Genomic DNA, 72,089 nt, shown 5'->3' with positions numbered 1-72,089 from the left:
ACCCAGGACTATGCAGGCATCGCTGTTCAGGAGAGAGAGAGAGACTGATTCTAGATAATTACATCAACTCGAAGATTTGTTTGTTGTCATACCTCAGTGGTTTTGGGATGATGCTGATGATACGCAGTCAGATTGCCCTGCTCCATATAGTGGAGCATCCATTGTTCAAAGCCAGAGGCCTTGGAGCAATGATTCTTCATCTCACAGGATTATCATGCCGGACCTGAATATAATTTGAAGTTTGTTAGATGATTGATGTCAACATTCCAAAATGAGGAACCACATTCGTTGATCTCACCCATGAAGCCTGGCTGTTTGTCTTCTGGGTTTTCGGTTTCAACCTTGTGGATTATCTTTGGGCTATCAGTGAGGTGCTGAGGTTTTAACTTGCACAAAGTGACCAGTTCTGTTAAAGTCGAAGCATTGGGCATGGTTCACAAGACACTTCTCTCTTTTTTGAGGATGCTTCACACTGCAGCGTTGGCAGGATAAAGTTCAGGGGTGGTTCAGGAATTGCTTTTGCTGACTTTGAATGTCCCTGTGTCTTTGTGACCTGATAAGCTGGACTGAGGGCTGGCTTCTGCCCCATGTTGTATTCTCTCCCTTAGGATTGTCCTGTGTTGTTCACTTAGCTCGGACAGTCTGACTAGTTGGATTGCCTTGTCTAAGGTAAGGCCATCTTTAGTTTGGAGGAGGTCAGAGAGTGAATCGTCTGCAACACCCAGCATGATTCTGTCTCAGATGAGCTCAGCCTTTAAATCCCGATAACCGCACCCCTCTGCTATCCTGTTGAGATTATTTATGAAGGAATTGATAGGTTTGCCTGGCACTTAGACTCTCTTATTGAATTTAGCTCTTTCCAAAATTTTGTTGAATCTAAAGTTAAAATAAATACCAAAGGATTTTAAATCTTCCTCAATATTCTGGCATACAATGATACCATCTGTAGTTGGCCCTATTGAGTAAAGAAGTGTGTTTACTTGTTCTGCTTCTGAGTTTTTATCTAAAGCTGAAGCGGTGCTACATCTTAAAAACCTTACCCTCTAAAATCTCTAATTTTGTGACTGGTCTGGACCTTGGGTGACTCATGATGTGACTCCCAGTGGAGTTGGAAGTGTGGAATTGTAATCCACGGTGAAGATTTTAAAAGTGTAGGTACAGCTTTGAGAGTTTACATGCTTCCAAGATGGCATCATCATTCCCTGCTGAATAATGGACTTCCTGCATTTGCCAGTTTTGATTGGCTTCAGGAAGAAGAATTTTCAACAATTACCATGTGGGTCGGCGCTCTGCAGACACTTAATCAGCGATGTAGTGTTGCAAGTAGTGAGATATTTGAATGAACTACAGACTTGTTGTTTAAGAGTTCAGATGGTCATGCCCCAAGTGTTGAGTAAGTTAATTATGAATTTGTTTTTTTCTGTCCAACTTGGAGACAACAAGTTTAGGCTCAGAATCAGAGAATCAGAATTAGGGATGGGTTCCATTCAAATGGTGCTGCTGACTGCATTAGTAAAATGGGCTTCTCAGGGCTGACTGCAGCCTGGAAGTGAAAAAGATTTAGCTCACCCTGTAGGTTATGAATATGCATGCTGAAACTGGACTTCCAAGGGAGATTGTGTGCAGTCTTCTGTTGCAACAAAATATCTGCCCTTGGTTTTGAGAGTCTTGTTTAGAGTTTTTACTGGTGAATGTTTTCAGTGTCTGAAATTTCTTTCAGTTCAGAATCCGTTGCAGATGTCCTTTTTTTAGTCTGTAAGTATTTCTGTGAGGAGGAGGGTTTGTGATCCGGAGCTACCACTATGTTGGGATGGTATTGGTTACAAAATGTGTCTTTTACTAAGAAGTCTTTGTAGTCCTCTGTATGTACACAGCAAGTCTTTATTAACTACTTGTAACCATGTACACAATAAAGGGTACAGGAAAGGTGCTATCTCCATTGTAGGTCTTAACATATCTCTGGCCAAAATAACACTGACCTTAGGTTTAAGGTCATGTGCCTACTTAAATCACTGTGTGGGGGTGCAGTACTGAGTCCCACATTAATCCTGTGCGTGCCAGACACTTCTACTACCTAAGTCACTCATAAATCCAACATGGAATTCAAGAGAAACTATTTCACCCAGAGAGCGTGATGTGGAAATTGTTATCACAGGGTTCAGCTTGAGTGAGTTTCATTGATATATTAAGAGGTGGTTGATAGGTACATGAGGGTGAAAGGAATTGGGGGGCATGGTGGCACAGTGGTTAGCACTGCTGCCTCACAACATCAGGACCTGGGTTCGATTCTGGCCTTGGGTAACTGTCTACGTTCTCCCCGTGTCTTCGTGGGTTTCTTCTGGGTGCTCTGGTTTCCTCCCACAGTCCAAAGATGTGCAGATTAAGTGGATTGGCCATGTTAATATTGCCCTGTAGTGCCCAAAAAATGTATAGGTTAGAGGATTAGTGGGGCAAAAATATGTGGTGTTACGGGGAGTCGGTGCAGACTTGATGGGCCGAATGGCATCCTTCTGCACTGTAGGGATTCTTTAAAATGTTAATTTGGGTTAGATGATGCATGATAGAGGAGGATCATGTGGAATATAGGCACTGTAAAGAACGGTTTGGGCCGAATGGCTTGCTGTGGTGTATAAAGTTCAGACGTACACTAGACCCAGAAGCGTGTAAAATCAAATCGTTGGCTGCGCATCTTGATGTCATTGCGCCTTTGCGTGATATTTTGGTTGGCGGGCAGGTGAGTAAGTCAGAAGTGCGCCCCTTGTCAATCAAGAAACCAATTTAAATTAATTAAACAGCAGTTGACCAGAATTTTACATTGCCCATCCGCCCGTTACGGTTGACGGGTAGGCTGATTGGCAAGGCGGCCTTTAGGCTTAAGCTGCGACCTGGATCCAGGGTGGGTGATCGGACAGAGCTCAAATAAAATTCACACGTGTCTGAAGGCTGAGGTCTGTGTATGATTTTGCTGCTTAGGTGGCGTAGTCTTAACATTGATGTTTGTTTTTCACATGTCAGCAGCCCCCTCAGACAGCTCCACAGCAGCTACCTCCCTGAGAGGGCACATTGGAAACACCAGCCTGCACACGCCCTTTTCTTGGCACCTGCCCTCCCTTGCAGCGCTCAACCTTTCACAGAGTGTGTGAAACTTCGGATGGCCATTAATTAGCCAGCCAATCTGAAGTTGCGCTCTGATGCCGATCACAACCGAGAATGCGGTTCACGTCCGTTTCCAGGCCAGTGTGTGGCTGACGGGCGGAAAATTCAGGCCAAAATGTTCTGTATGATTCCATGTAGAGACAGGTGAATGGTGCTGAGGTACAGATCGCGATCAAATGGCAGAACCCATCCATGGCCTTCTGTTCCTATATTCCTGCTACAGAAATTTGAAATGTTAAAGAAACATTCATAGAACCATAGAATCCTACAGTGCAGAAGGAGGCCATTCGTCCCATCAAGTCTGTACTGTTCACAATCCCACCCAGGCTTTATCCCCATAACCCCATGCATTTGGTCTCGTAGTCCCCCTGACACTAAGGGTCAATTTAGCATGGCCAATCCACCTAACCTGCACATCTTTGGACTGTGGGAAGAAACCGGAGCGCCCGGAGTCCCTGACTTTATTTTGTACTGAAGTAAACTATCAAACAAATTCAAATTTTAACTGTGAGGCAAACACGCACAACTTCCCATGCTCACTATTGGCTGCTTGACTATTCTGATGACAAAACTTCTTGCAACTGGAACCTGTCACCCAGAAGACAGGCGAGTAAATGGGGAAATCCTTCTGTCTTTGTTTCAGAAAGAGAACACATGTCATCAGTGCACTTTGCAGTAAAATATCACGGCAAAAACGCCAGGGATGCCCCTTGTACTGTGTAATTAATGGGGTCACATTCCACCCACAAGGTGTAGTCACTCTATAATTCACACACTGCCTAATTGCCTCTTTGTTTGGAGGCTTATTTGTCTTGGCTTGTTTTTCTCATCATGGAACGTGCCTTGCAGTCAGTTTTTATCTGTCAGAGCCTCATGTTCTAAATGTCAGTGTCATTTTTCTGCTTTGTAATATCGGAGATGTTATAATCATCAATCAGATGGACAGAAGAGAAGGAAAGATTAGACATAATTCATCTTTATTGGTACCTCATTGTAATGACTCAATGGGCGACATGAACAGATAATCTACTGCTTTGATGGAAGCTAATTATTCTTACGGGTGACAGTGCTGAAATACGCTAAGCGACATTGTTTTTAAAAATGACAGTCAGTTGAGGCATCAATGTTAGACTGCGGTTCTATCAGACTGCTAAATAATTTCATCCTTTAAAAGCTGGGATTAGCAGGGTTATCTTGAAGGAGTCTACCAGAGCTGGAGAGCTCAAACTTCATATTAATTAACCATCTGTTCAAGAAATGTTTTTGCTCTTGCCTGATACATTTTCTTCTCAATTGACATAATTTTCTTAATTGAGATTCTTAGATTTATTTTCTTTAGTTGTGTCCAACAGAGAGGCAGAAAGGGTGGGGGAAATCTGGAATTCTTACTCTCTAATTCTGGGTCAATTGAAACTTTTTAAGACTGAGATTCTTTTGTTCAGTCAGCCTCGAATCATAGTATCCCAACAGTGCAGAAGGAGGTCATTTGGTCCATCAAGTCTGCACCGACAACAATCCCACTCAGGCCCTATCCCTATAACCCCATATATTTACCCTAGCTATTCCCTCAACACTAAGGGGCAATTTAGCATGGCCAATCCACCTAACCCGCACATCATTTGGACTGTGGAAGGAAACCAGAGCACCCGGAGTAAACCTACGGAGACACGGGGAGAATGTGCAAACTCTACACAGACAGTGACCCAAGCTGCGAATCGTACCGGGTCCCTGGTGCTGTGTAGCAGCAGAGCTAACCACTATGCCACCGTGCCGCCCCCTATCGAGGGCTATAGGGCATATGTGGGTAATTGAGTGGAAATCAGCCAGAAGTTCATTGAATAGCAGAACAGGCTCCTCAGAAGTCTGATCCTGTGCAGCCTCCTCCTCTTCCTAATCTCCCTAAAACTTGAAAACCTTTGTAGCCTTAAAAGTTAGGTCCATGCAGTCAGGCTTTATTGAAAAGTCAGTAAAAGAGGTGCAGCTTGTTACTCTTAATTCACTGCTTGGGGCCCACTGTCAGATGTTACATGGAAATGCAGCCACATTCTTTCAAAACAGAATCACTTTTGAATGTTTTGAACAGATAGTCATAGCATTTTGACAGATAATAAACCAATATTTTCCTCCTCCTGTCCAATAATCCATGAAGTTCCCTTCAGCATAAAGAGCAACTCATTGGGTGGAATTTTCTCCAAATATTCTAAGTGTAGAAGGGGCAAGAAAACGGTAGGTTTTATCTTCTTTTTCCAGCGAGCTGAGTTATGCAAATTTATGGCACTCAATGCAATATAGAGGCTATCATGCGATTCACGCCAATAGGGGGGGGTGGGTGGAGCCTATTTTCACCAGGGAGGTTGCAGACTGCTTGGAGCACCATTGAGCAAGCGCCCTGATCTCCCAGTATGCTGTGTACACAGTGTTCAGACAGGGAGATCTGTCACTCCCCCCAATTCCACCCACGGACATCGCTTCCCCCTACCCCCACCCCGATCCCCACCCCGGCCGATTGCCCCCACTGATCGCTGTCCTAGCCGATTGACCCCTGCCCCTCATCCCCCCCCGGCACAGCCAGGATGTTGGTGGGCAGTGCCAGAGTGCCAGGCTTGCCCTGTCCCCCCCCCCCCCCGTTCCCCCCCACTGCCCCCCGACTACCTAGGGACTTCAATGGCCTCCAGTCCCAAGATGAGGCCATCATGTCTGGTCCCCGTCGGTGGGGATCATCTGTGATCCTGACCAGTGAGGACCTTGGCTGGCGAGTAGGCTAAGGTAAATGAGCCCGGGCGATAGCATTCGGGGCTCGTTAATGACATGTTGCTGACAAAGCGGAGCCGGTTGTGAGAGGCGAGAAACCGGCCACGAACCCGATTTTTTGCCTTTTGCCCTATCTTATTGGCATGGTGAGCTGGTAAGATCATGCCCATTGTCTTTTCTTTCATGGTTCTTCTTTCCTATTTTGCTTCGTTGAGCATGAAGTACAAAATGGCAGATTATTCCTGGTGCCATTAAGTATTGTATATGCTTCAATTTCGCAGTTTATACAGTTAAAAATTCAGCTGAAAAATGAAAAATTCATTTGATAGTATTAGACAGGAACTTTCAAAAGTTGAATGGAGTCTGTTGGCACGCAACGGGACAGCTGGTCAATGGAGGCTTTCAAAAGTGTGTTAACCAGGGTTCAGGGTAAGCACATTAATTACTTTTAGAGTGAAGGGCAAGACTGTTGGAAGTAGGGAACCCTGGATGACTCGGGATATTGAGGCCCTGGTCAAGAAGAAGAAGGAGGCATATGACATGCATATTCAGCTGGGATCAAGTGGATCCTATGAAGAGTATAGAGGGTATAGGAGTAGAGTTAACAGAGAAATCAGGAGAGCAAAAAGGACACGAGATTGCATTGGCAGATAAGGCAAAGGAGAAAGCAAAGAGCTTCTAAAAATACAGAAAGAACAAAAGAGTAACTAGGGAGAGAGTAGGGCCTTTTATGGATCAACAAGGTCATCTGTGCAGATCCACAAGAGATGGGTGAGATCCTAAATTAATATTTCTCATCGGTATTTACTGTTGAGGAAGGCATGGATGTTAGGGAACTTGGGGAAATAAATAGCGATGTCTTGAATGTACATATTACAGAGAAGGAGGTGCTGGAAGTCTTAAAGTGCATTAAGGTAGATAAATCCCCGGGACTTGATGAAGTGTATCCCAGGATGTTATGGAAGGCTAGGGAGGAAGTTGCGTGTCCCTTAGTGGAGATATTTGAATCATCAACTGCCACAGGTGAGGTACCTGAAGATTGGAGGGTGGTAAATGTTGTGCCTTTGTTTAAGTAGGGGTACATGGAAAACCTGGGAATTACCGGTGAGCCTAATATCTGTAGTGGGTAAGTTGTTAGAAGGTATTCTGAGAGACAGGACCTACAGGCATTAGAGAGGCAAGGACTGATTAGGGACAGTCAGCATGGCTTCGTGAGTAGAAAATCATGTCTCACGAATTTGATTGAGTTTTTTGAAGGGGTAACCAAGAAGGTAGATGAGGGCAGTGTAGTTGATGTTGTCTACATGGACTTTAGCAAGACCTTTGACAAGGTACCACGTGGTAGGTTATTGCATAAGGTTAAATCTCATAGGATTCAGGGTGAGTAGCCAATTGGATACAAAATTGGCATGATGACAGAAGATGAGGGTGGTTGTAGGTCTGGAGGCTTGTGACCAGTGGTGTGCCCCAGGGATCAGTGCTGGGTCCACTGTTATTTGTCAATTAATGATTTGGATGAGAATTTAGGAGGCATGGTTAGTAAATTTGCAGATGACACCAAGATTGGTGGCATAGTGAACAGTGAAGAAGTGGACAGTGAAGAAGATGGTTATCTAAGATTGCAACGGATCTTGATTAATTGGGCCACTGGGCTGATGAATGGCAGATGGGGTTTAATTTAGATAAATGCGAGGTGATGCATTTTGGTAGATTGAACCAGGGCAGGACTTACTCAGTTAATGGTAGGGCGTTGGGGAGAGTTATAGTACAAGGAGACCTAGGGGTACAGATTCATAGCTCCTTGAAAGTGGAGTCACAGGAGGACAGGGTGGTGAAGAAGGCATTCGGCATCCTTGGTTTCATTGGTCAGAACATTGAATACAGGTGTTAGGACATCTTGTTGAAGTTGTACAAGACATTAGTAAGGCTGCACCTGGAATACTGTGTACAGTTCTGGTCACCCTATTAGACAAAGGATATTATTAAACTAGAAAGAGTGCAGATATTATTTACTAGGATATTTCCGGGACTTGATGGTTTGCGTTATAAGGAGAGGCTGGACAGAATGGGACATTTTTCCTTGGAGAGTAGGAGGCTTAGGGGTTAGCTTATAGAGGTCTATAAAATAATGAGGGGCATAGATAAGGTAGATAGTCAACATCTTTTCCCAAAGATAGGAGAGTCTAAAACTAGAGGGCATAGGTTTAAAGGTGAGAGGTACAAAAGGGTCCAGAGGGGTAAGTTTTCACACAGAGGGTGGTGAATGTCTGCCAGAGGTGGTAGTAGAGGCGGGTACAATTATGTCTTTTAATAAACATTTAGACAGTTACATGAGTAGGATGGATATAGAGGGACACAGGCTAGCTTAGTGGTTAAAAAAGGGCAGAATGGACAAGTTGGGCTGAAGGGCTTGTTTCCATGCTGTAAACCTCTGATTCTATATTCTCAGCACCAGAGGCAAAATCATAGAATCCTACAGTGCAGAAGGAAGCCATTCGGCCCATTGAGTCTGCACCAACTACAATCCACTCAGGCTCTATCGCCATAACCCCATGCATTTACCCTAGCTAGTCCTCCTGACACTAAGGGGCAATTTAGCATGGTCAATCTGCCTAAGCCGCTCATCTTTGGACTGTGGGAGGAAAAGTGAATCGTGTGGAGGACGGAGAAGATCTGCAGAGAGATTTGAACAGGCTGAGTGAGTGGGCGAGGATATGGCAAATGGAGTATAACGTTGATAAATGCGAGGTTATACACTTTGGAGGAAATAATAACAAATGGGATTACTATCTCAATGGAAACAAATTAAAACATGCTACCGTGCAAAGGGACCTGGGGGTCCTTGTGCATGAGACGCAAAAGCCCAGTCTGCAGGTACAACAGGTGATCAAGAAGGCAAATAGGATGTTGGCCTATATCGCGAGGGGGATAGAATATAAAAGCAGGGATGTCTTGATGCACCTGTACAGGGCATTGGTGAGGCCGCAGCTGGAATACTGTGTGCAGTATTGGTCCCCTTATATGAGGAAGGATATATTGGCATTGGAGGGAGTGCAGAGAAGGTTCACCAGGTTGATACCGGAGATGAGGGGTTTGGATTATGAGGAGAGGCTGAGGAGATTGGGTTTGTACTCGTTGGAGTTTAGAAGGATGAGGGGCGATCTTATGGAGACTTATAAGATAATGCGGGGGCTGGATAGGGTGGAGGCGGAGAGATTCTTTCCACTTAGTAAGGAAGTTAAAACTAGAGGACACAGCCTCAAAATAAAGGGGGGTCGGTTTAAGACAGAGTTGAGGAGGAACTTCTTCTCCCAGAGGGTGGTGAATCTCTGGAATTCTCTGCCCACTGAGGTGGTGGAGGTTACCTCGCTGAATATGTTTAAAGCGCGGATGGATGGATTCCTGATCGGTAAGGGAATTAAGGGTTATGGGGATCAGGCGGGTAAGTGGTACTGATCCACGTCAGATCAGCCATGATCTTATTGAATGGCGGGGCGGGCTCGAGGGGCTAGATGGCCTACTCCTGCTCCTATTTCTTATGTTCTTATGTTCTTATGTAAACCAGAGCACCTGGAGGAAACCCACGCAGATACGGGGAAAATGTGCAAACTCTACACAGACGGTGACCCGAGGCTGGAATTGAACCCGGAATTGAACCCAGGTCCCTGGCGTTGTGAGGCAGCAGTGCTAACCACAGTGCCACCCCAAAATGATGGAGCTATTTCCTGGATTGGTGTACTATTAATTAATAGTGAAATATTATTGTGAGTCACAGGGGCTGGGAGGGGAGAATTTCAACTCATGGCCTTTTTGCTTTATACCTGAAAAAATTTGGATGCCCCACCAATGCCTTTCTCAGGCCACATTCAAGTGGGCCTGTCAGTGTTGACTATGCAAACCAGGGTCATTAAAAGAACTCCTGGAGGTCATACTAAGAAAAAGAGGGCAGAAACCTTTTACTCGGTTTGAATTTTGTGGAGATGGTGGCACAGTGGTAATGTCACTGGGCAAGTAATCTAAAGGCCTAAATTCATGATCTGGAGACATGGGTTCAAATCCCACCACGGCATCTGGAGCAACTCACTCCCCTGCCTTTTCCCCTCAGCCCTGATTTTTTTTCCGTTTATTATCCAGTTCCCTTTTGAAAACCACAATTGACCCTGTCTCCACCACACACTCAGACAGTGCATTCCAGAATCTAACCACTCACTGCAACATAAATTGTTTTTCCTCATGTTGCCATTTGTTGTTTTGCCAATTACCTTAAATTGGTGGCTCCTGGTGCTCAATTCTTCTGAAAATGGGATCAGTCACGATCTCATTGGATGGCAGAGCAGGCTTGATCACCGGAATTCTACTGCCCCACCAGCCACAGGAATCAGAGCATGCGAGGGGTGGACAATGGGAAGGTCCGTTGACCTCGGGCGGGATTTTCCGGTCTCGGGTTGAGCGAGGCCATAAAACCCCGCCTGATGGATCAAATGGCCTACCCCTTCCTGCTCCTATGTCTTATGGTCTTGTGGGAACAGTTTAAACCCTATCTACTCGTCGTTGGCAAAAAAGGCAGTGTTTTATTTAATTCTTTTCTCCCATTTTCCTGAGTCCAGTTTGCTAAAGAAACAATTCTCAGGGCAGCACTAAGCTGGGATCAATCATCTATTGCACTGCCAACTGGTGCCGGTCAGCTGTTTCATACATCTGCTTTTTGAAGGCAAGAGGAAGAAAATATGGGGTAACTTTTCTGAGCATTTGTAGGTAGCAAGCAGAAGCTTTCCCACAAGCATGCAAATGGAAGAATTAAGCCACAGCTTATAGCTTGTTTTAAGAGGTCAGTTTTACTTAACTGATTTAGCCCGTGTTGTGAGCATTACTTACTGAAATAAATGAATTGTTTTCAGTTAATCTTGGAACTTGCAGCAATTATTCAGTCACGGTCCCTTTTAAGAAAGCATTATTTTTCATGCTATGCAAGTCCACTGTCTACCTATTGTCTGGCCATTTGTGTTTACCAATTAATGAGAAACTTTGCCACTCACTCAAGTCTTAGAACGCCAGCCAAAACAGATGTCATACTATCCATAGGGAGTTCCTGTTTATTTAGCAGAGTAAGGGTTAAAATGGGCACGCGGAATTGTTTATTAGTCAAAGTTGTCTGGACTTGATCCACAGGACATCTTGTGCTACACAATCAAGGGCTGCTTCGTCATGCTCAGTGACAGTGACTGAGATCACCTCCCCACAGCAGCGCTACATCGAGGATGAAGATGGAGCATCTGAGGAACTAATTGGACAAGGACAGGCTACAAGAGAAAGTACATGACTGGATGAAAAGGGCCAAAATGCTTAAGTTGACAAAGTGATGTATTTGTTGGCCAGGTTGAATATTAACTGTTAAAAGCTTACCCATTTACCCAATTATCCCAACACAAATGGAGCAAAGTAAGCAGAAATTCTGGTGCAGTCCTTTTACAAGGGAATTGACATCTGTTCTGCAAAAAAAATTCTTCGACTGCACATTTAAAATACTTTTGCAGGAAGTTGTGAAAAAATAAAGTGTAAATCATGGGCTGTTTGCCAGAGCACTGGAAGATGATTCACAGTATATTCATCAACCACCTTATTGTTTGAGCTGGGACCTTATGGATGTGACAGGATAAAATAATTGTACTTTATCACTCAGATAAATGATTCTTTATTGAGCATATAAATTTGCAAAGTAATATATGGGGAGTGACAAGATAGCAAATGGTAGGAAACGCTACATTCTAATTATTCCTGGGGTTAAAAAATCTTTCTCCCGAGTTTCTAATTAGATTTATTCATGAATGTTGCATATTTATGGCTCCTAGTTTTAGATTCCCCATATTTAGAAACCTTTCTCTGCAACTATACTATTAAACACCTTGATAACCTTCAAGGCCTCTATCAGGTTACACCTTCTTGAGAAAACAGCCTCAGCCTGTTGAACCTTTCCTGAAAATATATCCTCTCAGTCCTGATATCATCTTCATAAATCTCTTTTGAGCCTTTGCCAAAGCCTCAATATTCCGAAGGACATCAGAACCACACACATTGCACTTCAATGTGATCTAACACAGGTTCTATATATCGTTCGACTCCCCCTTTGACTTCCCCTCGATTCCCCCTCCCCCGTGCCTGCATTGAAAGCAGACACGGCCAGGCTATTCCCATAGTCACACGGGTGTGACAGCCTGAAGCTAGGCCCTGCTCGGCCAACAATGCCTTCAGAGCTTGAGAAGCACCCATCTCCACATCAAGCACCTAAATGCCAGGGCACTCTCACCAACAATCAGCTGACAACCAGCTCTCAGTCCTGTGTCATGATGATAGCTCTGAGAAAAATGCACCAAATTAACTACAACCAATTATAAAAAGGAAAAACATCGTGGGAACAGAGCACTGGGGACACTTGAGCTTACAGATAAGAAACCATTTTTTCCGTTGACGATGCAAACTTTGGGCAACTTCAGTTTCTGAGATTGACGGATACAAGAATGCTGCAAAACGGAATATCCCTGCTGCGATGTAAAGTGACTGACTCGGGTAATGATATTGTTTTATTGCAAGAGATGGGGAAGGTGGTGAGGCAATGGAATGGAAGCAATGGGGAATCGTTATGATATTGAGGGGGATCTTTGTTTATCTAAAGGTCGGTGAAGGATGCTTAGAAGCAGAAAATTGTATCACTGTGATGGCTCCTTTGGTTCTTCAGAGTTGTCCTCCAGTCTCTTCCAAAAGGTCTTTTGGTACTGCTATTCCAGACAGTCTAACTGAAAGGTGATGAACCTCCTTATAAACACCCCATAAGCCATCAGTTATATTGCAGCCAATAGATTGTGCCCATGAAAACAGTTCCAGTGAAATCTGTGCTTACAGATTACCTGTTTATCCATTAGTGAATTCGGCGAGTGGAGCAGGAGCAATGGGAAAATACAACTGTTATACATAAACCAAAGAGCGATTAGCCTGATTTTAACTCTGTGCAAGTGAATGGCTTTGACTGGGTTAAAGTCAGGTCCATTGATTCTGACAGAGCAGCAAGTCCGAAGGAGACAAGAGTACCCAGAGGAATATTGCACTGATTTGTACATTACAATTGTGGGACATCAAAAGTCACTGGCAAACTTACAGCTGCTGCTCATAAGGCAAGCAAGGCATAAGGTGGGTAAATACAGCTGAGATATACATCAGCCATGATTAGACTGAACAGCAGAGCAGATATCGCGAGGCCTTTATTGCGAGGGGGATAGAATATAAAAGCCTTTATCGCGAGGGGGATAGAATATAAAAGCCTTTATCGCGAGGGGGATAGAATATAAAAGCAGGGAGGTCTTGCTGCAACTGTACAAGGCACTGGTGAGGCCGCAACTGGAGTACTGTGTGCAGTTTTGGTCCCCTTATTTGCGAAAGGATATATTGGCCTTGGAGGGAGTGCAGAGAAGGTTCACCAGGTTGATACCGGAGATGAGGGGTGTGGCTTATGAGGAGAGATTAAACAGATTGGGTCTGTACTCGTTGGAGTTTAGAAGGATGAGGGGTGATCTTATAGAGACATATAAGATAATGAAGGGGCTGGATAGGGTAGAGGTGGAGAGATTCTTTCCACTTAGAAGGGAAACCAGAACTAGAGGGCACAGCCTCAAAATAAGGGGGGGCCGGTTCAGAACAGAGTTGAGGGGGAACTTCTTCTCTCAGAGGGTAGTGAATCTCTGGAATTCTCTGCCCATTGAAGTGGTGGAGGCTTCCTCGTTGAATATGTTTAAATCACGGGTAGATAGTTTTCTGATCGATAAGGGAATTAGGGGATATGGGGAGCAGGCGGGTAAGTGGAACTGATTCGCTTCAGATCAGCCATGATCTTGTTGAATGGCGGGGCAGGCTCGAAGGGCCAGATGGCCTACTCCTGCTCCTATTTCTTATGTTCTTATGTTCTTATATGAGGGGCTAAATGGTCTACTCCTGTTTCAATATTTCTGGTGATCCATGTTATTCTGACTCAGCTGGGAATTTTTATCCCAGGCTTATTTCATTCTGAGGGGTGGGTGGAGATCTTGGGAGATGGTTGGGGTGGAGAGGGGGCTGTTGGCAGGGTGGGAAAACAAGGATGGGACAGAACCGTAAGTTGCTGCCCTCCTCACCAGAATCTTTCTCATAATGTGATTCCCCAATGCATCAGTGAAACATAACTTCTTGGATGGGTTTTCCAGTCTCTCCCAGAGGTTTTGTTATCTTGGCCAACATTCATCCCACGAAGAAAGGAGGAAGAAAACAGGAAACGGGTTCATACCATGATCTCAGATTATAATAAAGTGATTTACAGACAATGCAGTGTTTGGAGTGTAGTCACTGTTGTAGTGTGGGTAATGCAGCAGCCAACTTATGTACAACAAGCTCCCAAAAATAACAATGTGATAATGACCAGGTAATTGGTTAATGTTTTTGGTGTTGGTTTTGGGATAAATATTGGCCGGGGCTCTGGGAGAACATCCCTGGTCTTTGAATTATGCCTTTGGATCTTCACACATTCTTTCTTTTTTTTATTTTCCCTCAGGGCATCTCTTACCATTAGAGAAATGTTTGTTTTTTAAATGGGTTAAAAGCGATTTTGCCCCCAAGGCTGTGCGGGTGCAACCTGGCAGATACAGCGCAGAGCACTCACAAGCTGGCCCCTTTAAGGTACTGTGGGTGCACAACCACACCAAAAATGTAAAGGTACTGTGCATTGAAATGAACAGGCTGTACACAACCAAAAACTGGAGGGGTCATTGGTCAAGAGGCTGATTTCCTACTATTCAGGTGAACATCTGTGTTAATTACTACTGTACTGTGACTGCCTACTCATCTGGGAAAAGTGAGGAGTATGGCACCTCACAAAATAAACTCCAACATTCCAAATAGCTTTTTCTTCATGAAGATCAGGGCATCCTCTCAATGACATTTGCTTGACAGAAATTTTCAGATAAAGGTGATCTCTTTGCTTACAACTGAGATATTGATACGTATAGCAGTGTTTTAGGCTAGGCAGGAGAAGACAGATGGTCTGTCTAGCCAACTCTTCCAAAGCTCCCATTCTTTTCTATACTAAGTTTCAGGAAGTAATGCCCTGTTATCCTTTTTCCATATGGGAATTCATCCAGTCCCTTTAAAACCTGCCATGGTTTGCTAACTGTTGTAAGATGCAGTGTGAGGTTCAGTAGGTCTCATGATGAACTTTTGAGTCTTATGTAGTTTAACAGTAAGTGTTAATTAACTATGAATAACTATATACATATATACTGTATAAAGTGTAAGCTAGAAGCTATCTCCATGCTTGCCTCTATACATGTCCAGTACAAGATTGCCCTCTAGTCTTGGTCAGGGTCTTGAACTCCTTTACATCACAGTGTGGGCGGTACTGTACCAGTCCATATTAACCCTTTCTATGTCAGACCCTCATACTACACTTGCCCCCAAGTCTTTGTCCAACATATTTACAATGCATTCCTGTTTACCCAACATATTTACATTACTTCTACTACCCCTTCTCCCCCCCACTTCACCCCCCCCACTTCAAGTCCCTATGTTTACAGATTCAGGAGGTCTGGAGGCTTTATATTTTTTCTAGATATTGTCTCTACAAGAGTTGGAGGAGTGGTAGACTCTGTTCTACTGGATAAATCTTGATGAATAGGAGGTTGTTTTGGATATGGTTGTTCTGGTGTTTAGTCAGTTAATGTTAATTCTCTTTTTTGATTCTCCTTCTTAACTTCCCCATCTGGTGTTATCAATGGTCATTGGTTTATCCCATTCCTTACAGTGAATGAACTCACAGCGTGTCTATAGAGCTCATTCTGTTTCTCGTCCTTTGTGTGGATTGCCATGATGCATGTTGGGATGGCAGATGTCACTTCCTATTGTGTGGGTGTGACTTATCAATGGGCTCATCTTACAGTTTAGCTTTCTGTGCAATGATGTTCTCATTGAATCATAGAGTCCCTACAGTTCAGAAAGAGGCCATTTGGCCCATTGAACTTGCACCGACAACAATCCCACCCAGGCCCTATCCCCATAGCTCCATGTATTTACCCTGTTAATCTCCCTGACACAGGGGCAATTCAGCATGGCCAATCAACCTAATTCGCACATCTTTGGAGTGTGGGAGGAAACCAGAGCACCTGAGGAAACCCATGCTGACATGGGAAGATCATGCAAACTTCACACAGACAGTCAGCTAAGGTAGGAATTAAACCCAGGTCCCTGGCGCTGTGAGACAGCAGTGCTAACCACTTCCTTGCCTCACTGAGGTGTGCTGCGCTCGCTTGATGCCTGCCTCTCTGTTTCAACATCGTCTGGCTAATGATTGTACTGGCCAGAGGTTGGGGCATGTTGTCGTGGTCTGAGGTACCTTGCCAGTGCATGTTGGAACTGGAAGTTGAGGCTTTTCTTGCTGCTGGTTCACCTCTCAGCTGTCTTCCACCCAAGGCATTACGGTAACTATCTGAGTGGTTGGCTAGTCTGACCAACAAGAGCTTTTGGCACCTCCAAAGAAAATGGACAAGCTGGGTCTACAAAGAATGAAGACAATGCTGAGCTGAAGTCCCAATTGACATGATCTTTTCTGTTGGGGCTCTCAAGAACTTGTAATTCTGGATAATTGGTGACCGAGATTGATTTGATGTTTTGTTGTGTTAGCTTTGCATAACTTTCCAAACTGTTTTATGCAGTTGCAATTAAAACACTGTGTTAAGACTGCTGGACAATGCAAGACTGTGGAGCCAAGTGACCAATAATGCTGGACATTATTGGTCACTTGGCTCCACAGTGCTGGTACGATTGTCCATCCTCTTGTGGTTGGTTAAGGTATTGTTTCCCTTGGCCTGGTGTGTACATACTCCTCTGCTGTTTTAGTAGTTGGACAGTGGCGCTTGCTCTGTAACATAGCTTTGCCTTCACCCCTTAAGTGTAAAATATTTCAGTTTGCTTGACAATCTAAATGGCCTTTTCAAGGATCAGATCTACCTTAGCTTGAAGCATATCTGATAGTGCGTTGTCCAGCACTCCAATAACAATTTTGTCTCTAATTAGCTCTGATTTCAGGTCAGCACAGTCACAGCCTTCAGCCATTCTGTATACCTCATTAGTGAAGGATTCAACAAGGTCTCCTGGCTGCTGGGCATATTTGTTAAACTTTGCTCTTTCAAGGATCTTTTTATTTTTCAGATTAAAACATGTGTTAAATGATTTTAAAACAGCATCAAATTTTGCTGAAGATTCATTGATTCTTTTTCTAGCAATTGTGTTGTTGGCAATTGGACCAACTGAATAAAGCAGCGTGTTAACCTGTTCAGCTTCTGTCTTTTTATCCAGGCCTGAAGCACTCTAGACCATAAGGAATCTCTTTCACTAATGTCTCCAATTTTGTGACTGGTTTGGGCCTTGGATGACTCCAAATTAAAGCTGGTAAGGTAGATCTTTAATTCATGGTCATTTAAAATTAAAACTGTGTGATGCGCTATCAATAAGGCGAAAGACTACCGATATGCCAATATAAGTGTAGGCTTTTATTCACAACAGAATCAGGAGCAGATCCCAACAATTAACCGACCTGGACTGAACAAGGGGGAGGAGACAGCCACCTTTATACTAGGTGCTGAGGGGAGGAACCAAACTGGAAGGGGATGTGTCCAGGTATGACAAACACACACAACGGTGGTCCATATAGGACAAAGGCACAACTGAGGTCCACCACACTGTGCATAACTTTAAATGCTGTTAGGAGATCCAAGATGGTGCTGCTGTGTGCTCCTTCTCAGTGAGGTTCCCATGTGCTTGTTGGTTTTGGCTGGCTCCTGCAGTAATGGAATTTGTGGCTTCTGTGTTTTAAAATTTTCAGCAATGGCTCCCTGCATTGATGTTTCTGAGCCTTCCCCACTGCATCAAGTACATTTGAGTTGTGAAACCGTCGATTCCCCACTTTTGCTGGGTGCTTTAACTGCTGATTATTCTCTTTTAATGTTTTAATGTGGAGTGAGCATGGCCACCATGTGGCCAGGCGCTGCTGACTTGGACTATTCACATTGCATTTTAAAATGGCAATTCTGACTGCTGCTGACTTAAAAGCTTTTTTTGAAACTTGTTCTGGCCAGGAATTTCAGTTTTTAAGGTCACTCCTACCAGGTAACATATTGGAGCTGAACTTCCTGAGGATTCAAAGTAGTCTTCTGCTCCAGTGGGGAGTTATATTTATGCCTCCTAAATCCAATCCTGCTTTGCAGCTTTTCTCATTGTGATCTGCTAAGATGCTGTATGTAGTTCAGTCGGTCTCATGAAGGGATTGTGAGTCTTGTTTTGTTAACAGTAAGTGTTTATTAACTACTTGTGCCTCTGTACATTTATACAGTATCAAGTCTAAGCTAGGAGCTGTCTCCATGCTTGCTTCTACACACATACAAGGAGGTAGTGGAGCAGTGGTATTGTCACTAGACTAGTAAATAACCCAGAGACCCAGAGCAAGCTCTGGGGACCTGGGTTCAAATCCCACAGCAGATGGTGAAATTTGAATTCAATAAAAATCTGGAATTAAAAGTGATGACCATGAACTCATCGTCAATTGTCATAAAAACCCATCTGGTTCACTAATGTCCTGAGGAAATCTGCTGTTCTCACCTGATCTGGCCTACACGTGACTCCAGACCCACAACAATGTGATTGACTCCCAACTGTGTTCTGAAATGGAGGGCAGTTAGGGACGGGCAATAAATGCTGACCCGGCCGGTAATGCCCACATCCCATAAAATGAATGAAAGAAAACACATCTGGTCACGTGTTCCTTTACATCAAAGTGTGAATGTATTGTAAGAAAGCAGACCTTTAGTTCAGTGACTGACCTGCTCCCTCTGGTAAATGGAGACCAAAGTACAGTTTTGGATACTGGGTTGATGATCAATGGGGTACTTTCACCTAATGGGTTCCACCCCATTCATTGTAAATGTTGAGTGGAAGCCTTTAGCCTTGGTTACCTGAGGATAATAACTATGAAGACGGTAATAGGAAAATCACCTCACCTACTCTTTCTAGTAAGCGGTTTAAAATTTCAAATGGAGCCTTCAGTGAAAACTTGCTCTCAGGTAGAACTCAACAAATTGTATTATGGTGAAACAGTTGGAATTCCATGTTAACTGTCTCTTACCAAATCGCTCCATTCCTGCTGTTGCTGGGTGTGAATTACATGTTCAACTGTGAATTTTTAATTACAACTCATTTTGTGCATTATTAAACAGGGATTACTGGATTCCTTCGTGTGGGAAAATCTGATCCTTTACAATTGTATATATGATAATTACTGGATTCCTTAGTGTGAAATCTCTTGATCCTTTACAATAGAGCACAGGATAAATGTTTCCGAGGATCCTTTGATTCATTTCCTTTCAAATGAATTTGGACAAAGGTGGGCTAAATTGGTGTTATAATCTGTAAACCCTGTAGATTTTGTTGCTGGATAATGGATTGCAGTGTCATGTGAAATTCTTGGGTAGTTTACTCTCAATCCAGTATGCTGGTTAACCCTCAGTTTACATCCAGAGACTTGAAACAATGTCAGATTAGGGGAACAATTTTTAAAAAAGCTTGGGTACCAAATGCCAGTTTAAAATGTTGTTTTCTCATTTCAGAAAGCGGTTCTGCTGAATATTTATTGTCATTCACAGGGAAGTGTGTCCGTTTGACACGTGCAGTGCTAAGAGCTTGGATTTGTCACAAGCTTCAGTTTTCACTTGTTTAAAAAAAATGTCCCTTGAACGTCAAGCATTTATTGGGCCATCCATCTTCTTTGGGCCCCCACCCACCCATACTGGTCCACAAGCACCCGCCTGTTTCTCCCAATTCCTTGCTTTCTGCTTCCTTTTATCTGCCTGTCAGGGTCCCTGGGTTTTATTCGGTGATTAATCATCATTTGGAAGGTTCAGCTAGTTGGAAAACAGATGAGGGGCAGTTTCTGCAGGAGGCTCGCCTCTCCCTAGCCCAAGTGATAATGGCTTGCTGCTGAGGCTTTGTGTTGTCATTTTATCTCTTGGTGTGAATGAGATGACACTGTTACCAACAGTCACGTTAAATTAAACATAATCTGGTCAGGTAACACACAGGGGGAAAAACTGCTTAGAGCGGGGAAGGTTAAAGGGAGATTAAATAAAGGAGTTCACAATGATGAAGGATTTTGATAGAGTAGATAGGGAGAAATTTTCCTTTCATTGGCAGGAGGGTTACTGATTTAAAATGAGAAGAGTTTCTTTCACAGACAGTGAGTTGCTGATGTCTTGGTGATAGGAACAGATTCACCAGTAACAGAACTCGATGAGTACTAAAAGAGGAAAATTTTCAGGTCTGCATGGAAAGAGTAGGAAAGTGGTACTAATTGAATAGCTCTTTGTACTAGCCGCACAAGCATCAATGGGCCAAATGGCTTCTTTCTATGATTTAGTAAAATGGACCTGTCATTTGTCTGGCCTCAGCACAAACGCTTTGCCAGCAGATGCCTCACTGTTTTATTGCTTGTTCATTTCAGTGCTATAACTTATTACATTTTGTCAAAACTGCTTCAATTCCCAGTTTGCTTTATTAGGCTGAAATTACTATACTTTGTAATTGCTATGATAGTAAAATAGATCTTCATTGTGAATGCAATTAGTGGAAAATTATTGTATAATAAGATTTTTTGTTTGGGTCAATGCCATAAAAATTAGTATCGGTCTTTTGGCCAGTGATTTGCATCCTAACCTCCTTTTATGCTAAACATGTCGGAGGATTGTGCTGGACTTGCATCAGAGTTTAATGGGAGAACAAGCAGTCTAACAAAGGTATGTGTGGGAGGAAGTAGCTCTGGTCACTTGTGGAATCCCACTGTTTGCCATGATTGCTGACTATCCCTAAATCTCAATACCTCTCAAGGGAGAGCTGCCACTGTGCTGTGACGTTAAGGTACTGTATAGATCATTTGCAAGTGACAAACCTACCAATCAACAAATGACAAGTTAAATTCTTGCAGGTAGACTTGGAGCAGCTGTAACCTGACAAGTGGCCTGGCAAAGGCTGACAGTAATAAAATCCTCACTGAGGTACTAATCAAGATTGACACTGACGAGTCTGAGAGTAGGTATGTCATCCCTAGGGGAAAGTATGTAACTAAATGGGAAATTGGATGCAATGGTAAGCCTTCAGAGAAACATTTAAAGAACATTATTTCTCATGCCGTTTGTGAATTATAGGAAATCGTGTAGTTCTTTCCTCTAATTGTAAAAACTCAGATGAATTAAAAAGCAGTTTGTACCTCAAAATGTAGCAGGAGGTTGAAGTTCACAAGCACTTAATGGTTTCAAAATGCTTTGGAGAACGACAAAAAAAGACGGTTTCATCTCTGAAGTGCTATTTGCAGGATGATTGATTGGATGTTTAATGAGGGGGCATTTGAGGAGCGTGCAAAACTAAAGGCTCATTCAGTCTCACCTTCATAAAGCTTAACATTAAATAAAGATTTAGAGTTGTAATTCCCACACTGTAATCTTGCAAATGATATACATTTTGCACTGTTGCGGGGTCACAGTTAAACAGAACTTTTATTGCCTGAAAGTTTTATTGCTGTAAAAGTACGGCTTGTTTCCCATTTTCTTCAGGACGCAGAGAGATAGGAGTGCAAAAGGTGAGAAAAGGTCACTGAGAGCCTTGTGAACGTTTCTTGCAACTTCTCTCTATTACATGTATAGGGTTATAGATTCTGCATGTTAGACCGAGAAACACAGGAGAAGGCAGTCCCAGGAAATACCATCCCATACCACCTCTCATACCTCACTATGACATTTTTGCCCTGCTACTTACTCAACGCTCCCTTGATACAATGGCATTAAGCCTTGACTTTGTGCAGTGTATAAAATGGGTGCCAGCAAATCGACCTGCTTTACATCTTCTGCCCGTTTTTATTTACATTGAATTCATTGTAAGTATCAATCATGAAAGATATGAGAGGGACTTCGGATTTGTAATTACTCATTTTACACCATTACAAAAATCAAAGTGACCCAATTCAGCTGTAACCTTTCTATTATACACATTCACCCTCTTTATAAATTAATCTAATATAAACTATTGTTTCATCATCCCTCCTCCAAGTCCATATCAGGTATTATGGGATCAGTGTGCACGGCCAATATCTCTCATTTGAGAGTCTAAATTCAGTGGTGGACATGGAAGTGGGAGTGATTTCTGTTGGGGGCCTGGGCTGGCCGATCACACACAATCTTGTGCTGATCAGCTCATTCATTGTCCATCTGTAAGGAGCTTGCTGATTCTCAGGGGTGGGCAGGAAGTCACCGTCCCTGCCGTTTACCTCATGGGGTCGAAGGTCCAGGTGCCATAAAAAGGGGACCTGGACAGCCTGGCCTTCGCTTGGCCACTGCTCCACCTTTACTCACTAACCCTTCCTCCCTTCCATGGTCATCCTTCACGTAATTTGCACTGCCAGTCTCAAGCATTGCCTGGCATTTACAGATGCCACTCAAAAGAGGACAATGCAGTAGCAAATCACCCTTAATCATGGAACAAGTCTACCTCAACAGCCACTATGTATAAAAACTTAATTTAGAGAAGGAACTTAATAACTTGTGAGATAACCTTTTAAAGAGAATGCATCACATGCCAATATATACAAAAGGACTTTCCAACATCATTTGTTGGGGAGCTTGATCTGCCTTTATCACACCTTTAATGTCCCTTGAACTTAATTCCGAAAGTTCATTTCACCGTTGGGAAACTGATTTTTGGCCTAACTCCAAATTAAGTTCCCCCACCCGCCAAGCTTCCCCCGCTGGCGAGATTGGAGGATTTTGCCCCCATGTTTCTGAGCCCACCTGTATGTAGTTGCTGTAGCTTATGAATGCAAGAATAGTGTTTGCCTTGTAATAATGTCAAATTGTACTTGAATGTAGCACTTTCATCTCCCAGTTAGAAAATTGAGGGTTCAAGGTTTCACTCCAGAGGCTCAAGTTCAAAATCTAGGCCGATCCTTCCGTGCAAATTTACAAAATAGAGGCCCTGTCAGTTCTATCAAATGGACATACAAGACCCCATGGCACCATTTCAAAGAAAAGCTGTTGAGTTCTCCCCAGTATTTAATGGTCAATATTTATCCTTAACCAACAGATGAGCTGGTTGTTGTTCCATTAGCGTTTGTGGGTTCTTCCTATGCACACTTGCTTTCCCACATTGCAATACTGTCTACAGTTCAAAGTTCTTCTTCCTTGGTTGTAACAGTGCTTTTGAATGTCCTGAGGTCATAAACAACGCTGTATAAATACATTCTTCTTACTATAATTATAGTAAATTGTTGTGCAATTTTACAAGAATGGGAATAGACGACCGGAAGTATTTTAAAGAATACCAATCTCATATCAGATGTCATTAAGCAATGATTAATTTCAATTTGTTTTGTAATATCTGTAATTACTGAAGCTACTGTGAACTCCGGGCCATTTCTTGTTTTTAAGCAACAGAAAGGAGGTGGAGAGGCAACAGTGCTTTTCTATTGGTAGAAAGTGCCAAGATACCACTCTCCATGGATAGCACGACATTGAGGATTTCTATCCCAACAATAGTAGCTGAATGAACATCACTGACAAGTCAATCCCAAATCCATTTCCACCTGTTAGGCACTCATGAAGACCAGTCATAATAAATTTAGTGCAGCATTCTGCAGCTGCACATCCTCATCAGGAAGTATTTAAATGCAAGAAAACTGAAGATTTGGATGCATCAACACAGCATTTAGAAATAAAATAATAGAGGGGAGAATATGCGGTTCAATGGGTTACAGATTGGCCTTTCACCTCTGGACTCAAATATAGCACAACCCAGACTGATGGCTTGAAAATCTTCTCTGCCAGTTGGTTGTAAGATCTTTTGTGAAATGAGTTTGTGCGCCTTGGTTCACTTCCTAGTGCTCATTGCTGTTAAGCATTTAAACTTCCCTCAGGCAACACTTTTGGCAATATCAGGCAAACAGGTCATGCTGGTGCAGGAGACAATGGTCTTCTGAGCTTCTTTGCAGACTAGAGAGGGATCGTTACTCTATACCAATCAGAATAATATTTGATCTGGGAATGCGTGGTACTCTGAAATGAGAGGTGTGCCAGTAATAACAACTAGACAAGCATGGCAAAACATTTCAGTCATAGAATCATAGAAACCCTACAGTGCAGAAAGAGGCCATTGGGTCCATCGAGCCTGCACCGACCATAATCCCATCCAAGTCCTACCCCCTTAGCCCTCCATATTTACCCACTAATCCCTCTAACCTACGCATCTCAGGACACTAAGGGGCATGGCCAATCAACCTAACCCGCACATCTTTGGAGTGTGGGAGGAAACCGGAACACCCGGAGGAAACCAACGCAGATACGAGGAGAATATGCAAACTCCACACAGACAGCGACCCAAGCCGGGAATCGAACCTAGGTCTCTGGAGCTGTGAAGCAGCAGTGCTAACCACTGTGCTACCGTGCCGCCCCAACTTTAATAAGTTCTGCACAACCAAAGAATCAACTTTAATAAGTTCTGCACAACCAAATGCAGAATATAATCTATTGCCCAGAGGAATTACCTTGTGCTAGAGCACTGTTGTCCAATAGTCTCACCGCTTGCCACACGTGGCAGTTGAACCACAGGCATGTGGCATACTGTTGCGATCATTTTTAGAGCTACACGATACTGAGTTGTGTTAAAGTTGCAATAGTGGCTATAGTATGGGTGCCTCTCACCGGCCTGCTATATGTCATCTATCAGCAAGGAAGAGTCAACCATGTTGCAGTTGAACAGGAGTCACATATCGGTCAGACAGCAACTGTCTATCAGAATATAGAAACTCACCAAGGCTCCGCAGACGCAACCTTCCAAACCTATGGCTATTGCCATGTAGAAGGACAAGGGCAGTAGATACACAGGAATACCACCACCTGAAAGTTCCCCTCAAGTCACTCACCATCCTGACTTAGAAATATATCGGCTGTTCCTTCACAGTCGCTGGATCAAAATCCTGGAACTCCCTCCCTAAGAGCACTATGGGTGTACCTACACCACTTGGACTGCAGCAGTTCAAGAAGGCAGCTCACCACCACCTTCTCAAAGGCAATTAGGGCTGGGCAATGAATGTTGACCTAGCCAGCAAAGCCCATATCCCTGGAATGAATTAAAAATGGTTGTCAAGATTCCAGTGACCTGGAAGCTGAAGATGAAGTCTTTTACTTTCTCCATTCCTGTTCTCTCTCGGTGCCTCTATATGATGAGCCATTCTGTTCAACAGACAAATACTCTGACAGTAAGGTCAATATTCGGATGGACAATGAATCACATTACACTCAAAATATTCTTAGGATTTCTAGTGACATGGGAAATACTAACTGAATAACTTGGTTTTGTTTAGCTGGTAATTCTATAGACATACGAATATACAAAATAGGAGCAGAAATGGCTATTTGATCCCTTGAGCCTGCTCTGCCATTCAATAAAATCATGGCTAAACATTTTGCATTGAGTTGATTCCTTTGATTCAGTAACCAATTTACGTTTGTCTTGAAAATATCCAGTGACCTCGCCTCCACTGCATTCTGAGGTAGAGAGTTCCAAAGTCACATAAATCCCTAAGAGAAAGAAATTCTCTTTATCTCTGTCCTGTAAGGGTGACCTCTAATTTTAAAACAGTGCCCCATAGTTCTGGACTCCTTGACAAATGGGGGCATCATTTTGGCATCGATCTTGTCAATACCATTCAGGATCTTATATACTTCAATCACGTCATCCCCTCACTCTTCTAAGCTCCATTGGAATCAAGCCCAGCCTGTCCAACCTATCCTCATAGGACAACCCACTCATTCTAGGTATCAGGCTGGAGGCTTTTGCAAAGCAGTTAAGGTGTGTGAGTGACAGACAGCACTGTGTGGTTGCCAAAAAGTTTTAAATGTGCAATTTTTGCAAGATGGAGGCGATGGAGCAATATCCAAATGTTGTTCAGCCTTCATCTCAACAAACCTGTTGAAAGGAATAGAACACTATCAGAGATGAGGGTGAGATTACAGGAGGTTGGCCATGTGTTAAAGGTCTGTTATATGTTTGGATACTGAGCAGGATTTTCTGGGCCCCCCCCAGCGTGTTTTCCGGTAACTGTGGCGATGTGCCCTTGGCTGTGGGCAGGATCTTCCAGTTTGCCGATGTTTATGGCATATTGTGTGGCTTGCCTGTCCAGCCACTGGGGAACCCACCACGGGGGTCGCCTTTGGCAGGACCAGAAGATCCCGCCAGGTGGAAAGGCTGGAAAGTGCCGCCCGTGGGAAAGGCCGGAAAAACCTGCCTATTGAGTTTGGAACTATTCCACAGGAGTCGACTATTTCATTCATTTGACTCTGGTGAGGAACAAAATGGAGGGTTGGCATGCACAGACATGGAAAACGTCAGCTGTTATGCTTTCCTTGGACAATTGAGCATGGCCTCATAAAGAAAGGGGTGAAATTTATTTTGGTGGCAACACAATTAAAGAGAAAATCAAGTAGAAGATAAAATGGGCCAAAGGTTCGCTGTCGCCTATTTTGCATTTCCACCCAACACGATGTTCTCCAGCTTGAATTCCGAGCTGGCGCTCATTATCACGTGTGTAGCTCCATATGGTGGGACAGAATTGCTCCTGACATGATTGCCAATCAGCTGCTCCTGTTCTGTTCCTCAGCTACTCCTGCTCTGTCCTCTTGGAGCAAACAACAGTGGCCATCTTTGAATCTCATGCATCTTTCCATCTTGTTGCCCATAACTGTTTGAAACCAGCTTTAATTGCACTTGGAATTTAAACCCCAAAACCTCTTTCGCACAAATGTGAGCATCCATTAGCAATTAAAATCCTTCTTGCAGATAATAATGTATTACCAGATGCTCAATTTCTACCTACTGCTTTACAATGTTACAGTATTTTTGCTTCCTTCCACATTTATTTCAAAGTGTTATTTATCCAGAATATTGTTGAACATATATTTGAAATCATTATGTTACTGTTCTATTAGTTATGAACTGAACCACCAAAGCCTCAGAAAGGCTTTGATAGTTTGCCAGCTCCACTCCCTAGATTCAACTGTTTGTGTGTATGTCCAATAAACATTTATAAACCAGAACTTTATCATATGAATTCACTTCCTTGATCTTAGGGCATCCCAAAATACTTCACAACCAATGAAGTAGTTTTTGAAGTATTATCCCTGTTGTAATATAGGAAGAAGGGCAGCTGATTTGAGCACACTGAGAGCCCACATATAGTAACAGTCAGACAATATGTTTATAAATATTTTCCAGATCACATCTTTTACATCCAACTGAGAGAGGCAGGGCCTTAATCTAACCTCTCATCAGAAAGAGGCACCTCTGATGGTGCAGCACTCCCTCAGAATTGTATTGAAGTATTAGCTCAGACCAGATAATCAAGTCTCTGGAGTGGGAAATGAAGCCACAACCTTCTGACTTAGAAGTGGGAGTTCTACCCACTGAGCCACGGTTAGTACTGATTGGCTGCAAGTGCACGTATTTTTCATTTAATATTCCACAGTGAAAAGTAGCGATTAAGAAAAATAGTAATTGGAATGAACTGAAAATAGCGGTGATTGGAAAATAAATAACAGATGTTCTGAAAGAAACAGAGAAATGAGTGCCAGAAAGTCTGGGGATACCCATTCCCCTGTTTGGGGAGTTTTGATGTTTTCTTTTCTCGACAAGGTTTTTTTTGGCACTTTTTGTTTAGAATTCTCGCAGGTTTTAAAGAGGGGAAGCCAAAAGGTTAGTATCGAAAATCTGTATTGAATTTAAAGAGGACATGAGGCTTAACTTTCTCCCCCCTGGACCATTCACAAGGAAAGTCCCCACGCTACTTCAACACAGCTTCTTTGAGCCCACACCCCAAGGTGAGTGGGGGAGGAGGAGGGAGGTGGGGGGGGGAGGGAGGTGGGGTGGGGGGTGGGGGGAGGGAAGTGGGAGATGGGGGGGGAGGGAGGTGGGGGTGGGGGGAGGGAGGTGGGGGGGGTGGGGGGAGGGAGGTGGGGGGAGGGAGGTGGGGGGGTGGGGGGAGGGAGGTGGGGGGGTGGGGGGAGGGAGGTGAGGGGGGTGGGGGGAGGGAGGTGAGGGGGGTGGGGGGAGGGAGGTGGGGGGGTGGGGGGATGGAGGTGGGGGGGTGGGGGGAGGGAGGTGGGAGGTGGGGGGGGTGGGAGGAGGGAGGTGGGGGTGGGGGGAGGGGGGTGGGGGGAGGGAGGTGGGGGGGTGGGGGGAGGGAGGTGGGGGGGTGGGGGGAGGGAGGTGGGGGGGGTGGTGGGGGGGAGGAGGCGATGTTTGATTACTAGGCTGACTAGTGAAACACGTTGCATCGCAAGGCACTATCTCAGTCTTCTCATGGCTGGGATTACAGAGGGCCACATTGATTTTGGAAAATTGTCAAAACAAGCAAAGAACAAAGAACAGTACAGCACAGGAAACAGGCCCTTCGGCCCTCCAAGCCTGTGCCGCTCCTTGGTCCAACTAGACCAATCGTTTGTATCCCCCCATTCCCAGGCTGCTCATGTGACTATCCAGGTAAGTCTTAAACGATGTCAGCGTGCCTGCCTCCACCACCCTACTTGGCAGCGCATTCCAGGCCCCCACTACCCTCTGTGTAAAAAACGTCCCTCTGATATCTGAGTTATACTTCGCCCCTCTCACCTTGAGCCCGTGACCCCTCGTGATCGTCACCTCCGACCTGGGAAAAAGCTTCCCACTGTTCACCCTATCTATACCCTTGATCTTAGGGTATACCCTTGAAGCACTGGCGACATGTGGGAAAACCTTTTGGTGTAACGAATGGTTCGGATCTGGAATAGACTTCCTGAGAGTGTGGTAGTGGCAAATTCAATCATGGCTTTCAAAAGGGAATTAGATCATTGGGTGGGATTTTCTGGCCCTGCCCACTGCTGGGTTAGTCTGGTCCCATTTAAAGTCAGTGGACTTTGGGCTGGGCAGCTGAATCTTCCATGACAGGTCCCTCCACAACGGGGCCAAAAAATCCCAGCCATTATTCATGATCTGGGAGGTAAGTTTTAAGTCAAAGACTACAGAGTTCTGGGTCTATAGATGAAACCTAAAATAGTTTAAATAGATAGCAAGTTGCAAAAGAAAGAAAATTCAAAAGCAGGTCAGTCAGTAAACAAAGAGGACAGCACCATGATTCATATCTAGATTTGCCTAATTACCAAGTGAGCCTTCATTAAGATTGGAGCAGAACATGATACCTGAAGGGGAATCACAGAGATGTGCAAAAACAATAAACTGGTGACATTGGGGAGTTTAATTATCCAAACGTGAATCTTAGAACCATACAGTGCAGAAGAGGCTCTTTGGCCCATCAAGTCTGCACCGACACATGAGAAACACCTGACCTCCCACCTAACCCCATTTACCAGCTCTTGACCCATAGCCTTGCATGTTATGACGTGACAAGTGCTCATCCAGGTACTTTTTAAAGTATCCCGCCTCTACCACCCTCCCAGGCAGCGCATTCCAGACTGTCACCACCCTCACGGTAAAAAAGGTTTTCCTTACATCTCCCCTAAACCTCCTGCCCCTCACCTTGAATCTATATCACTCTGTGATTGACCCTTCAACTAAGGGCAACAGCTGCTCCTTATCCACTCTGTCTATTCCCCTCATAATCTTGAAAACCTCAATCAGGTCGCCCCTCAGTCTTCTCTGCTCCAAAGAAAACAACCCAAGACTACCCAACCTCTTTTCATAACCTAAATGTTCCATCCCAGGCAGCATCCTGGTGAATCTCCTCTGCACCCCCTCCAGTGCGTTCATGTCCTTCCTATAAAGTGGTGACCAGAACTGCACACAATACTCCAGCTGTGGCCTTACCTAAGTTCTATACAACATGACTTCCCCACTTTTGTAATCTCTGTCTCGATTGATAAAGACAAGTGTTCCATATGCCTTTTTCACCACCTTACCAACATGTCTTTCCATCTTCAGAGATCTGTGGACAAACATGCCAAGGTCTCTTTGTTCCACAGAATTTCCTAGTGTCATGCTGTTCATTGAATACTTCCTTGCCAAATTACTCTTTCGAAAGTGTATCGCCTGCAACTTTTCAGGGTTAAATTCCATCAGCCACTTATTTCCCCATTTGACCATCCCATCTATATCTACTTGTAGCCCAAGATACTCTACCTCACTGTTGACCACCTGGCCAATCTTTGTGTCATCTGCAAACTTACTAATCCTACCCCCCACATAGCCATCTATGTAACATGGGTTGGGATAATGTTAAAGTAAAGGGGTTCTGAGGAAGAATGTTTTTTATGCAGCAAGTGATAATGACCTGGAGCTCACTGGCTATGAGTGTGTTAGAAGCAGAGATGATTGATGATTTCAAAAGGGAATTGGATAAGAACAAGAGGGAAATAAACTTCAAGAACTGTGGGGATGGAGCCAGAGAATGGGACTGTCTGGATTGCCCTCCAGACAGCTGGCATAGGCTTGATGGGCTAATTGGCCTTATTCAGTTCCAGAATGACTTGATGCCTCTATCTGACTTGTTTTGTTACCATCCCATTTTCTCTGATTAGGCACTAGGCAACATGAGCACACTGCTGAAGGTAAGATACTCAGACCACTTAGGAGACTGACCAGCACTACTGAACCTGAGAGAATACCAAAGGCCATCAAAGAGGAAGTGCAAGGTTTTAAGGCAAAGATAACAATCCTAAGAAGGTAAGAGCTTCCAAAGATGTTTCTCAGCATTTTTTTTAACATAACAAGAACATGTATGGTATTCTGCCATTTTGAATTTCCCATCAAGTTCATTCCATCAAGCGTATTGAATTAACATCTGCATCTCATTAACATTCTGCTGGACAGATGTTTGTGAAAAACAGCCAATAGAATAGCCATTGGAACACTGGCTGGTGGCGGAATCTTCTAGTTCTTCCACTGTCAATGGGATTTCCCATTGATTCCACCCCATGCTGTTGGGAAACGTATGGTGGAGGTGCACTGTCAGCGAGACCAGAAGATCCCACTGGCAAAAACAGCCGGAGAATTCCGGCCAGTTAGTTTCAGAGGCCAGCAATCTGGTGGGGCGCCACTGTGGCAGAGTGGCTTGAGTTACTATCTGTGTGGAGTCTGCACGTTCTCCCCGTGTCTGCATGGGTTTCCTCCGGGTGCTCCGGTTTCCTCCCACATCCTGAAAGATGTGCTGGTTAGGGTACATTGGCTGTGCTAAATTCTCCCTCAGTGTACCCAAACAGGCGCCGGAGTGTGGCGGCCAGGGGATTTTCACAGTAACTTCATTGCAGTGTTAATGTAAGCCTACTTGTGACACTAACAAATAAACTAAAACTAGACTAAACTAAAACTAGACTAAACTAAACTATAATAAATAAAAGCAACTGCAGCTGTTGGAAATCTGAAATAAAACCAGAAAATGCAGCATCAATGGAGAGAGCAACAGAGTTCAATATGATGCATTTCTGCCTCCATTGACCTGCTGAATCTTTCCAGCACTTTCTGTTTTTATTTTAGATTGCCAGCATTCAAAGTATTTTGCTTCTGAATTCCCTTTAGAATCAAAATGAATAATTTCTCATTCCATTTTTCTTCATTAACTATCTGTGAATATTATACATGAATAAAAAGTAATTAGCAGAAATCCTAGCAAGTGACCTCAATGTATTTTCAGAAGATATTTGTCAGTGTTCCTTGTTGGGAAGCTATGGTTGGTTGCTTGTGCAGAAAGATGAAAGGTTCTTTACTATATGAAAGTTGTGAGGCAGAATGACTGCTGGTTCTGGTCACTGCTACTTTTGCCCACTTCAGTATATGCAAAATTAAAGTGTAGGAGATTGTTGAAGATATGGGTAGATCTGTGCAGTGGTGTAAAATGGGTTGCCTATTCGCTAGCACCAGTTTCCTGCAGTCACACAAAGTCAAAACGAGGAAAAGACAGGAATTTAACAAGTTTGTTCCCTAATCAGTCTGAAGAGTAGTTTAGACTTTCTCCTATCCCCACTTCCTCACATATGTTGATATCTAAGTCATTAGAAAGAATGCCATAGAACAGGGCACTGACTCAACCATGCTATATCCCATTGAGAACATTGTTATACTGTGCAATGATCAGTATTTTGAGATTGCATGTGCAGTCTTCAGGGAATTACATTCAAATCTTTGAGCATTGGTGAAACTATAGTTGTATAAATGTATTTGAATATCAAGCATTGTTCACCTTCAGATTTAGAGGAGACTTATTTTCTTTGCGATGATTCAGAACTTTGTGCTCATTTCCAGGATGTCTGCCCCGGTGGAGGGTCTTGGCCAAATGGCCACTCCTATCAGTAAACTAATAATATGCCAAAGAAGGAGGCCATTTGGCCCATTGAGTCTATACCAGTTCTATGTAGGGCAATCCATACCCAATAAACCTGTAGGTTTATGCTGGTCAGGTGCCTATCCAATTTCCTTTTGAAGTGATTAATTGCCTCAGCTTCCATCACTCTCACAGGCTGCAAATTCCAGATCATGACCACTCGCTGCCCCGTTCTATCCCCCTTTCCCAAAACCTTAAATCTGTAACCCTAATCTTTATGGGAACAGCTTTTCTTTGTTTTCCGTATTTAAATTTGTAATAATTATGTTGACCACTATCAACTCTCCTTTCAAGCTTCTTTGCTCCAAGGTCTATGCTGCTTCTCTCTATTCCTTCTGCCAAAGTATATCACCTTGCATACCTCTGTATTAAATTCCATCTACCACTTGCCTGCTCATTCTGCCATCTATGTCCTTTATAGTCACTTTTCGCCAAGTTTGGAATCATTGGTAAATTTTAAAATTTTACTTTGTATTCCAATTTCCAAGTCATTTACATATAATCATTTTTAAAAAAAGCAGTGGTCCCAGCGCTAACCTTTGGGGAATGCCACTGTCTATTATAATACAACAACCATTCACCACAACTCTTTCTGTCCTTAAGCCATTTTTTTTAAACAAAGCTGACATCGAATAAAGAGCCCTCCTTAACATCAGATCCCGATCATGGAACCCCCTCATCCCTAAAGAAGCAGCATAAAGCAGACAGTTCCCATCACCAGTGGTTGCAAGGGGCAGCAAATGTTGGCAGATGGCACCAACTTTCCTATTCCATGAGCCACAATTTTTATACCGAGCCTTCTATGTGGTACTTTGTCAAACACTTTCTTAAAATGAATAGAGACAACATTCATTCTATTCCCTTCATCAATCTTCTGTTACTTCATCAAAAATTCAGTTAGTCAATAACGATCTGCCTTTTACAAATCTGTGCTGGCTCTTAACTTAAACCTCTCCAAATGCCTTTTAATTTTTTTCCCTGATTTTATTCCTAAAATGTTACTTTTTACAGATGTTTAACTGACTGGTCTGCAGTTGCTAGTACTGTCCTTGCACCCTTTCTGGAATAAGGGTGTCACCTTTGCCATTCTCCACCCTCTGGCACCTCCCCCTTATCTCGGGAAGTTTATGGAAAACCCTTTTGCTATCTCCACATCTATTTCCTTTAACAACCTGTGATTTCAGGCCATCTAGACCAGGAATCTTATCCATTCTAAGCATAACGAGCCTTCCAACCACATATTTCTTTTCAATTTTCACCCCAATCCATTGCCTCTACAATCTGTCTTTCTGATATTTCGTCAGATTCTTCTTCCTTAATTAATTAACACCAGTACAAAGTACTCATTAACTATTCTAGCCTTGCCCTGCACCTCTAATAGTGGGAAATTCTGAGTCCAGTGACTGAAGTTCCACAGCGTGTGGCTGGTGAATGAGTTCACAGTGTGCGTTGGTGGAGTTGGCCCTTTGCGCTGTGTCGCTGGTCTGCTGTTAGCATTTAATACTTCTGAATGTGCACACCCTGTCCAATGTACAGAGCTGGATGGAGCGTCCCACCATTTCCCAGTTGCCAGAGAAGCCAAAAATATGCAAAAGGATCTGTGGTCAGGCTTGTGAAAATCTTCTGGGCAACCCTCCGCTGAAGCAGGAACCATGATGTGGCACCAGACGTATTTAAACAATTGCCTCCCTTCTATTTCGCTCAGTAACTTGACACTAGACAGAATCAGAAAGTCCTATCCCAGCTCCACTCAGTCCCAAATGGTCACAGATCCTACCCTATTTCATCTCCCATACCCTTTACAACTCTGACTGCTCTGATATTCTGTTCATTATTCCACAAATTGCTAATCCTCCAAAGATTGTTGGACAGTTTCCAATATGGAAAATGACTCTCTTAGGCCTGGTTGCTATCGCAGCCTGAGATATGGGGGTGGGGGAGAGTGGGAGGGGGCATAGGGTGAGCTTTGTGCATTCCATACAGTATTTGCAGTATTTTTCTTTCCCATTATGTTGACCCAACCCTGCTTGACCCACCCTTGCCTATGGGTCAGAAATATCAAGCTCAGAGCTTATGCAGCACCTTCCAAACCCACAACACTACCATCTAGAAGGACAAAGGCAGCAGATACCTGGGAACACCACCACCTGGAATTTTCCCTCCTGGTCACTCAGACTTAGAAATATATCACCGTTCCTTCTCTGCCACTGAGTCAACATGCTGGAACTCCCTCCCCAATAGCACTGTGGGTGTACCTACAACACATGGACTGCTGCAGTTCAAGAAGGCAGCTCACCACATTCTCAAGAGAAATTAGGGATGAGCAATAAATGCTGACCAAGCCAGCAACACCCACATCCCATAAATGAATTTTAAAAAAGCACTAGAGTGATTAATCTAGGCCAATAATTCAATGCGGTAAAGGGAGTGTTACACTCTCTGGGGTATTGGGTCTAAATTCCTTTCTGCCCTTGACCAGGCATGATTCCAGTAGCATCCCTGATTGGAGAAACAAATTAATCATCATAATCTCATCAGAATAAATTAGGATAATGAGAAACTGCAGCACAGTTTGCCTGCCGAGGCCTTATTAATTTGACCCCCATCAGCAAAGTCCAAAGTATGCCTGTGAGGTGGAGATGTGGTCTTAGGGGAAGCAATAGTGTCTATAATTTTGTTTTGTGGAGCCAGAATGGCCATCACACAAAATAATAAAAATATTCAACCTCCCGGGAGCTCTTTAAGGACTGCTGATTAGACTGCTCAAGTGCCAAAAATACATTGAGCAAGCTCCAAGTATGGTACAATTACAACCTTTAAAATACATTTGGACAGGTACATGGATAGGAAAGGTTTAGAGGGATATGGGCCAAATGCGACTAGCTCAAGTTTGGAAACTGGTCAGCATGGATGAGTTGGGCAGTAGGGCCTGTTTCCGTGCTGTATATCTCTATGACTTAATGACTCTAAGTAGAGAAGCAAATTTAGGAGTCTGAGTCTGAAAGGAGTGCATGAGCCGCATTCGAAATGGAAATGACACCCGGGCTCATTGTGGCGGCTGTCTAAGTAAAAACTCTAACTAACCTAGCAGTGGAACCAACACCCATGTAGATCGGATGTGGGCATCTGCTACATTGGTTATCACTGTGCCTGTTTGATGCCCATAAAAGGGACTCAATCATGTTAGATTTAGGTGTCACTGGGCAAGATTCTCTGACCTCGTCTACAACTGGGATTCTCTGGTCCTGCTGCAGTGAACGGAGATTTGGCTGAGCACCAAATTCTCCATTCTAGATGGCAGCGACAGTGGGGTGTGAATGGCCAGAGAATTCTACCCACTGTCTTTTTGGATGAAACGTTAAGCTGTGGCCCTCCTCACCGTTTTCGGATGGATGTAAAAATGAAAATCCTATGGCAATGACAAGCAAGAGAGTTCCCCTGGTGCATTGGAAAATATTTTGTATCTCAGCCTGTGGCATTAAAACAGACCATTTTGCCAGTTATCTCACTGCTGCTTATAGAACCCCATTGTCCATAACTTGACTGCCACACTTCCTATATCAGTGATAACTCTTCAAAAACACTTTGAAATGCTTTTGGACATCCTGAAGTTGCTGTTTAAACTCAAATTCTTTCTTTAGTGGTTTAGCTTGTGCTAACTCGCTGATCAATGGTTTAAACCAGGGGTCTCCAAACTTTTCAGTATGAGGGCCATATCATATATTTTACACATTTTCGGGGGCCAAAGAAAAAAAATTACTTTTATAAATGAATGAATAAAATTTAAATGAATGAATAAGTTTTATTTGGATCATCTTTGTAATCAGCATGATATGATTCAGAACAAAAGAGAAATGTGACAATTACAAAGAAACAATGCCGTGCTTACATTGAGAAATGATATATAATGAGTAAAGATGTCAAATATTAGCAAATGCTCTGACAAAATAATCAGTTACTTAACTGCAGATGAGAAAAGCAGGCTATTCATTTTTTAATTAATTTTATTTACTGAAATTTTACAAATGTTTACTTGAGATGAGAATTTGCCCAATTTTGTGGCACGCAATAAGAAAAATAAACACGCCCCAAGAAAGAACTTCAGTAAAACAAAGCAATGAAATTCAAAATAAACTTGAACCGTTAATGAAGGTCGAACAAAAATAAATTCAGTCTGCACCTTTCTACACAATTCTGGCAATTGGAGTTTTCAATCGTAACCAACAAATCATGAAGTTTTGCACAAGATTAATGGGAATGATGGAACTGCATTTTAAATTTCAAAATATTGCTGAACTGAGGTTTCAAGCTTGAGGAGCCAATTATTAGAATGGACTTCAAATGCTCATCAGATAAATTTGCTTAATATTTGGACTTGACATACTTCATTTTTGAAAATGTTTGTTCACACAGGTACGTTGTACCAAAAACTGATACAAATCCACAAGCAAATCGCTTCAAATTTGGAAACTGCTCAGGCTGCAAAGATTTATAAAATTGGATCAGATTTCCTTCTTTATACTTGTCTTTCAGCATGTCATCTGATTGGAGATCAATAATTTCCATTTGAAACTGACTTGGGAGTGTTTCAACATTGCAGCCAAATGGATTTTGAAACAGCTTTATTTTATCTGTGTTTCCATCAAGATCAGAAAATCATTCCTGAAATTGTTTTTGCAAGTCCTTAATGATTTCTGTTGCAAATGAAGAAGGAAATTCTGCTTCACTTTCTTCATTAAATTTTTCACAACATGGAAAATGAACCAAATTATGAACTTTCAGCTGTCCTTGAAATAACATCAGTTTTGCCCTGAATGCCTTGACATGCGCGAATAGATCACAAATCAAATTTGTTTCACCTTGCAACTTCAGATTCAATTGATTCATATGGCCTGTCACGTCTGCAAAAAATGCCAATTTCCAAAGCCAGTCAGTGTTTGATAAAAGTGGTTCGGGTCGATTCTTCTCTGTGAGAAAGGAATCAATTTCCTCTCTGAGCTGAAAGAACGGTGATAGAACCTTTCCACAACTAAGCCATCGAACTGCTGTATAATAAGGCAAGTCACTGAACTCAGCATCAGTTTCTTTCAGAAAATCATGAAACTGGCGATGATTAAGCCCGTGAGATTGAATGAAATTCACTGTTGAAACAACAGGTTTCAGAACGCAAGACACATCCACATATTCTCCACACAATGCTTGTTGATGGATAATGTAATGCAGAAACATGGGTTTTGTGAATCCACCAACCTCACAAGCTTTTGTGATTTGTCCAACCAAACCTTTTTTCACCCCAGACATGTTCTTTCCTCCATCAATTGTCAGGCATTGCAGTTTATTCCACTCCAGGTTATATTCTAACACAGTTTTTTGCAATTCTTTGAAGATGTCTTCTCCAGTTACTGTGCTGTGCATGCTATACACTAATGCTAATTCTTGTGTCACATTAAATTCACTGTCGACGCCACGGATGAATACTAGGAGTTGTGGTGTGTCACACACATCAGTTGATTCATCAAGTGCGAGAGAATACAACTGAAAATTTCTTGCTTTGTCTGCAATTTGATGAAATATATTGCTTCCTATATCCTCAATTCCACGAGCAACAGTATTTGGCGCAAGACTGAAGATTTTGAACAGATTTGCTTTTTCTGGGCATAACTCTTCCACTGCTTCCATTATACACTCTTTGATGAGATCTCCATTGGTGAATGGCTTTCCTCTTTTAGCCAACACATAAGCTAGTTTGTGACTGGCCCTGATTAAAGCTTCATTTTCAGTTATCTTCTGCATAAAAAAAGCTTGTTGGGAAAGCAACCTGCGTTGCATTGATTCAAGTTTTTCCGAACGCTGTGTTCCTGTGAATTGGGAATAACTTGGTTCATGTTTGGTCTCATAGTGCCGACGTACATTGTACCCCTTCAAAACTGCAAGTTTCGTCGCATATGACACACAAGGCTTTATCACCTGCTTGTACAAAGAAGTACTTTACACCCCATTCTTCATTAAACAGGCGGCTCTCACTGTCCACTTTTCTTTTTTCCTTCCATAACTGAATTGGTCTGAATTGCCGCCATCATTGTCATTGTTCTCGCTAATTTCAGACAGATGGAGCTTACGGATTGGATAAAGCAGCTGTCACTCAGTCAATACAGAGCGGCAATTGGATAACAGATGTCTCAATTGCTGATTTGTTTAATGAACTGTCAGTCACAGGATGGCAGCTCTGATTAGACAATAGGCCGGTAAAGAGGGCGGGGATTCCCATGGGTCCATCAGACACCGCGCGGAGCGGCAGCAAATGTCCGGCCTGTGGTTTGCGTCCCTGCGTCCGGATCCTGAGTCAGAGGCGGGGCTCCGGACGCGGGAGTGTTTTCGGCAGTGGGAATCCCGTCCCGCCCCACTGGCTGCGGGCCAGATGTAGCCCGCTGCAGGCCGGATGTGGCACGCGGGCCGTAGTTTGGAGACCCCTGGTTTAAACTAATAGCCATGCATTTAACTCTTTAGGGAACCCTTTCATTTTTAGTACAAGTTCAAAAATATTACTTGAAATAATTATTGGCAAGCTAATTGAGACAAGCACAATAAACTGAAGATTAAAGTGTATACATATTTTACAGATCATTAATCTTAATTCAAGGTAATAAAAGGGCCAAGTGTTAATGATGCAGTTAGCTTGATCTTAATGAAAAGACATTCTATCGCCCCATCTCATGTAATAGTTCTTGTCTCCTCCACTAGTTTTACAGTGTGACATTGCACATCATGAAATCATTACACCCAGAAACCTGAGTGCTTTAGATTGTTTTAACTCCACTTTCAATATCTCAATAATGACTAAAATGAGCAAGCATGCTCCAAAGCTTTCAATACTATTTGAAATTAAACTGAATCTCAAAAATATCATTGATGTGTATTTTGCGGGTCTTTTGGCTTTCGATAGTTAAGTCAATAGATTTTTGTTGCTTAAGGATATAAAGGATATCTCCTCAGAGTTGAGAATATTAAAGAGAGATTTAACCGAGGTCTTTGAAATCATGCAAGGTTCCGACAGTATAACTGGGGAGAAACAGTTCTGATTGGCGTGAAGGTTGGTAATCCAAAGGTATGGATTTATGGCAATTGGCTCCTGAAACTGGGGGCAAGATCAAAGAACAATACAGCACAGGAACAGGCCCTTCGGCCCTCCAAGCCCGTGCCGCTCCCTGGTCCAAACTAGACCATTCTTTTGTATCCCTCCATTTCCACTCCGTTCATATGGCTATCTAGATAAGTCTTAAACGTTCCCAGTGTGTCCGCCTCCACCACCTTGCCTGGCAGCGCATTCCAGGCCCCCACCACCCTCTATGTAAAATATGTCCTTCTGATATCTGTGTTAAACCTTCCCCCCTTCACCTTGAACCTATGACCCCTCGTGAACGTCACCACCGACCTGGGGAAAAGCTTCCCAGCGTTCACCCTATCTATGCCTTTCATAATTTTATACAGGAGAAACTCAACAGGTTAGGCAGCCACTGTGGAGAGAATTGACCTGAAACATTAGTTATGTTCCTCTCTCCACAGATACTGCCTGACTTACTGAGGTTTTCCAGCATTTTTGTTTTTATTTAAATTTCCAGCACCCACATTTTGCTATTGAAGATAAAGAGAATTTCTTAACTGCACAACTCACTGCATTAAAGATCTGGAATGCGCCTTTCTTTTTCATTCATTCGTGGGACATGTGCGTCGCTGGCTAGGCCAGCATTTATTGCCCATCCTTAGTTGCCCTTGAGAAGGTGATGGTGAGCTGCCTTCTTGAATCACTGTAGTCCACATGCTGTGGATTGACCCACAATGCCATTAGGAAGGGAATTCCAGGATTTTGACCCAGCGACTGTGAAGGAATGGCGATATATTTCCCAGTCAGGATGATGAGTGGCTTGGAGGGGAACTTGCAGGTGCTGGTGTTCCCATGTATCTGTTGCCCTTGAACTTCTAGATAGAAGTGGTCGTGGGTTTGGAAGGTGCTGTCTAAGGATCTTTGGTGAATTGCTGCAATGCATCTTGTAGATAGTACACACTGCTGCTACTGAGCGTGGGTGGTGGAGGGAGTGGATGTTTGTAGATGCAGTGCCAATCAAGCGGGCTGCATTGTCCTGGATGGTGTCAAGCTTCTTGAGTGTTGTTGGAGCTGCACCCATCCAGGCAAGTGGCGAGTATTCCATCACACTCCTGACTCGTGCCTTGTAGATGGATGATAGGCTTTGGGGAGTCAGGAGGTGAGTTACTTGCTGCAGTATTCCTAGCCTCTGACCTGCTCTTGTAGCCACTGCGTTTATGTGGTGAGTCCAATTGAGTTTCTGGTCAATGGTAGCCCCAAGGATGTTGACAGTGGGGGATTCAGTGATGGTAACACCATTGAATGTCAAGGGGTGGGGGTCAGAGTGTCTCTTATTGGTGATCGTCATTGCCCGGCATTTGTGTGGCGCGAATGTTACTTATGATAGGGTGTTGGAATAGGGTGTTACTTTCAAAAGGCAATTTGAAATATACTTAAAAAAAACTAAAATTGCAAGGTTTTTGAGAAAGAGCAAGGGAAGTTAGATTTATTGGATAGTCCTTTCAAAGAGCCAGCACAGACACAATGAACCAAATGGCCTACTTTTTTGCTGTATGATTCTAAGGGATACACAGCAAGGGCAGATAAATGGATTTAAGATGTAGATCAGTCACGATCTAATTGAATGACAGAACAGGTTCAGCGAACTGAATGGCTGACCGCTGTGCATATGTTCCAAATGTACCAAATAGATAGAATAAGAGTTGGTGAAATACTTGTAAGTAGAATTTACTCCAAGTGCGAACAAAGCCCATTCCAGGCCACATTCTGCCACGTGGACTCCTGGTGGAACCCAGCAAGCATTTTGGACAATTGCAGAGCCTATCTATTTCTAACTATTAACTTTACCAGGCATTAAATGATGGGCTTGAAGTCTGAAATGTTTCAATGCGGATACCCACTGTGCACCAGGAGAGGGTGCAGCAGGGCTTATACCCCCCACCTGCTCTATTCTACCCCATGGTGGAATTCTCCCATGCCCCCCTGACAGGGTCAATTTTCAATGGGAGGTAGAGAATTTGGCGAGAGTACAAAAATCGATCTCACGCCAGCGTGAAGTTCCCATAGGCTCTTCTGCTGACACCATGGTGGATCAGGGATCCCAGTGGAGACCTGGCATGAAGCCGATTTGAATCCCTCTAATGGGATACCAATGAAGGCCCAACTGGAATCTCCACCCCCATTCCCCGTTACATCAGCGGGAAAACACACCGGTCCAGAACACACCTGGACAAAAGTGGCGTACAAAAGTTGGGACTTACCTTCAGGGTCTTGCTCAGATCAGGGACATCCACGGAGAAGACAGGAGGCCTGCAGCTATTGGACCCTGAAGGAACGAATCGTCTGGAATGGTGAGTGGATCCTCATGTCCATGGCACCTCTCGGAAGGTGGGAGGTCTCCATGCAGGAGCATCGGCTTCACTGATGTTGGATTTGCTTCTGAATTCGGGGTCTTCATCAAATGCTGGCAGCATCTTCCATGGTCTTTACTGACTTCTCCGACTTGCTTCAGCACTTCAGGGTCCTCGCCAAGCACTGGTAAGGATGTGACAAAGATGTGGAGGACAGAGGAAAGTCTTAGGGAGGGATTGAGTGAAGCTAGGAGTGGGGGAATGAAGGTTGCATGGGGGGATGATGGTGTTGGGGGAGTGAATCTGGGAGGGGGAGATGAGGCTCTCAGGGGGATGAAGGTGGTAGAGGGATGAAGCTGGGAGGGGAGGGGCGAAGGTATTGGTGGGGTGAAGATAGGAGAGGGTGAAAGTCTCAGGGTGGGGGATGGTGAAGGTATTAGTGGGTTGAAAGTGTTGAGGGAGGTGAAGCTTGTTATGTATGTTGGGGGCATGCCCCTTTAAAAGAAAGGTCAGGTAACCCGGGACTCAAGCTCCACTCTGGGTGGAGCTTGCCTAGCCAGCCTTGAGCTGACTGTACTAGGATCAAGACATGTTAATAAATGGTTCCAGTTAGTTTATTACCATTGATCTTATTGTTTATTATTAGTCTCAATAGCAGACCACATATATACAAGACTGGGAGTGGGGAATGAAGGTCTCAGGGGAATAAAGGTGTTGGGGGTGGGGGGGCGAGGGAGGTGTCCGGGGAGGGAAGGGAAAGAGTAGTGGGAGAGAAAGATGCAACTGTGGAGGAAGGAGTGAAGGAGGGAGTTTGGCAGAGGTGGACTTGCAATGAAACATAAAAGAGCCTATCAGAAGACAATGCAGAGCAATATCGGGCTCTGATTGGTCAAGTCCCCTTAGAGCAGGAAAACATTGTCCTAAGTCGTTGAGAGGCGAAGGTGAATTGGAGAGAGAAGTAGCGAAGATCTCCTTAAAGTGTTTTTTAAAAAGCAGCAGTCAGGTTTCGACCCAGGGCTGAGGAGGCCAGGTCGCCAGGCAGGCAGCCTCAACCAGCAGCGAGGCAAGTTGAGGTTGTCGAGACAAGCAGCAGCACGAACTACTTGACCTCCAGGCCAGGTATGAGGAGGGCTGGGCAGGCAAGGGCAAGGCCATCATAGCCAGCAGCCAGGCTGTGAAGAAAAAGTGTTGAAGTAAAGCTATCTAAATTGTTATGTCAACAAGGGATAAAGCAAGAAAATCTTAAAAATATATCCCTCTTCCATATTCTCTTGTTTAAGTTCTGTTTTTCAAAAGGGGCCATTTGTCGGTCAGATGTAGTGGCTGGTTCTAACCATCACCCCCCATCGCTCTTAAGACTGGCCTTTAGAAAGTCACTTCGAAGACAAAGAACAGAATCCTGCCAGAGAGAGCCATTGATATTGGATTTGGACCCACTGGACACTCCACTCACATGAATTTCTTTGATCTTGAGAGAGGAAGTAAGGAAGTTAATTTAATTTAAACCGAGTCTCTGAAATATACCGAATGGCAGCGCATGCATCTTGTTGGTTGGAGTATTTGCTCCCGCGCGGGCCTGGTTCAGTCTGTCCCGCGCGGGGCCTGGCTCAGTCTGTCCCGCGCGGGCCTGGCTCAGTCTGTCCCGCGCGGGGCCTGGTTCAGTCTGTCCCGCGCAGGGCCTGGCTCAGTCTGTCCCGCGCGGGGCCTGGCTCAGTCTGTCCCGCTAGGGACTGGCCCAGTCTGTCCCGCGCGGGGCCTGGCTCAGTCTGTCCCGCGCAGGGCCTGGCTCAGTCTGTCCCGCGCGGGGCCTGGCTCAGTCTGTCCCGCTAGGGACTGGCCCAGTCTGTCCCGCGCGGGGCCCGGCCCAGTCTGTCCCGCGCGGGGCCTGGCCCAGTCTGTCCTGCGCGGGGCCTGGCTCAGTCTGTCCCGCTAGGGACTGGACCAGTCTGTCCTGCGCGGGGCCTGGCTCAGTCTGTCCCGCTAGGGACCGGCCCAGTCTGTCCCGCGCGGGGCCTGGCTCAGTCTGTCCCGCGCGGGGCCTGGCTCAGTCTGTCCCGCGCGGGGCCTGGCTCAGTCTGTCCCGCTAGGGACTGGCCCAGTCTGTCCCGCGCGGGGACTGGCTCAGTCTGTCCCGCTAGAGACTGGCCCAGTCTGTCCCGCGCGGGGCCTGGCTCAGTCTGTCCCGCTAGGGACTGGCCCAGTCTGTCCCGCGCGGGGCCTGGCTCAGTCTGTCCCGCGCGGGGCCTGGCTCAGTCTGTCCCGCGCGGGGCCTGGCTCAGTCTGTCCCGCGCGGGGACTGGCTCAGTCTGTCCCGCTAGAGACTGGCCCAGTCTGTCCCGCGCGGGGCCTGGCTCAGTCTGTCCCGCTAGGGACTGGCCCAGTCTGTCCCGCGCGGGGCCTGGCTCAGTCTGTCCCGCTAGGGACTGGCCCAGTCTGTCCCACGCGGGGCCTGGCTCAGTCTGTCCCGCTAGGGACTGGCCCAGTCTGTCCCGCGCGGGGCCTGGCTCAGTCTGTCCTGCATTGGCCTGGGTTGCAGTGATCTATCGGCTGATATTTCCATCTCATTGCTTTTCAGCAAGTTCTATGTCTGCTCGCCTCAGGACGCAGATCGCAATATCGACCACCTTCACCATCGTTCTGACAAGAGGTAAACTGGATTTCAATTCAGCAATTATTCATTTAGGCGTGTTTTTACAAGTTAAAAAACACTAAAGCAGTGATCAATTTGTGTAATTTTGTGGTTTGTGCCTTTGCGTTCTGTGGGGTGAAGATGGGTGGGGTCAGGAGGGCTGTGACATCATTGGGGGCTGGGTGTCACATCATGAGGGAGCAGGGCGTGATGCCATGGGGGATGGGGGGTGTTGCAGAAATGAAGGTGAGCATGAGGCCTCACAAAATGTAAGTCTGACACTGGAATTCAGAATGTTGAAGGTGCCTGGGGAGGACGAAGGAGTAAGGAGCATGAAGGAGAAGGGGGAGAGGAAGGAGTATGGGGAAGAGGGAATGTCCAGGTGAACGTACAAGGGAAAGGCTTGCTGAGTCAATACCTGCCTCCTTGGGAGCAAACTGAGGGTGGTCGTGGAAGGCAAGAATGGTGAGTGTGAGAGGAAGCCGGTAGGCTGGGTGGGTGAGGGTCAGTAGTGGTAGAGGTATGGTGAGGGTGGTTGGTGAGGATTTGGATGCAGACACCAAGAGAAGAAGAAGGTCAGAGAGGTCAATGTAGATGGGGGTGGTAGGGAATGTGCATGTTCACCTGGACATTCACCAGGAGAATGGGTCAATGGCCGTTCTCTGGAGCACCCAGGCCTGGAGGGCCCTGGCTTACTTTGGCTTTCCACCGATAGGCAAGCTGCTCTCTCTGCTATAATAAAGGACAAGGCTGAAGGGGGTCACAGGCTGAAGGAATTCGGAGGAAGTGGACAATCTCTGAGAGTCCTGAATGAATGAACCAGGGTTATCCAGCTGTTGCTGCTCCTCCCCTCGGGTGCCCGTGGATCCTGGCCTGGCTCCTTCAGGGGAAGGGGCAGCTGGAGGGATGTCGAGGTGCCCCATTCCCGTCTTCCATAGTCATTGCATGAACTCATCGATTGAAACGGTGATGGAGTGCACGCCTGCACGCATCTCCGTGTTCTGCTGGACACAAGGGTCTCCACAGCATCCGCCACCTGCCCCATGGAGACTTCAATGCATGCTCATATGTGGACCTCTTTGAAGAGCAGATGGATTGGCTCCTTCCTCTTGTATGCCACTTTGTTGATGGTGGTCGATAGCTGTTCCTGATATTCCCCAACCTCCTGTTGACGTTCCACATTCCAGATGCTCATCATCTGACCTTGGACCTCACAGATGCCTCTTCCCCAGGTGTCCTCCGAGATCTGGAGATGTCGGCTGAACACACCCCCTGCTGTGGACATGCCCCCTTGGTGGTCACCTCCAGGACTAGTACCAAACCCACTAAGGTGTGTGTGCCTGAGCTGGTAGAGGATGAAAGTGATGGCTATGACACCTTTAAAGGTGTGGAGCTCTCCTCCTGCTCACTCTAGACTCTGTTCTGGCCTGGGGATAGGGTTGGAGAAGGAGTTCTCCTCCTCCTCCTCCTCTGGCCTGTGGTCACTTCCTGGAGGCATTTGCAAGTGTTAAAGGAGGGTGCAAGTGTCAGCATCAGCTGCTTCCAAGGTGGAGACACATTTGACCCTAAGGTTTTCATTAAATGGGAAGAATCTTTACTAGGTGGATGGACAAGACCAAGCTCCCCATTGCCGATGGCTCTGTCTCTCTCGACTCTTTTGAACTCTGAAGCCCCCTCCTCAAACTCAGTTAGAACTCTGAGATGTGGTTGCCTCTTTCTGGTCTTCTCACGTTCTGCCGGACTATGCTGGAACTTATCTAGCTCGAAAAAGAGAACCCTTGAGAGAGGATGAATGTTACATCAGTTGGAGCATTGTATTTTGGATCATTCCTCATTGCGCTCCTTGTAACATAGCCTGCTCGTGTGTGGCAAGTCATTACTGGTGAGAATTGGGCCGAGGTTGTGGACCAGTCCCCTCTAGAGTGCTGAGTGCATCCACATGCAAGAGGCTGCTTGTTCCTCCCCACCCCACTCCATGCAGTGTCCCGGGTCTGTTGAAGGGTGAAGGAGGCACAGTGGCCACTCCATCGCAGCATGGGTGCACTGAAGTGGGGCTGTGAGGCAGGACATGCCATTGCCACTAGTCCTGGGACATTGACATTTTGGAGCCTTTGTGGATTGTATGACTTACCCTGCCCAGTTCTTTTCTAGCAGAAGTGGAGAAAGTTATTTTTGAGGATTTAAAGGGCCTGTCCTTTGCTCATTTAAAAGAGTTAGCGAGGCATCTAGGATAGGATTGCCCAAAAGATAGAAAACCCAAAATTTTAAAGGGGGTAGCCAGAGGTCTGTAGGTGGGAATTGAAGATGATGAAACGGATAACATGGCAGTAGAGAAATCAAAATGAGAGCAGCAGAAATTAGAATTTCAGGAGAGAGAAAGGGAATGAAGGGAAAGGGAGTTTCAACTAAAACAGCTCAGCTGAGGAGTAGGAATGCTGCTGTGTCCCTGAAGACACCACTAGCTCAGACTTGAGGGTTGAGGCAAATTGGTTCATTCAGTTAATCCCTAAATTTGATGAAGCAGAGCTGGGAGTCTCCTTCATCTGTTCCGAATAGTTAGCACAACAGTTAAAGTGGCCGTTCCAACAGCGGTCCTTATTACTGCAAGTAAGCTTTCAGGGAAAGCGTACACTTACTCTTTTTTGCCCAAGGAGAGTGTCACTAACTATGAAGCAGTGAAAGGGATTATTTTAAGTGCATATCAGTTAGTGCTGGAGGCATACCATCAGAAATTCCGTACCCTCAGGAAAAGGCCTGACCACATGTAGCTGGAATTTGAGAGGCTGAAGCAACTTGCTTTTGACCAGTGGTTGTGGGCACTTAAAACTGAAGCCACTTACAAAACCCTCCGTGAAATAATTCTCCTTGAGGAGTTTAAAAATTCCACACCCTTTTTAGTAAAAACACACCCAGTAGAGCGGAGAGTCACAGGGACCAGACAGGTAGTCACACTGGCTGCTAATTATAAGCTGATCCACCAACCCTTGTTCCAGAAGAGATCCTCCCCTAGTCACCCCCGACCAACTGGGAAGGAGAGAGGTGGGGAGAATGATAGGACATTGAGCACCCATGGGAGAGAGGGAAATCCTGGGGAGCCTCCTCAGGACAGAAAGGGTGGTGCTGAAATGAAAAGTGAGGCCAAAAAGCCCTTGTGTTTTAACCGCTGGAAGGTACAGCATGTGCGGGCCAATTGCTGGAGGTTACGGGAAAAACCAGTGGGATTTATCGGGGCACATACACCCCATACAGCAAATGAGAATCAGTCAGACAGAATAGCAGACCAGGCTATGGCTCTAATTGCAGATTTGAATCCCTGTAGGGGCACTTCGGAGAATGTGGATAAGGCTAAACAATCTCTGAAAGTTTGTATTTGAAGAAAGGTGGCCACATTTCTCCAAGGTGAGGTGAGTAAGCCTGTAGTGATAGTGAGCGATACAGAGGCCTACTGCTGAAAGAAGGCACGACCTGCCCACCAGAGAGTGCCAAGTTGTTGATAAAGAGGATTGAAGAAGGGTACATGCCCATTCCCCAATACTGGGCACATCTGGATTTCAATCTGGTATCAGGAGCAGTGAGTTTGGGGGTTGTCCCCTCTCTGTCTGTGGACAGGGCCAACCCGCTCCTCAGCAATAACCTGATGGGATCAAAGGTAATACCTTTTCTTGTGGTCTCAAGAAGCCCATTGGGGTCAAGGAGGCCGAACAGCTGCACGAGAAAGTGTCTGGTATTTCCCTGACTGTGTGAGAACTTATTCTATGGCTAGACAAGCTCGGTCAGAGGAAGCTGAAGTGACTCTGCAGACAAACGACCCTCTGAAACCTTTTTCAGGATTCTAGCAGACCCTGAGAAGGTAATAAATAAACCTTCCTTGGTATCGATCCAGCAAGGTGACCCAGTTAAAAACATGAGCTTGCACTGAAACCAAGACAGTCCCTGAATGGGATTACATTAGAAAAGAGGGGCTGGTGAGGAAATGGAGCTGCAAATGAGGAGTGGACAGTGATCCACTGGGTAGTGGTCCTGCCTGGGTTCTGTGGGGAAATCTGGTGGCTAACTCAGTAAATTCTGATGGCTGGGCATGTCAGTATGTGCCAAGCCTAAATTAGCCAGTGTTTCTACTGGCCACATCTCCACAGGAGTGTAGTCAGGTTTTTAAAACCTGCCACATGTGCCAAGTTGTGGGAAAATCCCAACCTTCAATACGAGCTGCACTTATTATTCCCGTGTCAGCTTTTGGGGAACCATTCAGCAAGGGTTAGTGGGTTGTGTGGAACCCATACCCAAAACCAAAGGGGGATACAGGTATATCCTTACCATCATGTAGTGGCTACCTATTTCCCAGAGGCTGTTCCTAAACAGTGGTGGGGGAATTGACTCAATTCTTTACCAGGTATGGTCTTTCCACCAAAATCCAGTCAGTTCATGGTGCAGATTTCATGTCCGGGGTATTCTAGGAAATCATGGGTAACCCAGGCATGACCCAATTGAAGTGTTTCACACGCAGTCACAGGGGGCACTAGAACAGTACCACCAAACCCTAAAATCAATGATTAGGGCATTTTTCTTTATTTTTTCATTGGCTATGGACATTGCTGGCAAGGCCAGTGTTTGTTGTCCATCCATAATTGTCTTGAACTGAGTAGCGGTTAAGAGTCAAGCATATTTCTGTGGGATCTGGAGTCACATGTCGGCCAGATCAAGTAAATACGCAGATTTCTTTCCCTAAAGGACATTAATGAACCAGATGGGTTTTTACAACAATTGACAATGGTTTCATGGTCATCATTAGACTTGTAATTTCAAATTTTCTTTATTGACTTCAAATTTCACCATCTGCTATGTTGGGATTTGAACCCAGATCCCCAGAGCAGCACTTTGGGTCTTTGGATTTCTAGTCCAATGGTAATACCACTGCCCCACAGCCTCCCCTAAAGACATAGTGAACTAGATAGTCTTTTATAACCATTGACAATGGTCATCCTTAATTCCAGGAGTTACAATGAATAAGTTTATCCCCATGATTGGGATAAAGGACTAGGTTTCCTTCTATTTGCAAGCAGGATCCAATTAGTCCAATAGTTTTACTCCATAAGTTATAGACACCAAATAAAAGGGCCTCTGAAACTAATCAAGGAGAGATTTTTAGAACAGAAGGAAGAAGTCTCCATGTTAAAGTATTTAACCATGTTCTGGGAGCAGCTCTTGAGAGCCTGTAAGGTGGCCCAAAAATACTTGAAAACCTTTGGACAGCTATGAGAAAACAGGCTGGCCAATATGCCAAGGGCAGAACCTTTCAGCCAGGAGCCTATGTATTAGTGCTCCTGCCAATACCAGGTCAACCATTGGTTCAGTGGCCGTACAGAGTAGCAAAGAAGCTCGGGCAAGTAAACTATCTAATTGAAATCGCAGGCAAAGCAAAGGCTGCATCACGTCAACATGATAAAGCAATATCACAGCCGAGAAGGGAAGCAAGTAACAGTCTGTCCCATTGCCATTGCCCTGGAAGAGGAGGGTAGCAGTGAGGATGAATTAGAGGGAGAAGTAGGGGAACTCTCTACTACCAGGCTAACCAATATTGAAATACGAGCAAACTTATTCTACACCTAGGTGTAGCACAGCGAGCAAACCTGGTGAGGTTTTTCATTACATTTAAAGGCTTATGCAGAGACAAACCAGGTTGCACAACCCTAGCTCTACCCTCTTTCCTTTCAGATCCTACTAACCACCTCTTTGTCATTTAATCTGAGTTTCAATTTTTTTCATCTCGGATGTTAGTAGGAGGAACCGATGCATTTTTGTTGGTGCTGTTTTGACTGTATATCTGATGCAAACCCATACATGCAGCTCTTCATGTACCTCTTTAGTTGTGAAGACACCACCCCAGTCATGTGTAGCCTGTACCTTGTCCTCATTAGGTCACTCACAAGCATCTCAAGGCTTTAAATGAGAATGCTTTCCGATTTCAGAAAGCAGTGGGTCTGAGGGATGATTTTGTAGTGAACCTGCTATTTGATTTTCACATCAACAGTATTTAGTTCTTTGGGATGTTTCAGGAAATTATTTGAAAGAGTCTGTTTACTAAAGACACATTTCATTTTCACCAAACAAAACCAGAGAAAGCTGGAAAAGCTCAACAGGTTTGACAGTCTTTGCAGGGAGAGAAAACAGAGTTAACATTTCAGCCGGAATTTTCCCATCCCGTCCACCACTGGAATTGTGGTGGGTGGGACACGGACCACAGGTGGGATTTTCCAGTCTTGGGACGAGCGCGGCCAGAAAATCCCGCCCTTTGAATCCACATGACCCTTCTTCAGAACTAAAGAGAGGGGAAAACGTGATTATATTTAAGAGTGGGTGGAACAGCTGGAACAGTGATTAATGAGAGGCTGCAACAACAATGTAGCAAAACTTAAGAGGAAGTGACAATGGTCCGATGGGGGAGAGAGAGGAAGGGATTTTGCAAAGGAACAAAATAATGTTTGGGATATAAACAAAAGTAAAGATCGAGGAGAAAAGTCACAGTCTAACATTGTTGAACTCAATGTTGAGTCCTGAGGGCTGGAACATGCCTAAAGATGAGGTGCTGCTCCTCCAGCTTGTGTTGAGCTTCACTGGAGCATTGCAACAGGCCGAGGATGGACATGTAGACATGAGAGTAAGGTGCTGAGTTAAAATGGTAAGCAACAGGAATGTTGGGAGTTATACCAGCGGGCTGAGGGAAGGTCTTACACAAAGTGGTCACCCAGTCTGCATTTAGTCTCTGCAATATAGAGGAGACCCCATTGGGACCACCGAATACAATAGACCAAATTGAAGGAAGTGCAAGTGGGAAATGTTGCTTCACCTGAAAGGAGTATTTGGGGTCTTGAACAGTGAGGAGGGAGGAGATAAAGGGTCAAGTGTTGCACCTTCAATTTTTTTGCAAGGGAAGTTGCCGTGGGAGTGGGTGAGGAGTTGTGCGTGATGGAGGAGTGAACCGGGGTATCATGGGGGGAACGGTCCCCGCAGAATGTTGAATGACGCTGGAAGAGGAAGGTGTGTTTGGTGGTAGCATCATACAGGAGTTGGCAGATGAACTTTTGAATCTGGAGGCTGGTGGGTTAGAAAATGAGAACTTGGTTCTTTTTGGAGGGTGGGAGGGGATTTGATTTGATTTATTATTGTCACATGTGTTAACATACAGTGAAAAGTATTGTTTCTTGCGCGTTATACAGACAAAGCATACCATTCATAGAGAAGGAAAGGAGAGAGTGCAGAATGTACTGTTACAGTCATAGCTAGGGTGTAGAGAAAGATCAACTTAATGCAAGGTAAGTCCATTCAAAAGTCTGACAGCAGCAGGGAAGAAGCTGTTCTTGAGTCGGTTGGTACGTGACCTCAGACTTCTGTATCTTTTTCCCGATGGAAGAAGGTGGAAGAGAGAATGTCTGGGGTGCATGGGGTCCATAATTATGCTGGCTGCTTTGCCAAGGCAGTGGGAAGTGTACACAGAGTCAATGGATGGGAGGCTGGTGTGCGTGATGGATTGGAGATGGCTGGGAGAAGAGGGGGTGAGGGCAGAGGTGCGGGGAATGTGTTAAAACCAGTTGAGCTCCCTGTCAATCACAGGGAGGGAGGAACCTGAGTTAAGGAAAAAGGCAAACATGTCAGAAGTGCCATTTTCAAAGGTGGCATCATCAGAACAGATATGACAGAGGTGGAGAAACTGGGAGAATGCAAATGAGTTCTTACAGGAAGTAAGGTGTAAAGAGCTTTGGTTGAGATAGCTGTAGGAGTTGGTGGGCTTGTAATGAGTATTGGTGATCAGTCTATCACTGGAAATCGAGACAGAGGTCAAGCATCTTGCTCGCATGTCAATCCTTGACATGCTGCAATGCTCCAGTGCATAAACAACATCCTATTTTAATGTTTCATTTTCATGTTTGACATTAGTTGTTAACTGTCCATATAAAATTGCTGTTAAGACAGCTTCTTGACATCAGCAGTCCTCTGTAACAGGTGATGATGTAAAACACTAGCACAAATGAGGTTGTTTTGAAAAGAAAACACTTCTTCTCACACAATAAGCATTTTAGTACGTCCATTTTGCATCACAGTTATTAGTCATCTCCTAGTGATGATTAATAGTGCTGAACTCTATTATGTTCCTGCTTTCTAAATAAGTATTGTCCAATATGTTAGTCACCAGCCACATAAGTAAAATAGGAATGCAGATGTAGCTAATTATGTTTTTGATTAGTAAATAAAATTGAGTAATAGGCTCATAATATACGATTCACATGGCATCTACATGTAAACTTTAACCTTTCTTGTGTATCCGTCGGTGAAGCATTAAGACACAAACCAGTGCACGTATGGGTTTGGGAGTGTTTCATCTCCTTTGTCACTCAATAGTGGTAGATGTTTTGAAGTATTTGAAGTAAATTACCTATCATCTGTTAGCCCATTCTGCCCCTTCAATCTGCTCTGCAGCTCAGTTTGATAGTGGCTGAGCTGCTTCTCAACTCTATTTACATGCCTTAGCTTTGTTCCACCACTGCCAGCATGTTTTCAGCTGCTTTAACTCTGGAATTTTCTCCGTAACCCTCTCCACCTCTAATTGCTCTGCTCTTTAAAACACGCCTCTTTGACCAGGCATTGGCAACCAGTCCTAGTATCTCTTTATTTGATTTGGTGTTTAATTCTGTCCGATGACTCTCCTATTGAGCATATTGGGACAATTTAGTGTTTTTAATGGGGCTATACAAATGTAAATTGCTGCTGTTATAATCTTGAACTGGAATTACTTTGTTATTTAGTACCAAAATTGACGTGCTTCTGAAAGATCTGAGAGTGGATTCCAAGTTTCAGAGCAGAAGAGATTTAGTCTCGCTGCTTGTAACAATATTGTGAGTGAAGCAGCCTTATCACAACCATCTCAGTGGGATTCAAACATTTTACATGTTGGAACAAGACATGACACAACTAAGAGATGGGAGAAGTTTGATGGAAGGGGGGAGCCTCAGCAGCTTTACAACATTGAAGGTGTTAGTCAGCCTTGAATATGAGGGAGGGGGCTATAATTATCATATTAAATCAGACGCCTGATATCAAACTATCTGGTATGTGTGCAATAACAGTCTGTGACTGCTCCCTCTTCGAAGCAGTGTAATCTTCAATTGCCTGTAGAGCAGGAGCCAATTTCTAAAAGGGATGGTTCATCTCATTCAGTGGTGAGTGATGAAAGGCAGGAAATGATTATGTAATGATTGGAAAGGGAGTGCTTTTAATCAGACAGGTGGCAGCTAGACTGAAAGAAGCTGACTGGAATGTTCCAGAAATAGAAACAATCACTCACTTCACGTTTCAGGGAAATCTGGCTGAGAATTGGTCTTATCATTGGGCCACACTAGTGACCTCCAGACTGTTAGACAATGGGAGAGACCTAAACAGCAACTCTCACTGACTCATCAGTGGTGGGTGATAGGAACTAATCATACCGATTGCCTTTGGAACCCACTGCCATTGCATAACTGCTGATTAACTTCACAGAAATCAAACCTATCCATTGTCCGGCAAGCTGAAGAATGATTTGAGCCTGTTCACTGCATCCCATTTCGAAACCCTTGAAAAGACCCATCTGTTCCATGTAACTGTGCAAGACCTTGTCAAGGATGTGTGGTGCCTCATCCTGCTGGTGAAATAGCAGCATGATCATGATGTACCCTATTATTAGTACATAAGTTGACCAGCAAATTCAGGGGATAAGATACTGGGCTTCAATTATATATTCACAGAGCAGTAACAACAGATCTTTCACTAAATAAGGTCTGGAGAAACAAAAATAACAAATGACTTATGGGGGAGGGTGACAAAGCCTATTTTATCCTGCTAGGCATTTTCAATGTTGGAGTTTAATTGGAATGTTTGTAACTGAGTTTAAGCAATAAATACAATTTAAACTAGTGATCCCTGTTAAATGTTTCACTGTTTTCTGTTGCAGGGAATGATGAAGTTTAAAGAGTTTCATGGATGACAACGTAAACAAATTGACGGAGATGTGAATGCAGTGTCACATGCTTTTTGATAGTTGATGCGCAAATTTTCGATAGAGTTTAGCAATGAGTCTGTGATATATGGCTGATCTACCAATAGTTGTCATTCATAGTGCATTGATCAATGACTATGTGTCACTTCAGTTCTTCACTTGCTTGAACTGTTCAGTACATTCCTGTTTGGGATGTAGTGAAAGTTGGCACCTAGCTGCCTCACCTATGTATACACCAGTGGACAAAGTAGATCCAGGAGGGAGCACTGTTTTGAGAACTTTCACCACTAGAGGAGGATAACATTGAGGAAGGTTAGAACGGCATTGGAAAATCATGTTGAAAGTACTAAGGTGTCAGCTGGACTTGGTGGTCATGCACTGGCTTCTCAGTCAGTCAGGCTCTCTGTGTTCTATTTGCTCAGTAGTGACTTCAGCACAAGTCTGCTTTACTGTTCTCCCAAACTCTGGTGTAACCTCATAGAATCCGACAGTGCAGAAGGAGGCCATTCAGCCCATCGAGTCAACGGATGGTTGTTGGAAATCTGAAGAAATGGTGGACATGGTCCATTCTACAGGGCTACCGCAGAAGACTGGGAAAGTTCTGGCACATGGTTACAATCAGGATGGGCATGGAACTGAAAAAATGCTGCCTTGTCAAATTTTAAACTCAGGCTCTGCTTATGTGTTTATTGGCACATTTTTTGAAGAAGGGCAGAGAGCTCTTCCAGGGTGTGGCCAGCATTTATCCCAAGACAAAATACTTCCAAAAATAGACAATTGATTCATTTATTCATCAGCAGGTTCAAGCTCAACTCCAAGGACTTGAGTACATAATCTAAGCTGACATTCCAGTGCAGTCCTGAGGAAGTGCTGCACTGTAGAGGTGCCATTTTTTGATTGATTTATTAAGCTGAAGCTTGGTCTGTACTCTCAGGGGATGTAAAAGATCCCATGGCACAATTCCAAAGAAGGATGGGGAGTTACCCCTGGCATCCTGGCGAATCCCTGAATCAGCGTAACAAAAAAAAAAGTTTCTGGTCATTATCACGCCACTGTTTTTGGAGTTTGCTAATTGGCTGCCTTGTTTCCTACATTACAACAGTGACTACACTTCAAAATGACTTCATTGGTTGTAAAGCACTTTGGGAAGCTGGTGGTTATGAAAGGCACCATATAAATGTAAGTCTTTATTTCTTTCCTCAATGCCCTTCCTATAAAAGGAGCCCAAAACTAGAAACACATAACTCATTCTGTGGTCTTACTAAGGAAAGATATCAATTTCCTCTATGTTGTGACTTTTATATTCCATAATTCTTACCATAAAGCATCAATTTTCTTTTATGGCCTTATCCACTTAAAGTGATGTGTGGGAACCTGAAATATTAGGCTCCTGTATCCTTTTGCAATTTTCTTCTTGTTTCTTCTGCCCCAAAACATACCCCTTCCCACCTACTGATACTAAATTCCAGCTGCCACTATGTGACATGATATGGGCTCCACAGCTACTTGAGTTCATGATTTCAACTGAGGACATCTTGAGAGGACAGAAGTTAGAATGGAAATGGTTGCGTTTGCGTCTCCAGCATCTCGCCCACCTTGAGAGCATGTCAGAGCAGCTGAGGGGAGGTGTCGTAACTGGCCTTTTTAAGGGGCATACGTCAGGAGGGTCATGTGACCCAATCACCCAACGGTGAATAAGAGCAGGCATCTCGGGGCAGAGCGTGGGCTTTTGCAGTCAGAGTAAATGGTAAAGCTGATGTGAACGTTGTGAAAGTACTGTGGGGAGCAACAGTGGTTGTCCCCATACCAGGAAGAGAGTAATTGCTTGAAGAATTGCATAGTGCCCACCCGGGCATGTCAAAGATGAAAATGCGAGTGAGAAGCTATCTGGTGGCCTTACATCAAGGCTGATAGAAAGGGTTGTGAAACAATGTGACTAGTACTAGTTCCAGAAAAGGCTTTCAGCTACAGCCCCCCTGCAACCATGCGAATGGCCAGGTCGGCCATGGGTAAGAGTTCATGTCGATTATTTTAGCCCATTTATGATGGGTGCAATATTCCTTTTGTTAGTGGATGCCCATTTGAAATGGATGGGGGTATTCTAAATGAGGTCCACAACTTCGTATGCCAAAGTGGAGAAACTGGGCTGATCTTTTGCCATCCATGGCTTACCAGAAGTACTTATCTCGGGCAATGGAATGGTATTCACAAGTGCCGAATTCCAGAAGTTCATGACATCTAACTGTATAAAATATATCCAAACTGAGCCATATCACCTGGATTGGCCGGACTCGCAGTTCAGACTTTCAAGACTGGGATGGAAAAGCAACCACCTGCGTCACTAGAAACTAAGACAGCACGTTCCTGTTAGCCTATTGAACCACCCTGCATACCACTACTGGAATAACTCCAGCTAGGCTGCTGATGAGTCAATGCTTGAGAACCAAGTTGATCCTGGTAGTTCCAAATATGGTGGGAAGGATGGAGACAAGACGGAGTTGTCAGAAAAGGAACCATGATTTGTCAAAAGTAGAGAGAGCATTTGAAATAGATGATGCGGTCTTTGTGAAGAATTTTGGAAGCGGACCAAATTGGGTCTCAGGAGTTGTGATGGCCAGGACAGAGTCACTGTCTTATGAGGTGAAATTGCAGGACAAGCTCGTGAAGAAACACATGGATTATTTGAGGAGGTGGGAGCATCCCAAGAGCCAGTGCGACTGCCTGAGCCAGTTGTGCCAGCAGAGTGTCGTTGTTTGTTTAAGTGGTTGAATGAAGTGGTTGATGAGCCAGTGGCAAGACAGAGTGCTGCTCCCAATGAAACTGAGGGAATAGTGAGAATTGAGGCATAGATTCCAGAAGAGAGTCCGAGTGAAGCAAGTCCAACCCAAACTACCTCTACAGCTCAACCTCAACCAGTTGAGCCATGCCGTTCCCAGGGAAAGAGAAAGTCCCATGACAGACCGAGTTTCTGATAAACTGTCAAAAATATTCACTGTTGCTATTGCTTTGGAAACTGTATAAGTTATTTATGTATTGTATAATAAGGAACTTAAAAGGGGAGGGATGTAGTTGCTGGCCCCTTTAAGGGGCATTTATCAGGAGGATCATATGATCCGAATGCCCAATGGGGAACGAGAACAGGGATCTCGGGGCAGAGTACGGGCTTTTGCAGCCAGAGTGGAAGTGAGAACATTGTGGAAGTGTTTTGTGTATATATGTGTTTGTAAATAAACCGTTATAGTTCATTATACTAACTGATGGCTATCATTCCTTGCAATTACTTCAGGACATTTGGATGCTGATCTGTTTCAGGCATATACTTAACAGACAAATAGAGCATGGTAGTAGAGTCCAGAGATGGCAAACGGAAGGATCACGTGGAGCAAAGAGAACTGTTTGCAGATGCACTGAAATTTGGGAGAGGGGCCAATGTTGCAGTAGGAATGAAATATAAACTAATCCCTATGTAAAATTACTTCTAAGTGTAGTCAACAGATAAAGTTGTACATGGCAATAAAGATGTAGAATTATTCTAATGCATGTTTATTCATGCTTCGGTTTAGTTGCTTAATTTTGTTTTGATTTCTGAAGATAAAAAGAGCTTAAAAAGAGAGAATCCCTCCTTTATTTGCAGTTTTCTAAGACTCCTTTGTAAAGTCCAAAGAGTTGTATTTCTGAGGCTTTTTAGGTTGAAATATATCATTGCCGCAGCCCACAGATACATAGTTCTTTATCTTTAGGACAATGTTGGCAGTGGTGGTGTCCAGATTCAAGCTTCCAGTGCCTTGTCACAACAGGGTTCCTCTCTGTGGGATGGAAGGGTTTATAACACATGGAGCAGGTCAATTACCATGACAATTTCAATGTCAAGACTTCAGTTGCATGGGATGTAGTGGGAAGAACTCCTTCAGTTCAAGATAGCTTTCCCAGATATCTTAACTATTACTACTCAAACATATTGCTGCAGAAATGTTCTCTTTTACACCCTCAGGCTAGTGGATATTTAGAATAGCGATTGATAAACTACTTTCAACTCACCAAAGATTGAACGATTGGAACTGAAGAAAAGGATTAGATGGAGACATTTCTTGGATTAGTTTGTTGAGAATTCCTCAGACTTTTGATGCAAAACCAACGTTTTAGAGTCTGATCCAATGAAAAGTAAGTTTCTTAATTTTCTAGCTTTTCTAATTTCCTCCTTCGCTGTATGAAGTGTTAATAATGTTTACTGTACAGTTAAGCAAGGCCCACTTCTAAGAATAAACTTGTAATTTAATGCTAATGCGTCATAATCTGTAAGAACAGCTCCTATGTTCACAAGTAGACTGTATAACTGCTTAAGTTTGTTCCAAATTCGGTTAGGGTACACAAGGGCAGGAATCACAAAGCTTTCTCAGCTCTGCTAAAAGGCAATTTTTGGTCATTTTATTTTCAAATAGCTGATATACTATCTGCTTAAAATAACCATTCAGCAGACAAATTATGGAGATTTATACATTTTGTCATAACCTGTCCCTCCAATACTTCAATATGATTGGGTTCTGTGTCATTGTAACCAGATGCATTGCCAACAAAAGAGGCTATCAGAGGGCTATTAACTTTCTAAGTGCTACATGTTTTTTATCCGCTTGCTACTTAACAGAATTCTCTCTCGTGTACATCTTGAAACAAAGGGAACCTGTGTATACCCAAGGCAGCAAAATGTGCAGATGCTTCACATTTTAATTGTTTGATTACAAAGTTATCTTGGTCTAATTCAAACCAAAGATTATTTTTATGTCGTTGGATATAAGCAGTCATTTCATTGAGATATATGGAAGACATGTACTCATGAGACCCAGTGAAGCAAAACAATCAATACCATGCAGATGCTCATTGCAATACTTTGAAAGTATGTAAGTGGGTGGACCCCTGACCTAGCTGCATTATGCCCTGGAGACCATATAGGGATGTGGAACACAGAAGATAGGACATGTCTTTGTGCATTCATTGTTCTAGTGCTTCAGTTGCTAAAGGTTGCTCTTGCCATTTTCGTGCGTAAATTGGAATTTAGAATAAGTTGAACTGCATACTTATCCTCTCTGCTTCTTGGATTCTCCTGTAGTTGTGTCTCCTCCAAACACCACACAGCGCTCAGGCCGGATTTCTATCACTGCTCTTTGAAGAATTGTCTGGTCCACAGGAGGTGCACTCTCCCATGCATGCTCATTTGGAAATGAATGGAAAGACAGTTCGGAGAGTGTGAAAATGGTTGTGTGACCCTTTCTGCTCAATCTTTCCCTTCCGCACTCATCCCGGACGCTCCTTAGTGCCACAGGTAATAAAGGGGAAACTACCCCACCGCACCTTTCTCACTAAAGCCAAATAGTCTCATCATGCCTTGTAGCTTACAACATTTCTGCCAAGTTTAAAAGCTAGTAAAATACAAAATGGGCTAAATTGTCAGTTGTGGTTCTTGCCTCTGAGACACAAGGTTCTGGGTTCAATTCCCATGTGTTATCACTGATTTGTTGGCCAATGTTAATCCCTTGACCAACATCACAAAAACAGATGATCTGGTCATTATGTCACATTGCTGTTTGTGGGAGTTGCTGTGGACAAATTGGCTGCTGCACAACAGTGACTACATTTTAAAATTAATTCTTTGGCTGTAAAACACTTTAAATAACTGCAAGTCTTTCCTTTTCCCTTTCTTTTTAATGGCTGGGATAAGGTTTACTAACTCTGATTAAACAAATTCATGGAGGCTTCATCAAATGAGTTGCTGCTCCCACCCCCCTCCCCACTCCAGTGTAAGGTGGCCAACACATCCATCCTTGTGATGTACTGCCTTTCTAGCCAATTGGAAAGCAACAAAAAACTCATAAGCCAATTGGATGATGCTCGATTGTCAGCCAAACAGCCCTATTTTTCCTTCCCATTTTCAATATGTTTATTTCTGAATTTAAAAAAACATTTTTTGATGTCCTTATGATTTTCCTCCTGCGTTATACAAAGCAGTATCTTGGAGATTGATATTCAATTCCTGGAGACTCCGGGCCAATCCTGGAGGGTTGGCAATGCTAGGCTGGAAATGGGTAACAGCAGCAGGATTTGTCCATGTTTCCTCATTACTCTATCATTTCAGTCAACCTGCTGACTCTGTTTTTCTCTGTTTCTCTCCTGCCCATCTCTTCCACCCACAGTTTCTCCCTCTGTTAGAAGGGTTCAGCTGATATTGTCTCTGAAGAAACTTACATCGACCCCACGCCTCAGGCACTATCAAGGGGCAGTTTCAGAATCAGGTTAAAAGGTCTCCCGCAGATGATGGTGCCAAATCTGAACAACTGCATCCTTGAGAAGTGTGAGCATTAATCAAGAGGCAATGATGCAATGTGCAACATTAGCATAATTTATGAAGCTTTCCGGAATTGCACCAAAATCCCCACTTGTTTACATTAGTTCAGCCTTACACCAGCGTCAGTCTGATCGCACTGCCAGGATTTTACTGGAAGCAACTCAAAATGCCCCAACATGTTTAACTATTTGTTGGTAGCCACAATATCCTCATGTTAACTTCTTAATTTGAAAAGTCAAAGAAATGCATCTTATAAGTAAAATCTTGCAGGCTTGACCAGATGAAAATAAAGGATGCAAATGTATTTAAAGTGGGGTGGATTGAACTATAGTACCATGCTTATGGCTTAATGGAGCACACTGCTTACAAACATTAAACAGAACATAGATAACACTAGATTTATGTATAGCGTGTTCGCTCATGAACATACATATGGACATGCGCACGCACACATACATGCATACGCATTCATACACACACGTGCACTCATGCACATACAGACACATGCGCATACACACATTCACATAAAAGCACACATACTTATGTACACACACATATCCATGCATGCATGCACACACATACTTCCTGTGATGTCGTTCACAAGTAGCAGGAGGATATACTGAAGTTTTGTGTGGTGGCTAAAGTGTGACAGGAAATAAATATGACATTTACAGGAAGTATCTGTTGTATATTTTATATCTCAGATCAATGTAGAGATGGCACTAGGTTCTAAGTGTGCAAAGGATTAATTTGCAATAGTTTAAAAATATTTTTGCGTAACAGAATATCTGCACTCATGCTTACAGTTTAGCTTCTAGTAATCTCTTTAGTATCTGTTTACTTTACCCTGAGTCAACAACCAGGCTTAACCAAACAAGTAGAGTGAGCCTAGATCAATTACCAGACTCTCATTTTGAAGAACAGAACAAGTGAACAATTGAACATTACAATGTTGAATGTACAGGAAAAATAAGTCCACTGCGGGCAACATATCAGGGGCTCATTTTCAGCTTTGTTCGCTTGGAGCAAATCTTTCACCTGTTGTACAATTTGTCTGTTGTAGATGTAGATGTTGTAGATCTCATCTGATAATGTGTGACCTGCCTGCTGTGGAACCCGCCTGTTGTTGCACTTGCTCATTGTACAATCTGTCTGTTATATAGATACTGTCTGCTGTAGGACCCGCCCATTGTAGATACTGTCTGTTGTAAGACCCCTCCCTGTTGTAGATACTGTCTGCTGTAAGACCCGCCTGTTGTGGATACTGTCTGCTGTAGGATCCCCCTGTTGTGGATACTGTCTTCTGTAGGACCCGCCTGTTGTAGATACTGCCTGCTGTAGGACCACATGTTGTCGATACTGTCTGTTGTAGAACCTGCCTTGTATATACTGTCTGTTGTAGAACCTGCTCTGTAGATACTGCCTGCTGTAGGACCCGCCTGTTGTAGATACTGCCTGCTGTAGGACCACATGTTGTAGATACTGTCTGTTGTAGAACCTGCTCTGTAGATACTGTCTGCTGTTGGACCCCCCGTGTTGTAGATACTGTCTGCTGTAGGACCCGCCTGTTGTGGATACTGTCTGCGGTAGGACCCGTCTGTTGTGGATACTGTCTGAGGTAGGACCCGCTTGTTGTGGACCCCTTGTCCATTCTATTGAAATCAATAGGATGAGAAAGTATGTGGGCTCTCCCAAATAACCACCCAGGCAGCGAGGTTGAAAATTACCCTCATCCTATCTTACTATATCTGGACTCATCAGAATTGAACATGGGAATGTAAAACAAGCAGTATCACATCGATTGCCTGTAATACCATCTACCCAATGTTCACTTCCATTGGCCCCTGAGTTGAAACTAATAGCGGCGTGTGGCTTCATGGATGGTGGATTTGGCACTGTTAGTTTTACACCAAATCCCAGAATGAATTTCCACCCCATCCTCTCTGGGTTTTTGTAAGGTCAACAAGTGTAACTCTTTCTAGACAACCGAGAGAAGGTAATCATGACTTATTCATGCACCTATTTCACAAAGATCTCTCGCATTGGAGGAAGAACACTATGACAGCGAGTTATTTAATATCAACATGTCTCTAAGATTTTGGATCTTTTGGGTGATTTGAAATCTCAAAGCCAGTGGCAGAATATAGAATTCATATTTACATCAGACTTTATAATATGAAAGACCCAACTTGTGATCTCTGCAGACTCGCAGTGAAAACATGTTGTTATTTGAATTGAATAGAGATGGTGCCTCTTCCCAACCATTGGATTTATAAATGAAGATTTGATGGGGAAACAATCTGTGCACTCCACTCATTCAGCACCTGATCAAAGCATTGGAGCAGAAAATCTGATGAATTGCCTGGTGGTACAATCCTTTTTGCTCTATTTGACACATATCACACAAAGACAAAAGGATGCTCTTTATCTTGCAAGGCAAGTGTGGGCGCACTGTGCAAAATTCTCAGGGCTGTGAGAAATCGGCAGTCCCAGCAGGAATCGGAACCCTCAGAGTTTTCAGTGTGACAAACACTTCTGTAAAGGTCCAACTCCTGCACAGTCTGCAAACATTTCTACACATATGTGGGTGGGGTGGAATGACAAACAGCCAAGCCTCACGCTATGACAGAAAGAATTGTCTTTTTTACGTACCTTATTTGCATTTTACAAAGCAGATTAAGGTGGAAGAGCCACAGTTTGCATTTAACATCATTTTGATGACTGGTTTAATTTTGTGTTTCACTGGTACAGCAATAGTTTGTACTTTGATTTTTCCATAAGACAGACCAAATCTGATTAAACAATAGAATAAGAAACGTAATGTTAATGTAGGGGATGGTCATGTGGTTATGTTAATAGACTCATAATCCAAAAGCCTAGTCAGTATAATAATGCAGTAGAATGTGAGTTTATTCTAGTATGGATGGTAGAATTCACTTTCAAAAGTTAGTAAAAGTGACTACTAAGCTGCTAGATCGACTTAAAAACCTGACTGATTCCCTAATGTTCTTTAGGGAAGTGAACCTCACACCCTATATGTCTGGTCTGTAAGTGACTCCGGTCCTACATCAACATGGTTTTCCCTGAAGTGGCCTGGAAAACCAGTTTTATCAAAGAGCACTACAATCACTCCCCCACCACCTCATTCCGAGAATGAAAAAATATTCCCATAAAAACATTGTAAAGGTCTTTAAAACGCATGAAGAAGGCAGCTATACTCATTTTATAATTAAGAGTTTATTCCTTATGTTGACTGAAGCTGTCTCTTTATGAGAGTAATAATTTCTCGAGGAGTCCTGTGTTACAGACGTGCTTATGCCTAACAATATGTTGGGTCTGGATCTCAGTCCCTGTTTGACTTTCTGCGCACGCTGGCTGCCTTCACATTTATAGCATAGTTTGTGGCGTGCTGAATTCCTAATGGGCAGCATTGATTATGAGTTTGCTCCTGTGGGTTGCAGGCTGGAGAGAGATATGTGGTGGCATATTTTTCACTTTCAAAGAAAAATGTGAACCAAGTCGTATTTAACAAGAGTAATTGCAAAACCATTTTGGTGCGCCCATAAGTCAGCTTCTATTTCTTTAACGACTTTATTTATTATCTGGCTGAACGCCAATTAAATCCCATCTATGTGACAATAGACTAGTTAAATCTACACCAGGCAGACACCTTTAATGTCGCTTCGAAGGGCTTCCCCCTTTATTAGTGCCTGATTTGTAGGTTTTACTCAGCCAGCTCAATGCAGCTCCATCAAAATGTTGTCGTATGAACAACTGACCGATATTTTCGTGTGTGTTGTTTTAAAAAAAAAAGGTGGAGACCCCTACAGCAAACAAACGTGGTGATATTGATCACAATTCAGTTAGATGTATCATAGTTATGGAAAGATCAAAGGGAAAATAGGAGTAAAAGTTCTAAATTAGGAGAAGATCCCATTAGCAGAAGAATGATTGAGGAAAAATGGATTGGTAGCAGCTACTTGAAGGCAAATCAGTGTCTGAACAATGGGAAACATTCAAGAAGGAGATTCAAGGGGTTTAGGGTAAATATCTTCCCACAAAGAAAAAGAGGGGGGTCAAATCTACAACCCCCTGGATGACATGGTGGACCGAGGCTAAGATAATGCAAAAAAAGGGAAACTTATGTCAAACACTAGAATACAGCTGAAAATCTAGAAGAGTACAAAAAATGTAGAAAGAAAATTAAAAGAGAAATTGGGAAAGCAAAGAGGAAAAAAATATCATCAAGTAAAATGAATGAAAATGTAAAGATATTTTACAAATACATATAGATCATAAGGATAACTTAGGAAAGTGTAGGGACTATTAGGGACCAAAATGGAAACCTGTTTGTGGAGGTGAAGAATGTGGGTAAGGTTCATAATGAATATTTTGTAGCTATTTTTCCAAAACAGGGTACTTAGGAAGTGTGTGAAATATTGGATAGGATCAACATTGTGAGAGAGGATGAATGAAAGGGTTTGACATATTTGAAAGTGGGTAAAACACCAGGCTGGATGAAATGTATCCCAGGTTGTTAAAAAAAGCTGGGGGTTGGGGGAAACTGTGGGGACTCTGACCATCAAATCTCAACCCTCCTTGGTTACAGGAGTGATGCCAGAAGATTGGAGGACTGCCAACATTGTACCATTGTTTAAAAAGGGAGGAAGGGATAATCTGATTAATATTAGGCCAGTTCGCTTCACTTTGGATAAGGGCAAGTTCTTGGAATCAATTCTGACAGTATAAACCTTCATTTAGAAAGACATTGATTAATCATGGAAAGTCTGACTAACTGGATTGAAATTTTTGATTGAGGTGATGAGTGGGGTTGATGAGGGCAGCGCAGTGGATGTGGTCTACATGGATTTTAGCAAAGTTTTTGACAAGGTCCCACATGACATGCTGGCCCATGGATCTAAGGGAGAATGGCAAATTAACTTCAAAATTGGCTTCGTGGCAGGAATGTACAATAAATAGGAGGATACTGAGTAATGTGGAAGAACTGTTTTTTAACATTCTTTAACATAGAAACATAGAAACCCTACAGTGCAGAAAGAGGCCATTTGACCCATCGAGTCTGCACCGACCACAATCCCACCCAGGCCCTACCCGCATATCCCTACATATTTACCCGCTAATCCCTCTTACCTACGCACTAAGGGGCATTTTAGCATGGCCAATCAACTTAACCCGCACATCTTTGGACTTTAAACCTTTTAAATGATTCTTAAAAAGTTGTTAAGCGTAACTGTAAGTTCAAAAAATTTATCTCAAACAATCCATTTTGCAATTTTCTTGCCAATTTTCCTGAGGCTTGGGGATAAAGTTCATTTGGATTCCCATTAGTCCTGTATTTATGCAGCTTTTCCTGTTGAACAACAGCTCCATATCAAGATGGGATTTTCCAGGCCTGCCCATTGGTGGCATTTTCCAGTCCCACCAAAGTCAATGGATTTTTGTCTGGCTTGCCACATCTGCTGTGGTGGGACCCACTGCTCTGGGACGGAATATCCCAGCCAACATTACTGCTGTAACAGTTGGTACTCTCAAGTGCTACCAAACCCAAACCCTCTTGTGCTTTCAGACTCCAGAGTCCCATATCAAGGACGACTAACATGGAGCTTCCCTCCTCAATGCTGCTAAAGGCCCGGATCGCAGGTACCAGACCAAAGCCCCAGGCAATAGATCCAGATCCCAGTCATCCCAAACTAAGCAACCTTCATTCTCCTAGACCTGGACTTCCCAGTGTTGCTAAGCAACATTCTATTGCATGGTATATGACACCCAGAGAGCATCAAACACTAGATCACCACTCCTACTTTCTTTGTATTCCTCCAGAGCTCCCTCCGTTTTTAGCTGCCTGGACCTAACGTACGCCTCTCTTTTCTTTTTGACCAATCCCTCAATTTCCCTGGTTATCCACGGTTCTCGAATCCTACCCTTCCTATCCTTTTTTACAGGCACATGCCTATCCTGCAGCCCTAACAACTGTTCCTTAAAAGACTCCCACATGACAGATGTGGATTTACCCTCAAACAGCCTCTCCCAATCAACAGCTGCAAATTTCTGCCTAATCCCACTAAAGTTAGCCTTCCCCCAATCCAACATCTTACCCTTGGGACACAACTCATCCTTTTCATAGAAACCCTACAGTGCAGAAGGAGGCCATTCGGCCCATCGAGTCTGCACCGACCACAATCCCACCCAGGCCCTACCCCCACATATTTACCCGCTAATCCCTCCAACCTACGCATCTCAGGACTCTAAGGGGCAATTTTTAACCTGGCCAATCAACCTAACCCGCACATCTTTGGACTGTGGGAGGAAACCGGAGCACCCGGAGGAAACCCACGCAGACACGAGGAGAATGTGCAAACTCCACACAGACAGTGACCCGAGCCGGGAATCGAACCCAGGACCCTGGAGCTGTGAAGCAGCAGCGCTAACCACTGTGCTACCGCGCCGCCCCTTTTCCATCACTATCCTAAAGCTAACAGAATTGTGGTCACTATTTGCCACATGTTCCCCTACAGAAACTTTGGAGACCTGACCGGGCTCATTCCCCAGTACTAGGTCCAGTATAGCCCCCTCTCTAGTCGGGCTATCTACATATTGTTCCAAAGAACCTTCCTGTACTCATTTTACAAATTCCTCCCCATTCAGATTCCCAGCCCTATGCGATTTCCAGTCTATACCAGGGAAATTGAAGTCTCCCACTACAACAACCCTATTTTTCCTGCACCTATCCATTATCTCCTGACATATCCGTTCTTCCACTTCCCTTGGGCTGTTGGGGGGCCTGTAGTATACCCCCAACATAGTGACTGCGCCCGTCCTGTTTCTGAGCTCCACCCACAGTGACTCGTTACACGACCCCTCTGAATTGTCCTCCCTCTGCACCGCTGTAACATGCTCTCTAACTAATACTGCTACTCCCCCACCTCTTTTGGCCCCTCCTCTGTCTCGCCTAAAACACTTGTACCCAGGAATATTTAGTTGCCAGTCCTGTCCCTCTTTCAACCAAGTCTCTGTCACCGCAACCACATCCAAATCCCTCATAAGGATTAAGGCCCTAAGTTCGTCTGTCTTACCTGCTACGCTCCTTGCATTGAAGTAGATGCACTCCAGACCCCCAGGCCCAGTGAGGTCATCCTCCCCCAGAGTGCTCTTCTTCTTTGCCAGCCTTGTCCCGGCCCCAAGCTCGTCCCCAGCCTCTACACTTGTAGACATAATTTTTTGATCCCCACCCCCCTGCCATATTAGTTTAAACCCACCCGAACTGCACTAGCAAAACTCCCAGCCAGGATATTTGTGCCCTTCCAATTTAGTTGTGACCCGTCCTTCTTGTACAGGTGCCCTCCTCTCTTGAAAACTTCCCAGTGATCCAGGAATATGAAGCCCTCCCTCCTGGACCAGTCTTTTAGCCAAGCATTCAATTGTACTATCTCCCTATTCCTAGCCTCACTGGCCCTAGGCATCGGGAGCAGCCCAGAGATTGCCACCCTGGAGGCCCTACTTTTTAGCCTATTTCCCAACTCCCTGAATTGCTCTCGTAGGATCCCCCTGCTCTTCCTATCTACGTCATTTGCACCAATGTGTACAATGACATCCGTTTCTTTATCTTCCCCTTTTAATATGCCTCCTATCCGCTCGGAGACATCCAGTACCCCAGCACCAGGTAGGCAGACTACCATCCTGGAGTCCTGTTCGCACCCACAGAATCGCTTGTCCATGCCCCTAACCGACGCGTCCCCCACCACTATTGCTCTCCTAATCCCTCTCTTTCCTTTCTGGGCCACAGAGCCTGACTGTGTGCCAGTGACCTGGTCATTGTGGCTTACCCCTGGAGAGTCATCCTCCTCCACACTACCCAAAACAATATACCTGTTTTGGATCAGGTGGAATGTATAATAGATGACTGAAATAATACTGCTTGTTTTGCATTACTGTCCATGATGAGTTTTTGGTTGTGGTTAGATTTCTGGACCATTATAATATGATTGTGCTGGCAGTCATTTGGAAAAAGGATTCAAAGGAGAACAGGTCATAAATACTTGGAGAAGAACTTTGTTCAAAATCTAGAAGTAGCAATTCTTTTCTATAATTATATGGTCCCATTAACTTAGGCAGATAAACAACTCACACTGGCTCTGCAGTGCCGTGGTTGAGACTTTCCCTTTGCATCACCGTATCTTCAGCATCCTGCCATTCAACTATGCTATCTATGCAGGCACTGGCTTTCATTAGCTCTCACACTGCATGCCAGGTGAGGAAATACAAATAGTTTACTTGTCTTAACCTATGGTGAACGTGCCTTTGATTGTGTAATGGAGAAATAGTGATGTTGGAATTTACAGAATAGCATGTTGGCCATTTGCCCAGCAGACGGAACCATGTGTGGGACTTAGTCACTGTTGTGGTGGAAGAACTAAATTGAAAAGGGGTGGGAGGACAGCACAAATAATCTTTAAAAAAACTCCACCCACGGAGCAACAGTCCATACATGTCTAATGAGAAGTAATTAGTGGCTACCTTAGTATTCATTCCTGTAGCTTTAGTGTGTTAATTGAAATGGCGATCACAACAGCAGCACAGGTATTGGAAAGAAGATGGATCAGCACTTGTCATTATAAAATGGTTTGCCTGAGCATCAAGGGTAGAATGGCAGTATAATTTAGCGAGTGATCTAATTCCTATGTACATTGAAGCAAGAGGTTATGGGGACCTCCTAGTAGCTGCTTGGGCTTTTCACCATGCCAAGTATGACTCCTATTCCCAATTCATTGGCTCATTTACAAAGGACAAGAAAGACTTTGGCAGAGGTGGGTTGACTCTGGAGGCCTTTAAAAATGGCAGATGGGGTTCAAATTCAGAAGTCCCACCCCCATTTCCAGCAGATCCCTATTTTTCTGGCTGGGCGAAGGAGTGGGTGTGACTCACATAAGCACAATTCAGCAAATTAGTGCTAAATTCAAACAGAATCCATTTTGTCTGTTCCAAAGGGCTAAACCTGCAGTTTTGGAGTCACTGATTTATGGAAGATGTATAAATACTCTTGAAGGGAGGATAAGGCCAGTTTAATTCCATGATTTGAAGTTATTTAAATCACCAACCAATTAAATACGAAAAAAGAAGTTGCAGTTGTCAGTTAAAGTAAGAAAATCAGACACTTGCTGCCGAAGTGCATTGACTGACAGGACATCTGGTGTAGCTTAATAAAAAATAATTTACCATCTATTCCCACAGCATCAATAGACTTCACTTTTTTCAATTTTTCAATGATTTCATGAATGATTTTTCTTCCATATCAAGTGTAAGAGTGGGATCTCTCTGGGATTGTCAGTAGTTACTTTTTCATTTTCATGTGGCTCCTGAGGTCTGTCCATTGTGGCTATGTATGGGGTGCATGGAGGTGGCATGGAGGCGTGAAAGGGCATGGAGGTGGCATGGTAGGAATTAGCGTGCATTGAGGTGGTATGGAGATATGAGGGGCATGGGGACAAGGGAAACGAGGTGACATGGGGCAATGGGAGTATAGGGGGGGCATGGTGATTGCATAGTGATGGCATGGGACTATGAGGGAAATGGGTTGACATTAGGACTTGAGGGAGAGGAGGTGACATGGGGGAATGCAGGCATAGATGGGGCATGGAGGTGGCTAGGGGGCATGAGGGTATGATGGGACATGGGATATATGAGGGAACATGGGGGTGGGTGGGGGTAAGGGCTAGGGGGCCTGACAAACTTTACTATACTATACTAGCTATAGTAGACCTAGTATTGTGCAATGAAAAGACCCCATAGTCAAGGCAGTCTAGGTAGCAGTGATCACAATATGATTGTATTTTATATTCAGACTTAAAGATAAAGCATTTAATTGTGCAAAGATGGGTGGCTGGCCAGAATATTGGACAGAATATAAAAAACAGCAAAGAATGATTTAAAGTTTAATTGGATTGGAAGAATTGGAGTATGAGAGAATGCGAGTTAGAAATATAAAGACGGATAGTAAGAGTTTGTTTCGATATTTTACAAAGTAAAGAATTAACAAAATGAGCGTTGTTCTTATAGAAAGTGAGCCCAGGCATTTACTAATGGAAAATATGGAGATGGAGAGGAATTGAACAAGTATTTTGTATAGGTCTTCACTTTAAACAATATAATTAACAACTCGGAAATAGCTTAAAATCAGGAATTGGAGGGAAGGGAGGAACTTAGGAAAATTACAATCACTGGGGAAGTGGTACTGAGCAAATTGTTGGAATTGTGGGCTGAAAAATCCTCAGATCCTGGTAAATTTTGTCCTCACATCTTAAAAGAAGAGGCGAGTGAGATAGTTGATGGGTTGGTTTTTATTTTACAAAATACAGTAGGTTTGGGGAAGGTTCCATTAGATTGGAAAATAGTGAATGTAACTCTTATTCAGAAAGATGGGGGAGACAGAAAGCAGGAAACTACAGGTCAGTTAGTTTAACATCAGTCATAGGGAAAATGCTAGATGTTATTACATAAATTCAAGGTAATCAGGCAGAATCAACACGGTTTTGTGAAAGGGAAATCACGTTTAACCAATGTATTGGAGTTCTTTGAAGAAGTAACACATGCTATAGTTAAAAGGGGACTGGTAGATGTACTGTGTTCAGATTTTCAGAAGGCATTTGGTAAGGTGCCTCATCAAAGGTAATTGGGGAAATTAAAAGCTCATGGTGTAGGGATAATACATTGGCATAAATAGAATATTAGCTAGCTAACAGGAAACAGAGTGTAGGCATAAATGGGTCATTTTCTGGTTGGCAAGTTGTGATGAGTGGTGTCTCACAGAGATCAGTGCTCTTTACAAGTTATACAAATTATTTGGATGAAGAAACCAATGGTATGGTTGTTAAATTTGCTGATGACACAAAGGTAGGTAGAAAAACAAGTTGTAAAGAAGACATAAGGAGGCGACAAAGGGATAAATATAGGTTAGGTAAGTGGGAAAAGCTCTGGCAAATGGAGATTGTCTATTTTGGCAGGACAAATAAAAAAGAAGCAAATTATCTAAATGGTGAGAGAATCATTGAATCCCTACAGCACAGGAGGCCATTTGGCCCATTGAGCCTGTGCCGACAACAATCCCACCCAGGTCCTAACCCCAACCTCACATATTTACCCTGCTAATCCCCCTGACACTAAGGAGCAATTTAACATGGCCAATGAACCTAACCCACAACCTGGCATTGACACCCTAGTCTGTGCCTTGGGCCTCAAGGGGGCTTGAGGAGGTAGGTCC

This window comes from Mustelus asterias, chromosome 11 (genome assembly GCF_964213995.1).
Source record: "Mustelus asterias chromosome 11, sMusAst1.hap1.1, whole genome shotgun sequence".
NCBI classification, from domain to species: Eukaryota; Metazoa; Chordata; class Chondrichthyes; order Carcharhiniformes; family Triakidae; genus Mustelus; species Mustelus asterias.
Note: the sequence above shows the minus strand (reverse complement) of the source record.